Source organism: Theropithecus gelada, chromosome 19 (genome assembly GCF_003255815.1).
Source record: "Theropithecus gelada isolate Dixy chromosome 19, Tgel_1.0, whole genome shotgun sequence".
Taxonomy (NCBI): Eukaryota; Metazoa; Chordata; class Mammalia; order Primates; family Cercopithecidae; genus Theropithecus; species Theropithecus gelada.
The window spans coordinates 39,890,197-39,962,285 of NC_037687.1; the positions used below are offsets into that span (position 1 = coordinate 39,890,197).

General features: G+C 38.8%; 2 protein-coding genes across 2 annotated transcripts; both read left to right on the plus strand.

The window, feature by feature from the left end:
- The first annotated feature begins 9,260 nt into the window (after positions 1 to 9,260).
- ZNF780A (zinc finger protein 780A) lies at positions 9,261 to 27,407 on the plus strand. Its single transcript, XM_025368529.1, is given in 10 exon segments — positions 9,261 to 9,368; positions 9,939 to 10,009; positions 15,313 to 15,366; positions 16,883 to 17,009; positions 18,492 to 18,587; positions 24,199 to 25,814; positions 25,900 to 26,130; positions 26,133 to 26,316; positions 26,479 to 26,540; positions 26,542 to 27,407. Coding segments are annotated over 8 exon segments (2,601 nt in total). The 5' UTR covers positions 9,261 to 9,368; positions 9,939 to 10,009; positions 15,313 to 15,357; the 3' UTR covers positions 26,818 to 27,407.
- An 18,332-nt stretch (positions 27,408 to 45,739) lies between these two features.
- LOC112613214 (zinc finger protein 780B) lies at positions 45,740 to 65,591 on the plus strand. The gene is made up of 6 exons (XM_025368530.1): positions 45,740 to 45,830; positions 46,439 to 46,507; positions 52,133 to 52,186; positions 53,727 to 53,853; positions 55,348 to 55,443; positions 62,067 to 65,591. Exons 3-6 carry the CDS (start codon positions 52,178 to 52,180, stop codon positions 64,328 to 64,330), a joined length of 2,496 nt encoding a protein of 831 aa, XP_025224315.1. The 5' UTR covers positions 45,740 to 45,830; positions 46,439 to 46,507; positions 52,133 to 52,177; the 3' UTR covers positions 64,331 to 65,591.
- The last annotated feature ends 6,498 nt before the right edge of the window (positions 65,592 to 72,089 follow it).

Consider the following 72,089-nt stretch of genomic DNA (forward strand, 5'->3'; position numbering starts at 1 on the left):
CTCCCAAAGTGTTGGGATTACAGGCATCAGCCACCTTGCCATCATAAAGGGTTGTTTGAGAAAGCTTAGTATGGACAATGACTCACAAGTCTCTCACATGAGCGACTGGATTGGTCATGGTGGTGTTTATTGATATTGACAAACTGAAGAGGCTGTGGTTTGGGTGTAAAGGTAATACACAATCTATTTAGCACATGTAGTTTGCTCCGTCTTTAAGGCACCTGCATCATACATGTGACTAGTTATATATCACATACATGTATGTATGGGTAAAGCTCAGATGGAAGATTTGCTTTGAGAAGGCTGTCAACAACATATATTAGTAAGATAACTGTGAAAGTTGTCAGAATCAGAACGGAGTGACTAATGTTAAGAAAACTGACATATCGTGGGTCAGGAATAGTGGCTCACACTCGTAATTCCAGCACTTTGGGAGGCTGAGGTGGGAGGATTGCTTGAGACCAGGAGTTCAAGATCAGCCTGGGCAACATAGTGAGACCCCCATCTCTATAAAACATAAAAAAATTAGCTGGGTGTGGTGGCAGGTGCCTGTGGTTTCAGCTACTTGGGAGGCTGAGGTAGGGGGATTGCTTGAACCCAGGAGTTTGAGGCTGCAGTGAGCCATGATCACACTACTGTACTCCAACTTGGGTGGCAGAGTGAGATCCTATCCCAAAAGAAGAAAAACAAAAAAGAAAACTCTGACAAATCAAGCATGGGGAGAATATGAAGAGAAGGTTTTCATGCTAGTATGCCTGATCACAAAAACTGTCACAAAAGACTGCAAAAACCACAACCTTGCACAAAGTCCATCATAACCTTATACAAATAATACTTCTGCAAGGACATCTGCTCAGCAATTCCCTGTCCAGTCTCAGACTTGCTACTGATCTTTGTAGCCAAGAATAATTATTTCAAAGCAATTATGTAATCCTCCTCATTTTTTCATTTAAAAAACCTTGTTTTCCTTTATCTCCCTGAATTTGCACATATTTTACTATGGTATGCAGATTCCCATCGCAATGCTCTATTGCCAAACAAACATCTTTCTTTTAGACAGCCTCTTTCTGTTTGTTACCTAGGTTGACATACATGGTGTTTGAAACAGGACCTGAAAAAGTTCACTAGCAAAAGGAAATGGTGACCGAGCATGGTGTAATGCCTTGCACTCTGGGCGGATCACCTGAGATCGGGAGTTCCAGACCAGCCTGGCCAACATGGTGAAACCCTGTCCCTACTAAAAATACAAAAATTAGCCGGGTGTGGTGACTTGTGCCTGTGGTCCTAGCTACTCAAAAGGTCGAGGCAGGAGAATCACTTGAACCTGGGAGGCAGAGATTGCAGTGAGGCGAGATCAGGTCGCTGCACTCCAGCCTGCACCACGGAGCGAGACTCGGTCTCAATAAAAAGAAACAACAACAGCAACAAACAGCAAAAACAAGAAGAAGGAAATGGTGATACTTGGAACCAGTGGGCAGTACTTACTGAGTCACTTCCCTAGCTCACCATTTCTGCCCTGGTGATGGGCAAATTACAAGTGATCCTCCCTCCTTTTGTTAGAGGCGTTTTGACTTTATTTGGGATCTTGTTTGGATAAGGTCATTTTTGTAAAAGACCATACATTCCTTCTGAAATAAGACTTTTTGTCTTTTCTGGTAAGTCCTTCTGGGTATAGAGACAAGTAGCTTTCTGCATTGAGTACTATGGGTTTCTAAAGTATTTACATCCTGTCCGTGAGGCACATCTTCTCTGGTCTGTGCACCTTCTTTGGTTTAATATTTTGTTTGATCTGCACACCTGTGTTAAAATATTTGGAACATTCTTATCTTGGTTTCTTTTGATTTGGTTTGACTCTTTTTCCTTGCTTGTTTCTGAACATCTTACAGGAGCCAAAGTAAACATTCTAAATGATGGATGCATGAGGGCTACTTTACAGCTATCAGGGCAGACACCACCATCTAAAACACCAGTCTAAACTCCTGAATTCGTCTGGGCGCGGTGTCTCAGGCCTGTAATTCCAGCACTAGGAAGCCGAGGTGGGTGGATCACCTGAGGTCAGGAGTTCAGACTAGCCTGGGCAACATGGTGAAACCCTGTCTCTACTAAAAACACAAAAATTAGATGGTCATGGTGGCACAAGCCTGTAATCCCAACTACTTGGGAGGCTGAGGCTGGAGAATCAGTTGAACCCAGGAGGTGGAGATTGCAGTGAGCTGACATTGCGCCATTGCACTTCAGCCTGGGAAACAGAGCAAGACTACATCTCAAAAAACATAACAAAATAAAAAATAATAATAATTTTAAAAAACTTCTGAATTCCCTTACAGGACTTAGAAGATTTTCTTTGCTCCCAGGAGATGAATAAGAAACAAAATGGCATTCTCAAACATTAATAAGGCATGCCAGATTTTCTGGGACCCCAGTTGGCACATATTATGGCCTGCTCTTGTGCACATTTTTACACTGATAGGCAAATTACAACAAGGAAAATTCAGAGCTCAGAGGGTCATCATTCAAAAAACAAAACCTGCAACTATAGAGTTAACATGTAGAGTCTTCTAAGTCCTCTATCTCTCTAATTTTTTCTCTGCCTACTTGGAATCTGCTGACTTTTCTGCTGGTGTTGAGATAAAACTCACTGCTTATGGCATTCCAATCAAGATTTTAAAAAGAAGTTTTAAAGGGCTTTCGAATTAATAGCTTTAAAATTACAACTCCGTGGTAACCAACAACCTAGACACCTTTTAGAAATACAAATTTAGGCTGGGCGCAATGGCTCATGCCTGTAATCTTAGCACTTTGGGAGGCCTACGTGGGCAGATTGCTTGAGGCCAGGAGTTTGAGACCAGCCTGGCCAACATGACAAAACACTGTCTCTATCAAAAATGCAAAAATTAGCCAGTGTGGTGGCACATGACTGTAATCCCAGGTACTTGGGAAGCTGAGGCACAAGCTTCACTTGAATTCAGGAGGCAGAGTTTGCAGTGAGTGGAGATTGCATCACTGCACTCAAGCCTGAGTGACAGAGTGAGACTCTGTCTCAAAAATAAATAAATAAATAAATTAATTAATTAATTTAGAGTTGTCTAACAATTGTGTATGATGATAAAACACTTATTTGAAAAATTAATAATCTAAAAGAAAAAGGAATAGATAAATGTTTATAAAGCTTAGGCTTGGCCGGGCGCGGTGGCTCAAGCCTGTAATCCCAGCACTTTGGGAGGCCGAGGCGGGTGGATCACAAGGTCAGGAGATCGAGACTATCCTGGCTAACATGGTGAAACCCCGTCTCTACTAAAAATACAAAAAACTAGCCGGGCGCGGTAGCGGGCGCCTGTAGTCCCAGCTACTTGGGAGGCTGAGGCGGGAGAATGGCGTGAACCTGGGGGGCGGAGCTTGCAGTGAGCTGAGATCTGGCCACTGCACTCCAGCCTGGGAGACACAGTGAGACTCCGTCTCAAAAAAAAAAAAAAAAAAAAAAGCTTAGGCTCTCAGATCAAACAAGATAGAAAGGAACCAGTAAGTAGGAAAGAGAAATGTGAGAAAAGTTAGGAATACGAAGATGTATTTTTGGTAAGGGAGGTTAAAAAATAAAAGAATAATTTTGCGTAAGAAAGAATCTTTCGTGGTAAAGTTTTGTCCTAAAGTGAAATGACTGGTTATTTAAGAAAAAGGAAGTATAGGACAAAGTAGAAAGTCCAAGCATGTTGTCAATAGCTAAATAAATTGTGATAAAGTTCATGAAAAGAAAATGTATTTGGCTCGGCATGGTGGCTCACGCCTATAATCCCAGCACTTTGGGAGGCCAAGGTGAGCAGATCACCTGAGGTCAGGAGTTCGAGATCAGCCTGGCCAACATGACGAAACCCTGTCTCTACTAAAAAAATACAAAAATTAGCTGGTTGTGGTGGTGAATGTCCGTAATTCCAGCTACTCGGGGGCCTCATTCAGGAGAATCGCTGGAACCCAGGAGGCAGAGGTTTCAGTGAGCCAAGAGCATGCCACTGAACTCCAGCCTGGGCAACAGAGTGAGACTCTGTCTCAATAGGAAAAAAAAAAAGAATTTTGTGCGTGATCAAGTTGGCTGTAATTTAGTCTTTCTAAAGATTGAACTTTGGGCCGGGCGCGGTGGCTCAAGCCTGTAATCCTAGCACTTTGGGAGGCCGAGACGGGTGGATCACGAGGTCAGGAGATCGAGACCATCCTGGTGAACATGGTGAAACCCCGTCTCTACTAAAAAATACAAAAAACTAGCCGGGCAAGGTGGCGACGCCTGTAATCCCAGCTACTCGGGAGGCTGAGGCAGGAGAATGGCGTGAACCCGGGAGGCGGGGCTTGCAGTGAGCTGAGATCCGGCCACTGCACTCCAGCCTGGGCAACAGAGCCAGACTCTGTCTCAAAAAAAAAAAAAAAAAAAAAAAAAAAAAAAAAAAAGATTGAACTTTGATATTGACACAGTTTGGCTCTGTGTCCCCACCCAAATCTCATCTTGAACTGTTATCCCCACGTGTTGAAGGAGGGACCTGGTTCATGGGGGTGGGTTTCCCCCATGCTGTTCTCATGATAGTGAGTTCTCACATGATCTGATGGTTTAAAATTGTGGCACTTTCTCTCTCTCTGTCTCAATCTCTCTCTTTCTCTCTCTCTCTCTGTCTCTCTCCTGCAGCCATGTAAGATGTGCCTTGCTTCTGCTTCACCTTCTGCCATGATTGTAAGTTTCCTGACACCTCCCCGGCTATGCAGGACTGTAAGTCAATTGAACATTAAAAAATAAATAAATAAATTACCCAGTCTCAGGTAGTTCTTTATAGCAGTGTGGAAATGAACTAATACAGATATTAAAAATGCTGGCTGGGCATGGTGGCTCATGCCTATAATCCCAGCACTTTGGGAGGATCACTTGAGGTCAGGAGTTCAAGACCAGCCTGGCCAACATTGTGAAATCTGCCTCTAGTAAAACTACAAACATTAGCTGGGCATGGTAGTGGGTGCCTGTAGTCCCAGCTACTCAGGAGGCTGAGGCAGGAAAATTGCTTGAACCCATGGGGTGGAGATTGCAGTGAACTGAGATGGCACCACTGCAGTCCAGCTTGGATGACAGAGCAAGACTCTGTCAAAAAAAAAAAAAAAAGAAAAGAAAAAAGAAAAAAAAAGCACTAATGCAAAACTAAAAAACTTTAGTCGTCTATGTTAGAATAAGGTTTTCTTAAAGTATTGATTTGCTCTATATAGAATTACAAGAGGTTCTGGTTTTTAATTCTGAAATCTGTTTAACAACCATCTTTCTATATTATTTCTATTTCTTCCTGAGATATAATCAACCTCCCTAGTTTCAGGTTCGAAATGCTATCTTTTTCATTCAGAATGTGATTTTATTCTCAAGGTAAATTTTTTTCTCTTTGGAACTTCTCAGATTTATTTATCAGAAGATCATTCTTCACAGTACCTCATTGCTTGTGATGTGAGCCTTCTGTTCTTTCTCCTCTTGAAATGGTATATTATTTTTGCTTGGCTGAGGTGATAACTTTCTCGTTCCACCTTTTTTTTTCAATTCCTGTAAATTTCCCCCTCCCGGTTTTAATTCTACTATTATTGCCCATTGCTGAAATGTTTATCTTGCAGGTCAAGAAAAGCTATATTTTCTTCCAGTATAAATTGATTCTGTACTCTTGGCTTTTCTTGATGTGTCTGAATTGCTTTGTGTAGCTAGGAAACTTCCCATGCTGTTACTAAGAGCTATGTTTTCCCCCCTGCTCAAGGTACTAGTTTTCTTATTTTTTGTGTTCTAATTCCTAAAGTTGTACAGTTGGGTTATTGATTTGACATCTTTCTTCTTTCATATAGGCATGTAGAGCTATAAATTTTTCTCTTAGTAGTAAGCATATCATAAACTTTGGTAACATGTGTTTTTATTTGTATTTATCGAAAATATTTTCTAAATTTTTGTATTTGTTCTTTAATCCTTTGGCTGTTTAAGATTGCATTGATTTGGCACAAGACAAAGATGCCTTCTCTTACCACTCCTATTCAACATAGAAATTCAACTGAATTTGAGTTATCAGAACTTGCCAACATGAAGACAATGGGATTTAGTCCTACAAATTAAGCGAGAAACTGAATGAATTAAGTCATGAAATATCAGATGGCATACAGGATTTAATTTTGAAATTCTTCAATTTTACTTAGGAATTTCTTCAGCTATGGGAATAGTCTTTTGGTGATGCTCCAATTTTTAACTGCATCAATTTGCAATTTGTGTCAGAATGGAGTGCAGTTGAGAAGCCTTATGTTACTGCAGCATCTCAATTTGGCTTAACATTCAAAGGAATCATAAATAGAACCTTTATGTTTGCCTTGTAAAGATAATTCTCAAAGAAATGTACCCTTCTTAGACAAGGTGGCAAAAAAAGAGATGTACTCTGAAGGCAAGATACATTAACTGCTGGAATATTAACTGCAATCTAATTTTTCCATATTCAATATTCACAATACTTGTGAAGATATCTTCCATTTCACTGGATATATTCTGAGACTTCTGGTTACCTTAGTATATGCAGAGATATATCTCAACTTAAAAAGAATGGTGTTCAGAGAAGAGTCATTTGAAGGTAGCTATAATTTTGAGTTTACTAAACATAAAGTCCAACATTGAAGATTGCATAAAATTTTATCAAAATTTAAAAATAATAGACCACATTGAAAGAAAATACTTAAAAAGAATGGTGATATTGATTAGGAAATTGATTAAAGTATCAGAATATACTTTTTTTTTTTTTTTTTTTTTTGAGACGGAGTCTCGCTCTGTCGCCCAGGCTGGAGTGCAGTGGCCAGATCTCAGCTCACTGCAAGCTCCGCCTCCCGGGTTCCCGCTATTCTCCTGCCTCAGCCTCCCGAGTAGCTGGGACCACAGGCGCCGCCACCTCGCCCGGCTAATTTTTTGTGTTTTTAGTAGAGACGGGGTTTCGCCGTGTTAGCCAGGATGGTCTCGATCTCCTGACCTTGTGATCCGCCCGTCTCGGCCTCCCAAAGTGCTGGGATTACAGGCTTGAGCCACCGCGCCCGGCCAGTATCAGAATATACTTAAATATAATTATTCTCCTCTTTATTCTAATGTTTAGTCAACATAAATAGCTTAAAAATTTTTTTTGCTTACTACAAAATTGGTATTTTGCTTTAACATGTGTATGTTATTGTTTTACCCTTTAGGATATAACAGAATATTATAATTAATACAGGAATTTTTCAAACATTACATAGTTTCAATTACCTTAGTATTCATACCTTTTCAAATTTGTACTACTTTGGACAATATATACTCAGCTGTTATTGATTTCTAATTTAATTCAATTTTTGTCAACATGCTTTGTATGACTTGAATCCTCTTACATTTATTGAGACTTGTTTTATGGCCCATACTGGTTAAGTATCCCCTGTCCACATAAATGAATTTTACTGTCATTGAGGAGAGTGTTCCACAAATATAAATGAGATCAAGTAAGTTGATATGTAGCTCAAATGTGCTATACCCTGTTGCTTTTCCGTGTTTGTTCTATCAATTACCAAGATAGATATATTGAAATATCTGACTATAATTGTATATCTGTCTCCTTTTTAATCTAATGGATTTTTCTTCCCATACTTAGAAGCTTTGCTTTTAGGAGCAAAATTTATGTGTGTTTTTTCTACTCAATGAGCTGTCTGCTTTATCATTATTATGATGTACCCTTCTTTATCCCCGGTAATAGTCTTTGTCCTGGAGTCTACTTTGTTTTTAATAAAGCCACTCCAACTTTTTTGACTAGTGTTAGGATGGTGTATATTTTCCCATCCTTTTATGCTTAACCTTTTAGTGCTTTTCATTTAACATATTACCCGTAGGTAGCACACATTTGGGTCTGACTTTTTATTTATTTATTTTTTATTATTATCTTTTTTTTATTATACTTTAAGTTCTAGGGTACATGTGCACAACGTGCAGGTATGTTACATATGTATACAAATGCCATGCTGGTGTGCTGCACCCATTAACTCATCACTTACATTAGGTATATCTCCTAATGCTATCCCTCCCTGCTCCCCCCACCCCACGACAGGCCCCGGTGTCTTGTGTTCCCCACCCTGTGTCCAAGTACTCTCATTGTTCAATTCCCACCTATGAGTGAGAACATGTGGTGTTTGGCTTTTTGTCCTTGCAACAGTGTGCTCAGAATGATGGTTTCCAGCTTTATCCATGTCCCTACGAAGGACATGAACTCATCCTTTTTTATGGCTGCATAGTATTCCATGGTGTATATGTGCCACATTTTCTTAATCCAGTCTATCATTGATGGACATTTGGGTCTGACTTTTTAAAAATCCAATCTGACAATCTTTTTTAAATTAAGGTGTTTAGACCATTTACATTTAATGTGATTATTGATATGGTTGAGTTGATTATCTTGTTATTCGTTTTCTGTCACAATTCTGGAATGAAAAGACGTTTTGCTCTTTAGTATTCCATGTTTCCTCCTTATGTAGCATAGGAAACTAGAAAAATGATTTTGAAAGTTCAGTGTTGTTAGACTACAACAGTGAAATCAGGCTCTTCCTAGGAAAAGCAAGCCCTTTTTTGCATTTGTTTATACTATTTTAACAAATGTTAATTATTCATCCTTCAGGATAAAGCAAGTAATTCTCTGTGTATTTTTATCCGTTTCCATGTCGTCCTGAATCACGTTTTTCTCTCCAGGTAACAGGAACATTGTCTCGAGGAATCCAGGACATTTGATTCTGAAATCTCCAATGTGAACCATACTTCCTGTCCTAGTATATAACCAACCAATTCTTTAGTTCAAGCTTTTCAAATTTATCCTAAGTCCCCTTCAAACAGCACAGAGAAGTGGAAGTCTATTGCTGGGAGTTAAAGCACCCACATCTTGACATAATTTTACTTTAAATTCTTCTTTCTTCTTTAAAAGTTCTGCTCATTTGCATTCTCCATGGAGAGAAAAAGCAAGTTATACTGACGCTCCAGAGGGAAACGCTCCTCTCAGATGGGGATCCTCGCCCAAGGCAGAAACCTGTGCACCCCGCGGGCTGGAACTCCCACGAATCCACTAAGCTCGGCTCCCTTTGGGGTCAGCCCCATAGTATGGTGGGATCAACCTGAGAGGCTCAGAGCTCAAGGATTCTGAGGCTTTTTCTGTTCTGGACTGTATTTCCCAGCGGCCACCGCGCCAGTTCACTTCCGGTCTCCAGGGGTCGACGACATAGTGGGGTGAGGTCTTCACGACCGAGGACGAGATCCGTGGCTGCGGGAGGTCTCTGCTGACTGGGGCTGGAGCCTGACTGACCCGACAGTGCGGGTGGGCTAGAGGGAGGTACTCAGAGTAGGAACCCCGGGGCGCAGACGGGATCTGTCGGATCCCCAGGCGTGCGTGTGCGCGGGCATCAGAGGAGGGGGATTGTGAGATCATGAGTGACGGAGGGGACTGTGTGAGTGTGTGCGTGAGGCCCTATGCACAGGCCCGGGAAGGCGTGTGGACGCAGCGCACTTTGCTGGGGCTGTGTAAGCGTCAATATGCTGGTGCCCGCAAGCTCCTGCTGCTTCCTCCCTCTTTCCCCTTCACAGCTGCGGGGACTGCTGCAGAGCAATGGCCCCAGTAGGGAGGTCAGATATTGAGCCAAGAATGAAGCTTTACACAAGAAAGCGCAGAAGTGCCCCCCACTGTTCCCCAGGAGGGCGGCTAGCTGCATGTTGAGAACCACAGCGTCCTCAGAGCTCTGTCCCCAGAAAGCAGCTCCAAACTGGTTGTACTAGTTGAACCGATTCCGCCTCCTTTTACTTCCTTCCTATTTCGTGTGAAGTGAGGGAAATTGTGGCTTGGGAGGGTGCTTTCAAACTTAGTCTGCGCTCCAAGAAAAACCTGGAGTCTCACGCTTGCCGTACCCTTCCCCAGTCGTGTTATTATCCAAAAGAAGCACCTGGAGGAAGATGAGAGCATTATTTCTGCACATCTAAAAGTCAAGGGTGAGTTCGTGCTTTGTATTTGCTCAAGAAATGCGTTTTTGATTTTAGAATATTGAGACCCCGTAAATTTTCAGTGAATCTAGGGGGATATGCAAATTAATTCGTGCACCCTCCTTCACCTTTCCACTTAATATTCACAAAACCATTTGGCAAATCGTTCACACCTTCCTGTGCGCTCTCTTTTTCGAAGCTGGTATGGAAATACACCTCCAGTAGTTAATATTAAAACTCCATTTAGACCCATATTTGGGAAGGAGGAGATTAGTGTTTAGGTGGAATCCCACACCAGACGTCAGTTGGTCTTTACAGACCTCCTTTTCAAAACAGGGAAGAATGGAGATGGTTGGATGATTTCCATTAGTCTGTGAGGCATTCGGGAGTGGAAAACTGACCGCACAGAAATTGGTATCAACAAGAGCCAGGATTTTGCCAGGCAGTCCGTGAGATGATATTTGTTATACTTGCCAGATCTCTCTGAGGTTTGGCAGCTTCCGTTGTGTTTTGGGCGTGTGTGTGTGTGTGTGTGTGTGTGTGTGTGTGTGTGTGTGTACTGTGAGAGGCCATACACTGTTGTGGTTAAGAATAGGGGAGTGGATCCAGAGTATTTGGGTTGGAATGTTGGTTCTGTCATGAGAATGAATTAATATCGTAAAGCCCCTTAGAGCAGAGATAGGCATATAATAACGTTTACTATGTTTTAACTGTTGTTTTTGTGTAGTCATTTTAAGTCATTCCCTTGACCCTCTATAGAACAGGAACATTGGGAATATGTGATTCATTGCGATGGCTGCTTGTATATTAAGAAAATGAGTGAGGTGCTCAAATGATCTAGGACAGAAATTCTTTTTAAATCGACAGATATAATTGTATGTATTTATCATGTGCAACATGAAGTTTTATGGTATGTATACATTGTGGAATGACTAAATCTAGCTAATTAACAATGCATTACCTCACATAGTTATCATTTTTGTGGTAAGAACACTTAATATCCACTCTCCTAGCATTTTTCAAGGCTACAGAATATTGTTATTAATTGTAGATACCATTTTGTGTAATAGATCTCTTGAACTTATTTCTCTTCCTGAAATTTTGTATCCTTTGACCAACATTTCCCCAGTCAACACTGCCCTCCTTCCTCCCTCACCCACATTATCCCAGATCTGTAAATACCATTCTACTCTCCACTTCTGTGATATCAACTTTTTTAGATTTGGCTGATGAGTGAGATCATGTGTCTTTCTGTGCTTGGCTTACTTCACTTAATATGATGTTCTCCAGGCTCATCCACGTTTTTGCAAATGACAGAATTTCCTGCTTTTTATGGCTAAATAGTATTCCCTTGTGTATATATACCTGCATATATATTACATTTTCTTTATCCATTCATTCATTGTTAGACACGTAGGTTGATGCCATATCTTGGCTATTGTGAATAGTGCTGTAATAAACATGGCTGTGCTGATATCTCTTTGACCTACGGATTTCATTTCCTTTGGAGATATATTCCCAGTATTGGGATTACTGGATCATATGGTAGTTGTATTTTTAACTTTTTGAGTAACCTCCATACTGTTTTACATAATGGCTGTGCCCATTTACATTCTTGCCCACAGTGTGCAAGAGTTCCCTTTTCTCTACATTCTTGCCAATACTTGTTAACATTTGTCTTTCTAGTAGCCACCCTAACAGGTATGAGGTAATATCTTATTGCAGGTTTAATTTTCATTTCCCTTATGATTAGTGATGTTGAGTATTTTTTCATATACTGTTGGCCATTTTTTATGTCTTCTTTTGGGATGTGCCTATTCGGGTCCTTTGCCCATCTTTTAATCAGGTTTTTTTTTTTTTTTTGCTGTTGAGTTGTTTGACTTCCTCATATATTTTGGATCTTAATCTCTTATCATATATATGGTTACAAATATTTTCTCTCATTCTACAAGATGTCTCTTCACTTTGTTGATTGTTTCCTTTTCTGTGCAGAAGGTTTTTAGCTTGATATCATTTCATTTGTTCATTTTTGCTTTTGTTGCCTTTGCTTTTGAGGTCATATCCCAAAAAAAATCATTGCTCAGATCAGTTTCATAGAACTTTCCCCCTATGTTTTCTTCTATTTGTTTCATAGTTTAGGATCTTACATTTAGGTATTTTATCTGTTTAGAGTTGATTTTTGTATAATGGTTTGAGATAAGGGTCTAATTGCATTTTTCTGCATATGGATACCTATTTTTCACAGTAGTATTTTTTGAAGAGTCTTTTCCCCATTGTATGTTCTTGGCACCCTCCTCAAAACTCAGTTGGTTATAAATATATGGATTTATTCTGGGCCTCTCTATTCTGTTTCTTTGGTCTATGTGTCTTTTTTTATGTCAGTACCCTGCTGTTTTGGTTACTATAGCTTTGTAGTACATATTGAAGACAGATAGTTTGATACCTCCAACTTTGTTCCTTTTTGCTCAAGATTGCTTTAGCTATTTGGGTCTTTTGTGGTTCTATACAAATTTTTGCATTTTTTGTTTTTTCCTATTTCTGTAAGGAATATAGGACAGAAATTCTTAACCTGAGTTCTTGTGACTCCATTTATGGTCTCAGGGACCAAGAGCTCTTGAAATAAAATATTGAAGTATTATAGAAATTTATAAATGTGGGTTTTAGGGGGAGAAATAGTGTATCATTTCATAAGATTATAAAAAAATTTATGTGACCCATGAGGTTTGGATCCATTGATCTAGATAGAACATTGTTTCTCAGCTGGGGTGATGTTTAGAAACTTTTGATTGTCATGATGTCAGGGAGGGTGCTACTTAGATCTAATGGATGGAGGTCAGGAATGCTGCTGAACATTGTATTATGCACAGGATAGCTCTCCCCACTCCCCCAACTAAGAATTATCTAGCACAATATGTCATTAGTGCCTAGGGTGAGAAACCGTGGTCTAGAATCAAAAGATTGTGATATCTGGAATGACATTGTAAATGATCTTGTATAAACTAAGTGTTCTGTAATACAGAAATCATTAAGTTAATCATATTAGACTTAAGTGATAGAGTATTATGCAGGTAATAAAATGATGTCTATAAGGAATTATGAAAAGTATTTGATATATCATTAAGCAATATTGATGCTATGAGCAATAATACTCAAGAAAATGTTACATAAGATGGGGTACAGTGGCTCACACCTGTAATCCCAGCACTTTGGGAGACTGAGACAGGCAGATCATTTGAGTTCAGGAGTTTGAGACCAGCCTTGCCAACATGGTGAAACCTTGTCTCTACTAAAAATACAAAAACTAGCCAGGGGTGGTGGCAGGCGCCTGTAATCCCAGCTACTCAGGAGGCTGAGGCAGGAGAATTGCTTGAACCTGGGAGGCAGAGGTTGCAGTGAGCTGAGATCAGGCCACAGCACTCCAGCCTGGGTGACAGAGCAAGACTTCACCCCTGCCCCCCCAAAAGAAATTGTTATATTGTATATGAATCCCATATACTAAGATAGGGTTTTTGTATAAGAATTCTGTAAGAATCATATCTAAAGGCATTCTATAAGAATTATATCTAAAATAATATTTTAATTGGTTATTTGGTGAAGAAGGAAACCAAGCATGGTGGTGTATATTCCACAAATTTTCTCACATAGTTTGCAAATGCCACTTATCTGCATTGTGTTCATTCGAAGAAGAATCTTGATAATGAGAATATCTAATTATATTGGTGAGATACAGCTAAAGAATATTAGAACTACCTGATGTTATTTTTTATAGTCACATTAACCTCTTGTTGAACCTCATGACAGGCTCAGGTTTTTTTTCCTGATAACTCTGTTTTTATTTTTTACTTCGAAAGTAGAAATAGACTATCATTAATGCATACAAGACATTGGTTGGGGACTTGCAGAAAATTTTTTCTAGAAATTGTTCCAATATACATAGAAAAACATAGACATCTTAGTGATGGTCAAGAATTGGAAAATAAAGGAAACAAACTCGTTAAGTAAAAACAACAGCTCATTAGATTATCCTGATTTTTTCCCCCCAAGTTCAAAGGGAGATATCTAAATAAAAAGTGTCTTTCATCTAATTTGGAGAAGTTTCCTCATAGGAAAGAAATGTGTATATACATTTACATATGACCATATATAGAGATGCATAGACACACACGTGTGTGTGTATAGATATATATATATGTGAATATAATTATAAATATTCCAAGTTAATGCCTGGATGTAGTTACAATTTTTTTTTTTTTCTGACATGAAGTCTCGCTCTGTTGCTAGGCTGGAGTGCAATGGTGTGATCTCGGCTCACTGCAACCTCTGCCTCCTGGGTTCAAGCGATTCTCGTGCCTCAGCCTCCCGAGTAGGTGGGATTACAGGCATGTGCCACCACACCCAGCTAATTTTTGTATTTTTAGTAGAGACGGGGTATCACCATGTTGGCCAGGATGGTCTCGATCTCCTGACCTCATGATCTGCCTGCCTTGGCCTCCCAAAGTGCTGGGATTACAGGTGTAAGCCACCGTGCCCGGCCACACCTTTTTGCTTCTTAAGCAAAAAGAAGAAAATTGGAGCTACACAGAGGAGAACTCTTAACATGCATATAATTTTCTAAATTTTTTTCTATTGATGTCTGTTAGTCTTTTTATTAATATTTCTATATACATATATTTTACAAATGTAATCATATTATCCTGTTTTGTAATCTAATTTTTCTGTTAATCATAGAGTACCAAGTATTCTATTACGCGGATGTTCTAAACTGTGTTAACCAACTGGCTTTTGCTGAGCTCAGAATGCTGAACACTGCCCTTGCAATTCTGTCTATTCCTTTCCAGTTCTCATGCCTTGCCCCACTGCACCCAATCCTGATTTCACAAAGAGGTTCTGGATTGGATGATGCGATCCCTTCTCAGCTCTGAAAGGTGGGACTAGGGGAGGGGGATCTGCTTAGGGCAGGATCAGAGGTCCAGTCCGAGGCCAAGATAGGTATCCCAAGAATGGAGGACTGGCTGGAAGCCACAACTTCAAGGCAGAAATGCCTGTGCTCAGCATTCATGCTTCTGCCGCAGGTTACCTTGGATGTAGGCGAGAGCTTGGTTTCATCCCGACTCTACGTGTTCACTGCCAGTTTATTTGTGAGAAAGTGTGTGTGGGGGGACAAGGGGAGTGATGGGAGGTGGTAGAAGTGTGCATGTTAGCAGGAGTAGTTGAGAAATAGGAATGGAGAATAAAATAGTTATTTGCTTCAATGCTTTGAGAGCATTGAGACACAGCTTTAATTATGGCCTTTTTTTGTTGTTGTTTTCCAGGGGAGAAGCACGAGGAAGATTGACCAATTTTGTAATTCTAGAAACATGGTCCATGTAAGTTGGTATTTCTCTCTTTTCCTTCAAATATGGTGACTTTCGGGTTAGGTGACTGTTATTATTTAACCTGAAGCTTCTTACCTAGGATCTATGATATTACACCCCAGTTTGTCCCATTATAGTGAAGGTTGGTGACAAAAAAAAAAAAAAAAGTCAGTGCTCTTCCTATTTGTACCTCTGTTTCCTGCTGGCTTTGATGTTTTCTTTGAACAGGTTATTCAGTCTGTGCTCTGTGCTCAGACCTTGGTCAGGAAGAATATTGGAACGGTGGAGGAATCAGTCCCCACAGGGAAACAGGGTCTTATGGGTTTGATAAGTTACAGATGATTGACCACACTTGGGAACACTTTGAAACTTCACAGACTGGAGCCTTCCAGGTAGCTAAGGTCGAATTCCGTAGTGAGTGGCCTCAGTCTGCAAGTGTGACAAGGTGTTCTGCTTTATGAGGCTTTTAGGGAAATGATCAGTGAGGACAGTGGGCAGTAACAGGGAGAAGATAATTCAGGGCATGAATGATAGGTGATTACAGATTCTCTGGCTGGAAGTGGTGGCTCACGCGTGCAGTCCCAGCACTTTGGGAGGCTGAGGCGGGTGGTGGATCACTTGAGGTCAGGAGTTTGAGACCAGCCTGGCCAACTTGGTAAAACCCCATCTCTTCTAACAACAACAACAACAACAACAAAATTAGCCTATTGTGGTGGTATGCACCTGTAATCCCAGCTGCACAGGAGGCTGAGGCAGGAGAATTGCTTGAACCTGGAAGGTGGAGGTTGCAGTGAGCTGCGATCGTGCCACTGCACTCTAGCCTGGGTAACAGAGTGAGACTCTGTCTCAGGAAAAAAAAAAAAAAATTATCAGAATTGGGAAAATCCTTAGAGGCCCTGGCCATCCTCAATGTATAAATAGAAAAAAATGAATAAATCTAATATGTCAGTTATATTGACTTTCATGCAGCTTATAAAAATCATTTGTCATGACAAGAAAAAATACTTTTGCTATCATTTCATACCATAATGAGCTTGAGGATTAAGAACATTCTTCAATTGTATGCAACCCCCACCTTTTTTTGTTTGTTTGTTTTTCTGAGATAGGGTCTTGCTCTGTGGCCCAGGCTGGAGTGCAGTGGCGTGATCACAGTTCACTGTAGCCTTGAACTCCTGGGCTCAAGCGATACTCCTACCTCAGTCTCCCAAGTAGCTGGGACTACAGGTACGTGATACCACACACAGTTACTTAAAGTTTACTTTTTGCAGAGACAGGATATCATTATGTTGCCCAGGCTAGTCTCAAACTCCTGGGCTCAAGCAATCCTCCCACCTCGACCTCCTGAGTAGCTGGGACTATAGGGATGAGCCACCATGCTCAGCCAGCAGCAGGATTCTTGAAGAATGTGCAGGCACTCTGTGAATTTCCATATTGCTTTTTTCTTATAGTACACTCCTTCACTTCCTCTCCTTTCATCTTGAAACAATTTTCTTCAATTTCACCATAATACATGTGTTTGTGGTTTCAGGGATCAGTGACATTCAGGGATGTGGCCATTGACTTCTCTCAGGAGGAGTGGGAGTGCCTGCAGCCTGATCAGAGGACCTTGTACAGGGACGTGATGTTGGAGAACTACAGCCACCTGATCTCACTGGGTAAGGTCATTGGTCCCAGTTATTTTTGTGTCTGTTCTCTGGAATATCAGCTTTCTTCACCGTGAATTTCAGGGCTATCTTTTAAGAGGTGGCTGAATTCCTTCTTCTTGTTCCCAAAGGAATGGATTGAGATTTGCTGGGTTGAAAACAGGCACCTCCCTGAGCCCCTGTATCTTGCCTACTCCACAGGGGCCTCCATTACACCGGTCCTTTCTGTAATTGCCTCTCTCTCTCCATGACCATGGGGCTGAATTTGAAATCTTGTACGTTCATTGAAAGATACTGTCTAAGAACCAGGTTTCATGTTATGTTTGATGTCAGAATTACTGTGGATTTTCTTTTTTTTTTTTTTTTTTTTTTGAGACGGAGTCTTGCTCTGTTGCCCAGGCTGGAGTGCAGTGGCCGGATCTCAGCTCACTGCAAGCTCCGCCTCCCGGGTTCACGCCATTCTCCTGCCTCGGCCTCCCGAGTAGCTGGGACTACAGGCGCCCGCCACCTCGCCCGGCTAGTTTTTTTGTTTTTTTTTTTAGTAGAGACGGGGTTTCACCGTGTTCGCCAGGATGGTCTCGATCTCCTGACCTCGTGATCCGCCCGTCTCGGCCTCCCAAAGTGCTGGGATTACAGGCTTGAGCCACCGCGCCCGGCCTACTGTGGATTTTCTGTTTGTTGGTTTGTTTTTGTTTTTTTGGCCCACCTGTAAGGAGAAGAGTGTCTTGAATTTTTCTATCAAAGAAACCTCTATGATCACTGGGAGGTTGAGGCTGCAGTGAACTGTACCCATCACTGCACTCCAGCCTGGGCAATAGACTGAGACCTTGTCTGAAAAACAAAAACAGACAAACAAAAATGTCTGTTATTTACATACACTGATTGGGTTGACAGAAATTCATTTAACACTAAAGTGAATGCATTTCATTTCCTTCGATAAACATTGCATTACTTGTTTTGTAGCTGAAAGTTTCAGGCTATGGAGTGTATGTATTTTCATTGAGTGAATATACTGAGTGAGCTGTATATGTCTAAGGATGCAAAATAAATGACAATAATAAACATAATCTTGACTTTGTGCTACTGTATATCACGCAATGTTAGAAGTATTTTACTTATATTAACTTATTTAGTCTTAGTATCAATCCTATAAAATAGGTGTTACATCATCCCCATTTTAGAGCTGGGAAAACTGAAGGACAGAGTTTAAATGACTTACCTGAGGTCATACTGCTAGTGAGTAGCAGAGACAGGATTTGAACACGGCAGTCTGGCTTGAAGTTTCCTGCTCTCAACCATTCAGTTATCCCTCTTTTTGAGGGATAAGATTCTGAGTTAGAAAAGAGTTCTCTTACTCAACCTCTCACTCTTATCTGAAGGCTCTTCTCAATATTGTTTTGACTTGTAATTTATTATAAGTTTAAGCAGGTCACAAAGATTTGAAAAAAAAATTTTTGTATTAAAAAAATTCTACGTGTCATTTCTTTTACGCAGGAAGTTCCATTTCTAAACCAGATGTGATTACGTTACTTGAGCAAGAGAAAGAGCCCTGGATGGTTGTAAGGAAAGAAACAAGCAGATGGTATCCAGGTAAGTGAGGGTAAAGCAGGCAGGGGGAAGCCATCATTGTCCCGGACAGCCATGTGCTCAGAAAGGAGTCACACCCCTGAGATGTGGTTTGAAAAACTTTCTTCGATGACCTAAGTTGTGTTGGATAAAAATGCCCAAGACCTGGGAAGGAAGTAAAGATTATAGCAGAAGCCGTCACCAAGGAACTTCATCATTTACTAACCACCTAATTTCTGTTCTCTTATTTCCTTCCCCTTTTAGTGGAGTAAGTTCCCTCTGTTTTTCCCAGTGTAAACTTTTTTTTTTTTTTTTTAAATGGAATCTTACTCTGTCCTGCAGTGTGGAGTGCGGTGATGTGATCTTGACTCACTGCAACCTCTGCCTCTTGGGTTCAAGCAATTCTCATGCCTCAGCTTCCCAAGTAGCTGGGATAACAGGTGCCCACCACTGCACCTGGCTAATTTTTGTATTTTTAGTAGAGATGAGGTTTCACTGTGTTGGCCAGGTTGTTCCTGAACTCCTGACCTCAGGTGATCTGCCCACCTCAGCCTCCCAAATTCCTGGGATTACAGGTATGAGCCATTGTGCCCAGCCCATTTGCCAACTTTTTAATAGGATTTTTTTTTTTGGCTGTTATTTGAGTCTTGTCAGAGAAATAGTTTGCAAATAACTTCTCTCATTTAATTTTGTCTATTCCCTCTGTTGATACTTTCGTTTGCTCTGCAGAAGCGTTTTAGTTTAATACGGTTCCATTGATCTGTTTTTGTTTTTGCTGCCTGTGCCTTTGCAGTGTTAACCAGAAAATTTTTGCCTAGGTCAATGTCCTGAAGCACTTCCTTTATGTTTTCTTTTAGTTGTTTTGTAGTTTTGAGTCTTATATTTAAGTCTTTAATCCATTTCCAGTTGATTTTTGTATATGGTGAGAAATAGGGGTCTGGTTTCATTCTATCGCATATGGATATCCAGTTGCTCCAGCACCATTTCTTTATTTATTTTTAATTATTATTTTCCAACTTTTATTTTAGGTCCAAGGGGTACATGTGTGGGTTTGTTATATGGGTAAATTGCACGTTGTGGTGGGTTTGGTGTACAGATTATTTCATCACCCAGATAATAAGCATAGTACCCAATAGGTAGTTTTTGGATCTTCATCCTCCCACCCTCTACTCTCAAGTAGGCCCTGATGTCTGTTGTTCTGTTTTTTTGTGTCCATGTGTACTTGGTGTTTAGCTCCCACTTGTAAGTGAGAATATGTAGTCTTTGGTTTTCTGTTCCTTCATTAATTTGCTTAGGATAATGGCATCCAGTGCCATCCACATTGCTGCACATAATCTTGTTCTTTTTTATGGTTACGTAGTATTCCTTGTACCACATTTTCTTTAGCCAGGTAACCATTCATGGACATTTAAGTTAATTCCATGTCTTTGCTATTATGAATGGTGCTACAATAAACATAGGCATTCATGTGCCATTAGGTTAGAACTATTTTCTTTTTTTGTTTCTTCCTTGTCTGGTTTTTGTTTCATGGTATGCCAGCTTCATAGAATGAGTTAAAGAGAATTTCCTTCTCTGAAATTTTTTGGAATAGTTTGAGGAGAATTGGTATTAGTTCTTTGAGAGTTTGGTAGATAGAATTCAGCAGGGAAGTCATCAGTCCTGGAGTTTTCTTTTTTGGGCGACATTTTATTACTGATTCAATCTCATTACTCATTATTGGCCTGTTCAGCTTTTCTGTTTTGATGATCTTTTCTGTTTCTGTGGTGTCAGTGGTAATATCTCCTTTTTTATTTCTGATTTTGCTTATTCTCTTTTCTTCTTGGTTAGTCAAGCTAGTGGTTTATTAATTATATTTATGTTTTTTAAAAAACAACTTTTCATTTCATTGATCTTTTGTATTATTTAGTCTGTATTTTATTTAGTTCTGCCCTGATTTCATTGGATTGTTTATTTGAAATCTTTCTACTTTTTCAATGTTGGTGTTTATTGCCATCAACTTCACTCTTAGCAGTGCTTTTGCTGTATCCCATAGGTTTTGCTATGTTGAATTCTGATTTTCATTTGTTTCAAGAAATTTTTTGATTTCCTCCTTAATTTCTTTCTTGACCCAGTGGTTATGTATGAGCAGGTTGTTTAATTTCCATGTGTTGTATAGTTTCCAAAGTTTGTCTTGTTACTGATTTCTTGTTCTATTCCATGTCTGAGAAAAGACTTGGTATAATTTTGGTTTTGAAGAATTTGTTAAGAATTGCATCCTAACATATGGTCTATCCTAGAGAATGTTCTGTGTGCTAATGAGAGTATGTGTATTCTGTAGCTATTTGATGAAATGTTCAGTAAATGTCTGGTAGGCCTGTTTTGTCTAATGTGAAGTTTAAATCCAGTGTTTCTTTGTTAATTTTCTATCTAGATGGTCTGTCTAATTCAGAGTGGGGTGTTGAAGTCCCCAGTGATTATTGCCCTGGAGTATATCTCTCTCCCTTTTGATCTAATAATATTCACCTTATATATCTGGGTGTTCTGGTGTTGGGATTATAGTATGTTTAGAATTATTATATCCTCTTGCTGAATTGATCCCTTAATCATTATACCATGACCTTCTTTGTCTCTTTTTGCTGCTTTTGACTTAAAATCTTTTTTGTCTGATATAAATATAGCTATTCCTGCTCACTTTGGTTTCCATTTGCATAGAATATCTTTTACTATTCCTTTACTTTCAATCCATATGTTTCTTTACCAGTGAGATGAGTCTCTTGTTGGCAGCATATAACTGGGTCACTTTTTTTTTTAATCCATTCAGCCAGTCTATATCTTTTAGATGAAAAGTTTAATCAATTTACATTCAATGTGATTACTGATATGTGAGGGCTTATTCTTGTCATTTTATTAATTGATTTCTAGTTGATTTGTATATCCTTTGCTCCTTTCTTTCTCTTTTATTTTTTATCATTGTGGTTTGGTTGTTTTCTATAGGGATAACATTTGAGTTCTTTCTCCTTATTTGTGTATTTGCTGTGTCAGTGGGTTTTATAATTTTGTATGTTTTCACAATGGTAGATACTCTTTCACTTCTAAGTGTAGGACTCTTAAGCATATCTTGTAGAGCTGGTCTACCCTCAGCTTTTGTCTGGGAAAGATTATTTCTTCTTCATTTATGTTGGATAATTTGCTGAGGATAGTATCCTTGATTGGCAATTTTTTTCTTTCAACACTTTGAATATATCATTTCATTCTCTCTCATTTCTTTCTGTTGAGAAATCTGCTATTTGGCTGATGAGAGTTCCCTTGTAAGTAACTAGATGCTTTTCTCTTGCTGTTTTTAGTATTCTCTCTTTGTCTTTGACTTTTGTATTTTGACCATAATGTGCCATGGAGAAGCCTTTTTTGTGTTATCTATTTGGGTATCTCTGAGCTTCCTATATCTGGATGTCTACATCTCTTGCTAGAGTTGGAAAGTTTCCAGCTATTATTTCATTAAATAGATTTTCTTTCCTTTATTTTTTCTCTTCATCTCTGGGACCTCAAAATTTCAAATATTTGGTTGTTTTATGATGTCCCATATAGGGTCTTTGTTTATTCTTCTTTTTTTCTTTTTCTGTTTTTGTCTGACTGGGTTATTTCAAAAGAATTGGCTTTATGTTCTGAGATTCTTCTACCTGATCTAGTCTGTTGTTGAAGATTTTGAATGTATTTTATATTTTATTCAATGAATTATTCAGTTTCAGAATTTCTGTTTGGTTCTTTTTTATAATGAAATGGTAAATTTCTTCTTCTTATCCTGAGGTTTTTTTTTTTTTTTTTTAATTCTGATTTCTTTGTATTGTTCTTCCAAATTCTCTTGTATCTCACTTAGCTTCTTTAATATAATTATTTTTGAATTATTTTGCTAGGATATAACATTTTTCCCCCATTGGAATGTTTCTGGAGAATTATTATGTTCCTGTGGAGATGTCATGTTTCCTTCTTTTTTTTTTGTTACTTCCTGTGTTTATTCTCATTTTTTTGAATTTGCTTTTGTAGGGGAGGCTTTTTTCCTAAAGATGTATCTATGGTTAATAGGGTTGGATAGGGCATTTTCGCTTTGATTCTGGGTGTGTGCAGTAGTGTTGTTATGTAGTGTTATGATTTTTTTTTTTTACTGTAAACAGTGTCATTGGTGTGTGTGATTTCTTCATTGGTTTTGGTTGTGATGGTTAGTGGAGGGTATGGTGAAGTTTTATTGGGGATGAGAAGTGATACAGTTTAGGTATTTTCCCCTCTAAATCTCAAGTTGAAATGTAATCCCCAGTGTTGGAGATGGGACCTGGTGGGAGGTAATTGGATCATGGGAGTTGATTTCTCATGAATGGCTTAGCACCACCCCCTTGGTGCTGTCCTCACAATAGTAAGTGAGTTCTTGCAGGACCTGGTTGTTAAAAGTATATGGCACTTCTCCTTGTTCTCTCTCTTGCTCCTTCTCTTGCTGTGCGACATTCTTTGTCCTGTGTTGCCTTCTTTGATGAGTAAAAGCCCACTAAGGCCTCCCCAGAAGCTGAGCAGATGCCAGCGCCATGCTTATACAACCTGCAGAACCATGAGCCAGTTAATACTCATTTTTTCGTAAATTACCCAGTCTCAGGTATTCCTTTAATGCAAGAATGGCCTAGCACTAGGACACTAGGTAGGCAAGTCCTTGGACTCTGGTGGTGGCAGTAGCAGTCCAGACATGCCTGTTTTGGGGCCCCAGGGTAGTCTGTGCTGGTACTAGTATTGGTGTGTCTAGGCACATTGATTCTTTGGCCTCCTTGTGGTTTGGATGATAATGGTATGCTGGGTGGGTGGATGGGTTCTTGGACTCTTGGGCAGCAAGTGTGGCATGGATGGTGGCAGTAGTAGTGAACAGGACAAACTTCTGGCTCCCAAGCAGTAAGTGCTTGGTGTTGGAGGTGACTGTGATGGGCTGGGTGAGCCAGTCCACAGAACATCCAGTTGTGAGTACAGGTGGGTGCCAGTTGTGGAGGTAGCAGCAGGTTATATGGGTCTGACCTCAGGCCTCTGTGACGAGTGCTTAGGTAGCAAAGGTGGTAGATGGATCAGGGTAATCCCCAGGTTCCCAGATGGTATGCTTGGGGACTTGGGCACAGAGCTGGGTCTGGTGGACCTGACCTTAGGCCCCCCAGTTTTACGTGCTGGTTCTTATGGTAAATAGGGGTGGAGTGATCCCCAGGCACCTGGCAGAATGCTGCTGTTGATTTTCTTTTCTAATGTGAGTTGAAATTTTCTTGTATATGCCAGTATATTTGGATTGTATCCTGGACATTCTAATTACTGACTATGAAGCTATGGGTCTCATGGTCTTAAGTCCTATAGAACATATCAATATGTTTCAACAGATAGTCGACCTAGTTAGGATCAACATTCGGTGGTTCATTTTCCTATTTTTACATGTACATAACCAGGCTGGCTCAGATGTGCATTTGCTTCCACTGGAAACGGAAGTGATACGAGAAAGGTTCTATCTACCAACTTTGTTGGTTTTAGCTAATAAAACCAATAAAGGTTTTATTGGTTTGAATTGATGGTTTCAGTTGATGAAAGGACTTTGCATGTATGTTATAGGAAAATAAAATAGGTTTGCTTTCTTCATTTCTTTCAGATTTGGAGTCAAAATATGGACCTGAGAAAGTATCTCCAGAAAATGACATCTCTGAAGTAAATTTACCCGAACAGGTTATAAAGCACATAAGTACAACTCTTGGCCTTGAGGCCTTTTATTTTAGAAACTACTCAGAATATGGAAGATTTGAGGGACTACAGGGGTATCAAGAAGGACATATCAATCAAAAGATGATCAGCTGTGAAAAACTGCCTACTTATACTTCTCATGCTTCTCTTATTTGCAATACACATAAACCGTATGAATGTAAGGTATGTGGGAAATACTTTAGTCGTAGTGCAAATCTTCTTCAGCATCAGAGTATTCATACTGGAGAGAAACCCTTTGAATGTAAGGAGTGTGGGAAAGCCTTTCGACTTCACATACAATTTACTCGACATCAGAAATTTCATACTGGTGAGAAACCTTTTGAATGTAACGAATGTGGAAAGGCCTTTAGTCTTCTTACCCTGCTTAATCGCCATAAGAACATTCACACAGGTGAGAAACTGTTTGAATGTAAGGAATGTGGGAAGTCCTTTAATCGTAGTTCAAACCTTGTTCAACATCAGAGTATTCATGCTGGTGTAAAACCATATGAATGTAAGGAGTGTGGGAAAGGCTTCAATCGTGGTGCACACCTTATTCAGCATCAGAAAATTCATTCCAATGAGAAACCCTTTGTATGTAAGGAATGTGGGATGGCTTTTCGATATCATTACCAACTTATTGAACATTGCCAAATTCATACTGGTGAGAAACCCTTTGAATGTAAAGAATGTGGAAAGGCGTTTACTCTTCTGACAAAGCTTGTTCGACATCAGAAGATTCATACTGGTGAGAAACCCTTTGAATGCAGAGAATGTGGGAAGGCCTTTAGTCTTCTCAACCAGCTTAATCGCCATAAGAACATTCACACAGGTGAAAAACCATTTGAATGTAAGGAATGTGGGAAGTCCTTTAATCGTAGCTCAAACCTTGCTCAACATCAGAGTATTCATGCTGGTGTAAAACCATATGAATGTAAGGAGTGTGGGAAAGGCTTTAATCGTGGTGCACACCTTATTCAGCATCAGAAAATTCATTCCAATGAGAAACCTTTTGTATGTAGGGAATGTGAGATGGCCTTTAGATATCATTGCCAACTTATTGAACATTCTCGAATTCATACTGGTGACAAGCCATTTGAATGTAAAGACTGTGGGAAGGCCTTCAATCGTGGCTCGAGCCTTGTTCAACATCAGAGTATTCACACTGGTGAGAAGCCCTATGAATGTAAGGAATGTGGGAAGGCTTTTAGACTTTACCTACAACTTTCTCAACATCAGAAAACTCATACAGGTGAGAAACCCTTTGAATGTAAGGAATGTGGGAAATTCTTCCGTCGTGGTTCAAATCTTAATCAACATCGAAGTATTCATACTGGAAAGAAACCCTTTGAATGTAAGGAATGTGGGAAAGCCTTTCGACTTCATATGCACCTTATTCGACATCAGAAATTGCATACTAGTGAGAAACCCTTTGAATGTAAGGAGTGTGGGAAAGCCTTTCGACTTCATATGCAACTTATTCGACACCAGAAATTGCATACTGGTGAGAAACCCTTTGAATGTAAGGCGTGTGGAAAGGTTTTTAGTCTTCCCACCCAGCTTAATCGCCATAAGAATGTTCACACAGGTGAGAAGCCATCTTGAATGTAAGGAATGTGGAAAATCCTTTAATCGTGTCTCAAACCATGTTCAACATCAGAGTATTCATGCTGGTGTAAAACCATGTGAATGTAAGGAGTGTGGGAAAGGCTTCAATCGTGGTTCAAACCTTACTCAGCATCAGAAAATTCATTCCAGTGAGGAACTCTTTGTATGTAAGGAGTGGAGGAAGACCTTTAGATATCATTACCAACTTACTGAACATTACCAAATTCACACTGGTAAAAAAAACCCTTTGAATGTAAAGAATGTGGAAAGGCCTTTAGTTTTCTGACACAGCTTGCTGGACTTCAGATCATTTATACTGGCGAGAAGCCATTTGAATTTGAGGAATGTGGGAAGGCCTTCAATAGTGGCTCAAACCTTATTCAACATCAGAGTATTCATACGGGTGAGAAACTCTATGAATGTAAGGAGTGTGGGAAAACTTAGATGTAGTTTGGTCCTGACTGCACATCAAAGAATTCATGCTGGTATGAAGCCCTGTGAATGTACAGAATGTGGGAAGACCTTTAGTTGTAGCTCAAACATTGTTCAACATGTTAAAATTCATACTGGTGAGAAACCCTAGAATGTAAGGAATGTGGGAAAGCATTTACTGTGGATTATCAGCTTTCTTAACATCAGAAAATTCATAATAGTTAGAAATTTTATGACTATAAGGAGTGTGGACAAGCCTTCACTGTGTATGAAAAATTTACTCAACACCGGAGAGCTCATATTGATGAGAAATCTTGTGAACATAAAAGAATGTGTGAAGAACTTTCATCATGGCCTGGGATTTGCTCAACATCAGAGTATTCATACTTCCGAGAAATCTTTGGGTGTAAGGAATGTGGGGCGTTTTATAGCCACACTAAATACCTTAGTGTTTGGAGAAGATAATTCTTGTGAGAAAGTCTTTGAATGAGGAATATAGGGTAGTTGTTATGTTCACAATATACTCCCTATGAAATACTTTACCAGATACAGGCATACCTCACTGAATTGTGCATTGCAGTTATTGTGTTTTATACAAATTGAAGGTTCGTGGCAACCCTGTGGTGAGCAAGATGATCAGGTTCATTTTCCAAACATCATGTGTGCATTTCATGTCTTTATGTCACATTTTGATAATTCTCAGCATATTTCAAACTTTTTCATTGTTATGTATCTATCATGGTGATCAATAACCAGTGATTTTTGATGTTACTATTGTAATTGCTTTGGGATACCACAAATCCTGCCCATAAAAGATGGTAAACCTAGTTGATACTTGTTGTGGGTTTGGAAGGAATTGTCAAATATACAACCATATACCCCCACCTAGATTCAAAATTATTAACAAATTTGCACGTTTATTTTTTGTATATTTGTTGTGCCATTGAGAATAAGTTTTAGACATCATGACACTTTACCCTTTATTTAATCAACATGTGTATCACCCAAACATAAAGACAAAATCATAGAACCATTGTACCATAATTACCCTTAAGGAAACTATTCATAATTCTGTAATATTCCATTTTCAGATTTCTTCATTGGCTTCCAAACCATCTTTTACAGCTATTCATATTCAAAGGAGAATCCATCGCAGAACCTGCATTGCATTTGGTTCTCTCTCTTTAGTATATTGTAGCCTGGAAATCGTATGAATGTAGGCTCTCAAAAGCTACAGAGGCTTAAGCCTTAGCTTATAAGTCTGGGCCTTTATGTTTTTTATTTCTCCAGGTGATTGTGATACTAACCAGAGTTAGAGAGCCACTGACCTAGAACATTTCTCCTCATTCTTTTTTTTTTTTTTTTTTCTTGCAGTTGCAAGATTTACTAGAGTGGAAACAGAGCTCCCATACAAAGGCGGCAGGGGGAGGACCCAAAGAGGGTAGCCATTGCTGGCTCGAATGCCTGGGTTTATATCCCAATCATTGTCCCTCCCGCTGTGCTCTCAGGCAATAGATGATTGGCTATTTCTTTACCTCCTGTTTTTGCCTAATTAGCATTTTAGTGAACTCTCTTTCCTACCTGATTGGTCAGGTGTGAGCTAAGTTGCAAGCCCCATGTTTAAAGGTGAATGCGGTCACCTTCCCAGCTAGGCTTAGGGATTCTTAGTTGGCCTAGGAAATCCAGCTAGTCCTGTCTCTCAGTCCCCTCCTCAACAGGAAAACCCAAGTGCTATTGGGGAGGTTGACTGACGACTGCTCCAACTGCTTCCTGCTGAATTGGGGCATAATAGAGGTTGTGCAGTTGAGATTTCCTCGGGAGGGGTGCCTTCGATGTCACTGACATCGGAGCATGGGCTAGCAGGCCAGTCCAGGGGTCCGCGGTAGATTTTAGTCACGGACTGCATCTGGGGCTCCATTTGAAGAACAATTTGTAGCTTTACAGCTTCGATTCTGGAGGAGACAAACTTAACAAGTAGGTTAAAGATATAGGGATTGAAATGTATGGCCTGTGGTGCAGGGAATTATTTCTTTGGCACACTTCACAGACCTTGACTATCTGCTTGATAGTTTTGAAAAGGCCTGATCCATCTCCTCTTTCTTAAAAAATGAGATTGAATTTTGACTAGCCCAGGAAAGTTGTCTATGTGTTTAGATTTCTTTCTTTATAATGTCATTTAGCCATGTTCTCTTTGTTGCGTATTCTGTACAAGGGAATTTGAGTCCAGAGGCACTGTTAGGTCAGATTAAACATTTTGGGGAAGAATACTTTGCAGGCTATTTGTATGTCATGTTTTACTGTCAGAAAACATTTAAGTACAGGTCCTTGCATTAGTGAAACTAAGTTTGATCATTTGGGTAAGCTGGTAACTGCCATAAGTCCATTGTAAATCTCTAGTTAAGTAATCTACGGAGAGACTTTGTGACCCCTGAAAATTTATAGTTATGTGTATTTTAGCTCTGGATTGAATACAAAATGAAAATTGAAATAGACTATTTAAAAATGAATGTCATTAAGGTGTCAACATAAGTCAACTTGTGTCATAAGGCTGACGGTATACTCAGTACAAAATTAGCACCCTCTAGTTTATTTAGGGAGCTAAGATTGTTTTGTCTGGAACCTTGTTTTTGTTTAGCATTTATCACCAGCACCTATACCATGGCTGGTACATGAGCTGTTGATAAACTTTGAAAAAAAAGCCTTTAAATCAAGCTATAAAACATGATACCATTGTGGCATCATGAATTAGAGAGATTAACTTTTTTAAAGATCAGTAATAATCCTTTGTGATTTTATTCTAGTGCATTTAAAAATCTATATGATAATTTATATTGATAGCTTTCTTTTTGTGAATATACCCTTATCAGATTATTATCTTTTGATAGACTACTTAATTCTATTTCTTAACATTTAATTGCATCTATAATCATAAGTAAAATTATAATTTTCTAAACATTTTTCAGGTTTTGTTAATGCAATGATCTTATAAATCTTATAAAACAAGGCTGTATAAAACTTGGCTTTCTAGTCTTATGTTCCTATTTTTTATTTCCAGTTTCATCTTTTTCATATTGATTCTCTTTGACTTTCTTTTTTGAACTCAACAGATTCCCTGAGTAGTAACCCAGCACAACTCCTTTATGGGTCATTGCACATTCTGGTAGTCTCATTAAGAATTGTCATAAAGGCTGGGCGCAGTGGCTCACGCCTGTAATCCCAGCACTTTGGGAGGCCGAGGCAAGCAGATTATGAGGTCAGGAGATCGAGACCATCCCAACTAACATGGTGAAACCCCGTCTCTACTAAAAATACAAAAACATTAGCTGGGTGTGGTGGTGGGCACCTGTGGTCCCAGCTACTCGGGAGGCTGAGGCAGGAGAATGCCGTGAACATGGGAGGTGGAGCTTGCAGTGAGCAGAGATTGCACCACTGCACTCCAGCCTGGGTGACAGAGCAAGACTCCGTCTAAAAAAAAAAAAAAGAATTGTCATAAAAGAAAGATCCCGGGAGGCCTTCCAGTGAAACTCTGTCATCATGGAATCTTTGGATTTCTAAGTTGGAAGTCAGAGTCCCTTTGCAAACATAATAAAACACTTTAAAATATTTGCTAAAGTTACAAACCAAGTATGTAAAAATTTAAAAATCACCTACTACTTTTAAAAGCAGAGAAGGCATCCATAGAATATTTCCTTGCTTACAAGCCCAGTGAACATACTGAATTCACTTACAAAAAGAATTTTCTCAATTTTAGCTGCTTTTCAAAAAAAATTCTTATTCCTTTTATTTGTAATTCTTTGACATTGTTGCTGCTTCAGGGTTTTGGTAGTTGGACAGTTTGGTCTTTATTATGCTATTAACATTTTTACCTGTTCTGAAACAAGGAAATGCAATCAAAGAAACAGAAGATTGCTGGACCTTGAACCACATTATGATATCAGATGACCCAGAGTCATGGTTACTAAGTTGTTTAAATTTTTAGTAACAAAGATGTATTAGAAAGTGATAGGTCAATTAAATAATGGGTTTTTTTTGGATACATTTAATTATATAATCTCCTTAAGTTGTGCTTAGTCAGTGGTATTTAATCTGTTGTCTATTATATATCTAACTGGTCAGTTATGTTTATTATATATGTATTGCTTATTAATATCTTATTGGAGTAACTCATTTTTAAAACAATATATTTCATCTCCTAGGAGAAAATGATCGAGTATATGTTTTTATTCTTTTTCATTAGGACATTGGGGTATTTTATTATTGTGAAAGGTATTGAATATTTCATTTCTTTGGTTTGTGAGTCTGACCTTCACTCCATAGCACTGATTTTTATTTGGACCTCCTTTTACCTGATACATAGGAGTTATGAGTAGCCGTTAGTATGGATACATTTTTCCCATTTCTAGTATACTGTCTTTTCCGAAAGTGTCTGGCTTACTAAAACTTCTCTGTATTTGTTCCATCCTGCGTTTACAGCTGAATACAAATAGGTAACTATATCTTCTAAACAAGCATCAAGCTGGTGGAAAAAAGGCATATAAATAGCTCTTTCTCACCTACTATCAACAGTAAATTAAACATTCTTAACTGCAGCTTCCTTTTGTAAAATTTATAACCATTTATCTTTGGAGTGTGACATGATACTAGATATATGATAATTATATATTTTGTGTATTAGTATGAACATGATTTTTAACAGACTTCTTCCAATGAACTATTATACAGATGGTCCCCAACTTAATTGTCAGCTAACAATTTCTCAGCTTTATGATGGTGCAAAAGTGGTATGTTGCTATAGTTTGGATATTTGTCCCGTCCAAATCTTATGTTGAAGTTTGATCTCAGAGTTGGAGATGGGGCCCTAATGGGAGGTGTTTGGGTCATGGGGGAAGATCCCTCATGAATAAATTAATGTCCTCTCTGGATTGAGGGGTGAATGAGTTATCACTCTGTTAGTTCTTGTGGGAGCTGGTTGTTCAAAAGAGCCTGGCACCTCCTCCCTCACCCTCTTGCTTTCTCTTTTGCCATGTGATGTCTGCATACACTGGTCCCCGTTGATCTTCTGCCATTAGTGGAAGCAGCCTGAGACCCTTACCAGAAGCAGATGCTGCACCATGATTCTTGTACATTCTGCAGAGCAGTGAGCCACATAAACCTCTTTATTAATCAGCCAGCCTCAGATATTCTTTTATAGCAACATAAAATGAACTAAGACATACTCAGTCAGAATATGCTCCTCAGATTAAGATGGGGCTATGTCTAGATAAACCCATTGTTAAATTGAAAATATTGTAGGTCATAAATACACATTTGGCATATGATGTTTTCAATTTATGATGGGTTTATTTGGATATAACCCCATCATAAGTTGAGAAGCATCTGTAGTAATTATGATAATTTGATGCTCAAATTGACAAAATGTAGCCAGTAGGAGTCCAGTTACATTTGTTTCTTTGACTTCTTTTTCTCTTTTCACTTTTTAAACGAGTGTTGTTTTCAGGTCCTAAGAAGATGTTTTAGACTGATCCTTCTTTGTTGGTCCACGTCCCCCATGCCTCTTGTCCTGAGTCATGGAATCAACTCATGATTCAGTACCCTCGTAGGGCATCCTGGTTCTGTTTAGAGGAAAAGAGCCTTAGAGACCCAACAATCTGGCTGCTGTGGGTGCACATGGCAGTTACAGGTATGGAAAAAAGATGTTGCTTTCCTTAGAATTCTTTTGATGATTTCAGAGTAGAAAATGTCATCATAAGTTCAGAAGTTCACTCTGATTTTTCTCAGCTTACATTTCTATGATCTGCTCTTGTTTTCATTTGGTATTTTATTGAATTATAAGGTTTTATGTATGGTGATAGCTGAGAAGTTTATCTCCTGCTAGGGCCTGCCTGAAATGCTTGCCCATTTTTAGAGATATTGGTTTGATTCAGATTTGTCATGGTGTTTCTGAGCAGTGTTAGGAAGAACATTCAACAATGGATGATAGATAGATAGATAGATAGATAGATAGATAGATAGATAGATAGATAGATTTATATTTGAGATGGAGTTCCACTCTTCTTGCCCAGGCTGGAGTGCAATGGTGCGGTCGTGGCTCACTGCAACCTCTGCCTCGTGGGTTCAAGTGATTCTCCTGCCTTTGCCTCCCAAGTAGCTGGGATTACAGGTGCCTGTCACCACGCCCAGCTAATTTTTGTATTTTTAGTAGAGATGGCTTTCACCATGTTGACCAGGCAGGTCACGAAGTCCTAACCTCAGGTGATCTGCCCCCCTCAGCCCCCAAAGTGCTGGGATTACAGGTGTGAGCCACCTTGCCCAGCTGACAACAGATAATATTTTGGATGTTTGTAGAATCCCCAGAAAAAAAAAACTGGACAGATTTCTGTCATCCTTCTACAGGGTATTATGATAATCCAGTTTGCAGTATGGGTGATGAGAGACATGTGTGTTCTAATTTCTAGGATACCATTCCATTTCTATGAGTCTTCTGCACAAGTGTGGTCTGTAGGGTTTCAATGTGGTTATTTGTAATTGTTGAAAGTGAAACTTTCCCCATGGATTCCCCAGTGGGTCAGAGTCTGTTGTTATAGATTAGAGTCCAGGATTATAGAACCAGTAATTTTTATTAACAGTTGGCTATGACTATTTAGAATAAGGACTGCATTTATTTTTCCAAGGTGTTTCATGTGACATAACTTATGGCAAGTAGGATGTAAGTGAATATTTTGGCAGTTCTGGAAACCTCTCTTAAAACACAGCTGGCTTAATATATTAATATTTGAGAAATCTGGGTGAAGGATACCCAGAAATTCTTTATGATTTTTCCCAGTCGTGTGTAAGTCTGAGAGCTCATACTATTCTGATGCCAGCACTGGAAAAATTGATGATCAGTTTGGAGCAAAGCCACAATATCAGGCTTACACCCATATTATATGACAGAGAAATTAACCTTATCTTGTTTTATCCGCTTTAATTTGGGGCAGTTTTACTATTTACCAGCAAATTAAATCTTAAATGATATACCTAGATTGTCATATATTAAGACTAAGAACAGTCAATGTATTCTATGTTCTGTAGCTCAAAAACACAGATCTGCAGACAGCAGAGTATCCCACGCACGTTGTCATGTACTTATCCCACACCCTATTAAAACCACAGTACCTGCAATGGACACTTTTTGTTTTCTTTAAAGAATATGTATCTCTGCAACATCTGTGATTCTCCAAAATGAGATGACAGAAAATGCTAAAAGATAGATGACTGTATGAAGTTCCACTTCTGGATGATAGGATAGGGAGACTCTGCAGACTCATTTACCAGCAAGACAAGTAAAAGCAGAAAAAAAAAAAAAAAGAAAAAAGAAAAAAAGCATTTAAAACACATTACTATTTGAGGTCTGAAAAAGTGCAAAGAGTATACAGCAAATGAAATACCTAACAACAAAGTCTACTAAAACTTGGTAAGAGCAGTGAGAATTTGTGGTATTTAAGACACAGCCCACTCTCTTCTTATCTTCACAGCTCCGTTTGATGGAAGCTTCACACTGAGTGGATGCTGCCAGGGTGATGCTGCTCCAGCTCTTGATCAAGGTTTATCATATACCAGCAGGAAAGGCAGGCTTCCAGGGTTTCTCAACCCTACCAACTCTTAGTTGGAGAGGCTAAATTCCTAGTGAATGCAACTAAGTAGTTTGGGGCTCTTTTGCTTCCCCCAGTCCCACCCGTAGGTTGAAAGCTTTACCCAGGCACAGTGAACTCCGATTTGTGTCCTGATTGCCCTTGCCTCAACTTGCTTGGAAGGCAGAGGTTTCACAACAAGAAAAACAAAATGGCTACCACCCAGGCCATTGCCCAGAATGGTGGTTCAGAGATTTTGTCCAGGGGGAGAGACAGCCCATAAGAATAGAGCTCTGAAGCTCTCTCCAAAGAAATGAAATTTATTTGAAACTGTGTCCAACAAATAGCTCCCCTTAATTAAAAACAAATACGCCAGCTAATTAATCAGATAATTCCATGGGAAGGACAGCTAAGGAGTCCTCCTAAGGTCAAAAGAAACCTCAAAGTCTGGCCTCAAAATCTAGTGCTGCCTAACTTAAATCATATCAGACTGCTTAATAATTAATGCTCCAAGGACTTGTTGAGAACAGTCAAGTGATCATACAGAAGCTAGTGGAGCCTACTAGGCTAGAAATAATACCAAAGGAGGCAGACTTCTTAACAGAGACATCAGGGAAAGATAGTCAAAGAGTCTCCTGTTTAAAACCATTGTCATACCAGGGTAACTGTGCATATGTACAAGGCCGCATCCTCTGAGAAACAACAAAAAGCTTCCCACTGCAAGCTATTTCACTAAAATAGCTTAGTCAAAACAAAAAACAAATAACCACGGCCAGGCACGGTGGCTCACACCTGTAATCCCAACACTTTGGGAGGCCGAGGTGGGTGTATCACTGGAGTTCAGGAGTTCAAGACTAGCCTGACCAATATAGTGAAACCCGGTCTCTATTAAAAATACAAAAATTAGCTGGGTGTGTTTGTGTGCTCCTGTAGTTTCAGCTACTCGAGAGGCTAAGACAGGAGAATTGCTTGAAGCCAGGAGGTGGAGGTTGCAGTAAGCCAAGATTGTGCCACTGCACTCCAGCCTGGGTGCCAGAGTGAGACTCCGTCTCAAAACAAAAACAAAACAAGACAAAACCCCACAAAACAAATAACCAAGCAAACAACCACAAAAAAACAAGCTCTGAAAAAGAGAATAGGGAATCAGTATCCAGAATTGCTATAGTATGGTGTTATTACCTAACATGTCCACTTATCAACAAGAAATAAGACATGCAAAGAAACTGGAAAGTTGGACCTATAAACAGGAAAAAACAGGCAACAGAAATGGCCTTTGACAGGGAACAGATATCAGATTTAAAAGAGAAAAACTTCAAGGTAGCCATTATATATACATATATGTTCACAGTAGTAAAGGAAAATATAATGTCTCATCAAATAAAGAATACCAATAAAGAAAATCATAAAAGGAACCAAATGTAAATTCTGGAGTTGAAGAATATAATAACCAAAATAAAAAATCATTAGAAGGGCTAAATAAGTTTGAGCTGGCAGAAGAATGAGAAAACTTTCAAATAGATCAATATAAACTATGCAACCACAATTCCATCTTCCCACTAGAATATAGAATAAGAAAATAAAATGAAGAAATAGAATGAGAAAATAGAACAAAACTGAAGAGAGCCTCAGAGAAATTTAGGACACCTTTAAGTGCACCAACATACATGTAATGAGAATACCAGAAGGTGAGGAGAAAGAGAAAGAAGCATAATAATATTCAAAGAAATAATGGCTAAAAACATCCACAATTTGTTGAATAAACATTATACACAGCTGGGCACGGTGGCTCACGCCTGTAACCCCAGCACTTTGGGAAGCCCAGGCAGGCAGATCACTGTTTTGTTTAATTTAATTTAATTTAGGAGAGCTAAATAATAAAACATGAGGCCAAAGTACATAAGAAAGTGGCAGTCTTTTATTGCAAATATGCACACACTCTCGGGCGAGGTTCTCTGGTCCTCAGGTGTGGGGGGCCAGGGAAGTCGCGCCCGTGCTCTCGGGTGAGGTTCCCCGGTCCACGAATGCGGGGGCGAAGAAGTCACGTGGGCTTCTGCCGGCAGCGGACTTTTATGCATTGGTACTGCAAGGGGGAGGGCAGTGGGTGGGATAAGGGCATGATAGGGGCATCTCCATAGGCGTGGCCGGGTAAGTTTCGATCTCTTCGGATTGAGGTCACCTGGCGCATGCTCGGTTGATCTACATCTTCCTGGGTGCAGGCTGCATTTTCCCGCACACGGGAAAGTTGGTGAGGAAGAACCCGGAAGCAACATGGATTGTGCCTTCTTGTTCACCTTCCTCCATCTTGTCCTTTCTCCCTCACCCAAACAATCACGAGGTCAGGAGTTCGAGACCAGTCTGACCAACATAGTGAAACCCCGTCTCTACTAAAAATACAAAAATTAGCGGGGCATCGTGGTGTGCACCTGTCCCAGCTACTCGGTGAAGGGGTGGCCTACCCCTCCACACCTGTAGGTGTTTCTCGTTAGGTGGAACGAGAGACTTGAGAAAAGAAATGAGACACAGAGACAAAGTATAGAGAAAGAAAAAGTGGGCCCAGGGGACCGGTGCTCAGCATACAGAGGACCCACGCTGGCACCGGTCTCTGAGTTCCCTTAGTATTTATTGATAATTATCTTTACCATCTTAAACAAAAGGAAGTGGCAGGATAATAGGATCATTATAGGGAGAAAGTCAGCAGTAAGACATATGAATAAAGTTCTCTGTGACATGAATAAGTTTAAGGAAAAGTGCTGTGCCTCGATATGCATATGTAAACATCTCCACAAACCTTTTTAGTGCATAAAGAGCAGCATTGCTAGCAAGTCCTGCCTTTTGCCCTAAGGCGGTTTTCTCCTTTCTCAGTAAACAGAACATACAATCGAGTTTTATACCGAGATGTTCCACTGCCCAGGGACTGGCAGGAGACAGATGTTTTTCTCTATCTCAACTGCCAACAACTGCCAAGAGGCCTTCTTTCCTCTTGTACTAATCCTCCTCAGCACAGACCCTTCACAGGTGTCAGGCTGGGGGACGATCAGGTCTTTCCCTTCCCACGAGGCCATATTTCAGACTATCACATGGGGAGAAACCTTGGACAATACCTAGCTTTCCTAGGCAGAGGTCCCTGCGACCTTTGGCAGTGTGCGTGTCCCTGGGTACTTGAGATTAAGAGAATGGTGATGAATTTTAACCAGCAAGCTGCCTTCAGGCACTTGTTTAACAAAGCACACCCTGCACAGCCCAAAATCCTTTAAACCTTGAGTCACCATAGCACATGTCTCTTGCAAGGACAAGGTTGGGGGTAGGGTCACAGATTAACAGCATCTCAAATACAGAACAAATGGAGTCTCTTATGTCTACTTCTTTCTATATAGACACAGTAACAGTCTAATCTTTCTTTCTTTTCCCCACACTCCGCAGGCTGAGGCAGGAGAATCACTTGAATCTGGGAGGCAAAGGTTACAGTTAGCTGAGATTGTGCCACTTCACTCTAGCCAGGGTGATAAAGTGAGACTCCATCCCAAAAACAAACAAACAAACAAACAAAAGGTAATTATAAAAGGCAGCATAAATGCACATTTCTTTTACTTTCTTAATAGATTTAAAAAGCAATTGTATAATACAATATGTACATATTGTGTTGTTGGCCATATAACACGGAAATATAATATTTTTGACAATAGCAGCATAAAGGAAGTAAATGACAGCAAAGTTGTATTGGAGTAAAGAAGCGATACATGATAGTAACTAGAATTCACAGGAACCAATAAACAGAAGTAGAAAAATAGTCAATAAAAACACATATTAAAAAACCTATATAAATATATATATACTCTATTCAGTTTCCTTAATAGACATAAACCTATATAAGTGTAACAATGTATTATTGAGTTTGTAGCATATATAGATGTAATAATGTAGAACAATAATAGAATTAAAGTACAATAGATTAGAGCTATATAGCAGTAACATTTATATATCTCACTGGGATCAAGTTAGTATAGCTCTGAAGCTGACTCCAAGATACATATATGGTAAATCTTATAGGAGCCATTAAAAACTAACAAAAATACCATGAATAAAAAAGAAATTAAAATGTGTTATTACAGAAAATTAACACAGAGGAAGGCAGTAAGGGAGGAAATGTGGGAGTGGGTGAACTATAATACAGAGAACTATAATACAATACAACATGGCAAATGTAAGTCATTCCTTATTAATAGTTACTTTAAATGTAAATGGATCAAAGTCGGCAATCGAAAGACATAGATTGGCAGACTGGATAAGAGAATGAGATCCAACTAAATGCTATCTATAAGAAATTCACTTTAGATCTAAGGACACACATAGTTTGAAAGTGAAAAGATGAAAAAAGATATTTCATGCAAATAGCAATTAAAAAGATGGGCATGGCTATATTAACATCAGACAAAATAGATTGTAAGTTAAAAAGTGTTAGAAGAGACAAATAATATGCAACAAAAGGGTCAACTTACCAAGAAGATATATCAATTACAAATACATACACACTAAACATCTGAGCTCCAAAATATATGAAGCAAACATTGACAGAATTAAAGTAAGAAATAGTCATCTATATAATAATAGTAGGAGACTTCAATACACTGCTTTTAATAATGTATAGAATAACAGGACAGAAGTTCAATAAGGAGATAGGGGACTTGAACCAATTGGACCTAACACACACACATATGTATATATATAACATTTCCTCCCAACAATAGCAGAATACACATTTTCCTCAAGTACATGTGTATTATTATCCAGGATAAACTACGTCTTAGGCTGCAGAAGAAGTTGTAATTTTAAAAGATTGAAACTAGAATTCAATAGCATAAATAAAACTGTAAAATCCACAAGTATGTGAAAATTAAACATACTCTTAACTAGTGGATCAAAGAAGAAATGCAAATGAAGTAAATGAAAATACAACATACCAATTTTATGGAATGCAGCAAAAGTAGTGTTAAGATAATTTTGTAGATATTGGTGTTTACATTAAAAAAGAAGATTTCAAGTCAACAACCTAACTATGCCCTTAGAAACTAGAAAAGAAGAAGAAACTAAATCTGAAGCTAGTAGAAGGAAATAAAAAGATTAAAGAATAACATATTAGATAATAAAAATAATAAAGAAAATTAGTAAAACTAAGGGTTGATTCTTTGAAAAGCTCAACAAAATTGTCAAACCATTAGCTAGATTGATTAAGAAAGACCGAAATAACTAGGATCAGGAATAAAACAAAGAACATTATTACCAATTATATAGTAATAAAAAGCATTATGCAAGAGTACTTTTAACAATTGTATGCCAATAAATTGGATAACCTAGACAAAATGGAAAAATTTCTAGAAACACACACGTGACTAGGACAATCATGAAGAAACAGAAAATCTGAATATACCTATGGCCTGTAAGGAGACTGAATAGTAATTCAATACCTCCTAATGAAGAAAAGCCAAGGACTAGATGGCTTCACTGGTGAAGTCTACCAAATGATTTTAGATCTGTATTCTTTTCTAGCAATATAGGCATGTAAAGCTAGAAATTTCTCACTAAAAACATGTTTAGCTGCTCCAAAAATTTTGGTTGTTTTTGTTTTTATTAAAAATACATTCTAGGCCAGGTGCGGTGGCTTGTGCCTGTATTCCCAGCATTTTGGGAGGCTGAGATAAGAAGTTTGAGACCAGCCTGGTCAACATAGCGAGATTCCATATCTATTTTTAAGAAGTAAAATAAAAAAATTCTAATTTCTCTTATAATTTTTTCTTTGATCCATGGGATATTTAGCAATGTGTTGAATAATTTTAAAATATTTTTGAATTTTCCAAATTTCCTCAATTTTTTATTTCTAACTTAATTTCTTTGTGGTCAGAGGATACACTTAGTATGACTTTTTACAACTATTATGATTTGCCATATGGTCTAGTATATTATTTACTTTAGAAAATGTTGCATGTTGAGTATGTATTTTATTACCAGTTGAGGGTTCAATAAATATCAGTTAAGTCAAACTAGTTGGTAGTGTTGTTTAAGCCCTCTACGTCCTTGCAGATTTTCTGTCTAGTTGTTATATTTATTGAGAATGGAGTGTTGAAATATCCAACTTGTATTGTTGAAATGTCATTTTCTCCCTTCAGTACTGTCAGTTTTTGTTTCATGTATGCAGTCTCCTGTTTTTAGGAGCGTATATGTTCATTGTAGTTATATTTTTCTGATTAACTCACCCTTTTTTTTTTTGAGACAGAGTTTCGCTCTTTTGCCCAGCTGGAATGCCATGGTGCAATCTTGGCTAACTGCAACCTCCACCTTCCAGGTTCAAGTGATTCTCCTACCTCAGCCTCCCGAGTACCTGGGATTACAGGCATGCGCCACTACGCCTGGCTAATTTTGTATTTGTAGTAGAGATAAGATTTCTCCGTGTTGATCAGGCTGGTCTCGAACTCCCGATCTCAGGTGATCCGCCCACCTTGGCCTCCCAAAGTGCTAGGATTACAGGTGTGAGTCAGCGCACCTGGCCTAACTCACTCTTTTAACATTAAATAAATGTCTCTCTCTTTCCCTAATAACATTTTAAAAGTCTATTTTGTCTGATGGTGGTATTAACCATTCCTGTTCTCTTCTGATCACCATTGGTATGGTATCTATTTGTATCTTTTTCCATCCTTTTGTTTTCCATCTGTTTGTTTTCAGCTTAAAAAAAAAAAAAACCCTAATATACATCTTAGCTTTAAAAAATCGAATTGATATTGTTACTAATATAGTATTAACAGTGGCCAGGCATGGTGGCTCACACTTGTAATCCCAGCACTCTGGGAGGCCGAGGTGGGAGGATTGCCTGAGGCTAGGAGTTCAAGACCAGCCTGGGCAATATAGTGAGGCCCTGTCTCCACAAAAAATTAGAAATAAAATTTTAATCAAAATAGATTAAATAATACTAATAGTATATAGAAAGTTTGCTGCAATATAGATCCCTTCCTCCCCTTCCTTTGTGCTATTATAGTAATACAAATGTGACACAAATGACAACTTTATACATTATGAACAAAACAATTGTAAAATTATGGTTTTATGCAGTTATCTTTAATCAGTTAAAGTAAAAGGGTAAAAGTGTATATTATCTTTTATTTACCTATGTAATGACTTTAATCACTGCTCATTATTTCTTTGTGTGGATTCAAGTTACCATCTGGTGTCACCTTTCATCCCAAAGAACTTTAATATTTCTTATTATGAAAGTCTACTGTCTACCGGCAACAAATACTTTTTAAGTTTTTATCTGCAATTCTCTTGGAGTGTGTTCACATTTTGTATTCTAAGTATATGAGGGTGTGTGTGTGTGAGTGATCAACTTTGCAAAGAGTTTGGTCATTATTTTTCAAGCATTCCTTTTTCTTTCCTTCTGTCCCTCCTGCCATGTGTATGATGGTGTTTTTCTTGGTATACTACATATCTCTGAGGCGTTCTTCTTTTTTTTTTTTTTTTTTTGTGAGACGGAGTCTTTCTCTGTCACCCAGGCTGGAGTGCAGTGGTGGAATCTCAGCTCATTGCAACCTCCGCCTCCCAGGTTCAAGCAATTCTCCTGCCTCAGCCTCCTGAGTAGCTGGGACTACAGGTACCCACCACCACACCCAGCTAATTTTTGTATTTTTAGTAGAGACAGAGTTTCACCATATTGGCCAGGCTGGTCTCGAACTCCTGACTTAGTAATCTGCCCGCCTCTGCCTCCCAAAGTGCTGGGATTACAGGTGTGAGCCACCATGCCTGGCCTTCTTCATTTTTATTTCTTCTTTTTTTCTTTCTGTTCTTCAGACTGCATAATTTTATTGGCCTATTTCCAAGTTTATGAATTCTTTTATCGGGCTAAATCTGCTATTGAGTTCTAGTGAATTTTTAATTTTAGTTATTGTACTTTTCAACTCTAGAATTTCTACTTAGTGCTTTCATTGCAGTAATAATTTCCATCTCTCTATTGATAGTCTCTGATTGGCAGGACATTATTGTCATACTCTTCTTTAAATTCTTTACATATGGCTTGTTTTAGTTCTTTGAACATAATTAAAATAGTTGCTTTCAGATCTTTGCTAAATCCAACATTTGTGCTATCTCAGAGACAGTTGCCTACTAGCTGCTTCATTCCCATCCCCTCTGAGTGAGCAACTTGGATTCTTTAGCTCCTGTGAAAGTTTGTTCATGCATAGATAGATGTTTAAATTGATGTTTCTGTGAGAGCTAAGTGCTGGAAAGTTCCATTCTGCTATCTTGCTGACATCACTCCCTGTTAAGACTTTCTATTTTTTCTTCAGTCAGTGATAGTTTGTGTGTTTCTAGGAATTTTTCCTTTCCATTTAGGTTATTTTGTTGACATACAATTGTTTATCATTTTTTTCTATGATCATTTTCATTTTTGTAAGGTTAGTAATGTCTCCACTTTCAGCTCTGACTTTAGTAATTTTGGTGTTTTCTCTTTTTTCTTGTGCCATCCTGCTATAGTTTTGCCACTTTTTTGATCTTTTCAAAGAACCAACTTTTAATTTTGTAAATTTTCTCTATTATTTTTCTATTATATTTAATCTAACCCCCCTGTTATCTTTATTATTTCCTTTCGTCTCCTGACTTTGTTTTTTTTTTTTCTATTTTTCATATTCTAATTCCTAAATGTACAGAGTTAGGTCATTGATTTGACATCTTTCCTCTTTTATATAGGCATGTAGAGCTATAATTTTTTCCCTGAGTAGTAAGCATCTCATAAACTTTAGTAACATGTGTTTTTATTTGTATTTATCTAAAATGTTTTCTAAATTCTCTTTTTATTTGTTCTTTGACCTTTTGGTTGTTTAAGATTCTGGTGATTTGGCACAAAACAGTGATATCATCTATCCTCACTACTATTCAGTATAGAAATTCAACAGAGTTTCAGTTGTCAGAACTTGCCAACATGAAGACAATGGGATTTAGTTCTACAAATTAAGGAAGAAGCTGAATGAAGTAATGAAATAACATATTATATACAGGATTTAATTTTGAAATTCTTCAATTTTGCATAGGAATTTCTTCAGCTATGGCAGTAGTCTTTTGATGGTGCTCCCATTTTTAACTGGATACATTTACAATTTGTGCTAGAATGGAATTCTATTGAGAAGGTTTATATTTCTGTAACACCTAAATTTGGCTTAACATTCAAAGGTATCATAAATTGAGCCAATTTGTTTGGCTTTAGGAATAATTTTTAAATAAATGTACCCTTCCTAGACTAAGTGGCCAAAAAAAAAAAAAAAAAAAAATAGAGATGTACTGTGAAGGCAAAATACAACAACTGCTAAAATATTTGCAATCTAGTATTCCATATTCACAATACTCATGAGGATATCTTCCATTTCATTGGATATATTCTAAGACTTCTGATTACCTTAGTATATGCAGAGTATATATCTCAATTTAAAAGATATGGTGTTCAGAGAAGTGCCTTTTGAAGGTAGTTATAATTTCAAGTTTATTAACCATAAAGTCCAACGTTGAAGAGTGCATACAATTTTATCAAAGTTTAAAAATAATAGACTGCATTGAAAAAATGTCCTTAAAAATACGGTGATACTGGCTAAGAAACTGATTAAAGCATTGGAATATATACCAAAAATAATTATTCTGCTCTTTAATGTATAGTCAGTATAGATAGCTTAAAATTTTTTCCTTACTACAAAACATTATTTTGTTTTAATGCAAATATGTTATTGTTTACCCTTTAGGATATAACAGAAAATTATGATTCATAAAGGAAACTTTCAAACATTATATAATTTCAATTATCATAGTATTCATACATTTTCAAATTTTTACTACTTTGAACAATATATAGTGAGCTGTTATTGATTTCTAATTTAATTCCATTTTTGTCAAAAACATGCTTTGTATGACTTGAGTCCATTTACCCATTTATCGAGACTTGTTTTATGGCCCAGAATATGGTATATGCTGGTAAGTGTCCCCTGTCCACCTAAGATGAATTTTACTGTCTTTGAGAAGAGTGTTCCAGAAGTGTAAATGAGATCAAGCAGGTTGATATGTTGTTTAGATAATCTATACCCTGTTGCTTTCCTGTGTTAGTTCTATCAATTACCAAGAGAGATATGTTGAAATATCTGATTGTAATTGTGGACTTGTCTGTCACTTTATTAATTTAACAGGTTTTTACTCACATACTTAGAAGCTGTATTATTAAGGGCATAATTTAGGTTTGTTCTTTCCACTGGAGAACTGTATCCTTCATCATTATTATGACGTAACTTTCTTTATCCCTGATACAGTCTTTTTGTTGAAGTCACTTTGTTTTTAATATAGCCACTCCAGCTTTCTTTTGACTAGTGTTAGGATGGTATATATTTTTCCATCGTTTTATTCTTAACCTATTAGTGCTTTTATATTTAAAGTATTACCTGTAGGTAGCACATATTTGGGTCTGACTTTAAAAAAAAAAATCCAACCCGACAACCTTCTTAAGGTGTTAAACCAGTTACATTTAATGTGATTATTGATAGAGTTAAGTTTGTTATCTTGCTATTTGTTTTCTGTCACAGTCGGGAATGAAAAGACATTTTGCTCTTTATTATTCCATGTTTCCTCCTTATGTAGCATAGGAAACTACAAAAATCATTTTGAAAGTTAAATTTTGCTAGATTACAACAGTGAAATTGAGCTCTTCCTACAAAAAACAAGCCCCCTTTCGCATTTGTTCAGACTATTTTAAGAAAATGTGTTAATTATTCATCCTTCAAGATAAGGCAAGTAATTCTCTGTGTACCTTTTTNAATGTGTTAATTATTCATCCTTCAAGATAAGGCAAGTAATTCTCTGTGTACCTTTTTTTCCATTTCCATGCCGTCCTGAATCACGTTTTTCTCTCCAGATAACAGGAAGATTGTCTTTAAGAATCATGTATATTTGATTCTTAAATCTCTCATGTAAACCACACTTCCTCTTCTAGTAAAACCAACCATTTCTTTTCTTTCTTTTTTTTTTTTGAGACGGAGTCTCACTATGTCGCCAGGCTGGAGTGCAGTGGAGTGATCTCAGCTCACTGCAACCTCCGCCTCCCGGGTTCAAGCAATTCTCCTGCCTCAGCCCCCGGAGTAGCTGGGATTACAGGCACACGCCACCACGCCCAGCTAATTTTTGTATTTTTAGTAGAGACGAGGTTTCATCATGTTGGCCAGGATGGTCTCGAACTCCTGACCTCGTGATCTGCCCGCCTCGGCCTCCCAAAGTGCTGGGGATTATAGGCGTGAGCCACCGCGCCCAGCCTCTCCAACCTCTAAGAATTTAGAACTAAAGAACTAAATTCTTTAGTTCAAATTTTTCAAATTTATCCTAAGTCCCTTCAAACAGCACAAAGTGGAAGCTATGCTGGGATCTGAGACGAAAGAGGTCAAAGCAGCTACATCTTGACGTAATTTTACTTTAAATTCTTCTTTAAAAGTTCTGCTTATTTGCATTCTTCTGCATGGAGAGAAAAGGTAATTTACACTGACTCACCGAGAAGAGCAACGCTTCTCTCAGATGGGGATCCTCGCCCGGGGCCGCAACCTCTGCACCCCACGGTCTGGAACTCCCACAAATCCATTAGGCTCGGCTCTCTTAGGAGCCTCCAGTGTATGCTGGGATCAACCTGAACTGACTAGAGCCCAAGGCTTCGGAGGCGCTTTCTGCTCAGGACTGCATTTCCCAGAGGCCACCGCACCGGAATTAACGGTTCCACTTCCGGTCTCCAGGGGTTGACGACGTAGCTGGGTAAGGTCTTCACGTCCTAAGAAGAAATCGGTGGCTGCGGGAGGTCTTCGTGGACTGCGACTCGAACCTGACCGACCCGGCAGTGCGGGTGGGCGAGAGCGAGGCGCTCAGAGGAACTCGGGGCGCAGACGGAATCTGCCAGATCCCTAGGCGTGCGTGTGCGCGGGCATCAGACGAGGGGTATTGTGTGATCTTGAGTGACGGAAGGGACTGTGTGAGTGTGTGCGTGAGGCCCTGTGCACAGGACCGGGAGGGCTTGTGGACGCAGTGCGTTTTGCTGGGGCTGTGTGAGTGTCACTCTGCCAGTGGTACTAGGCTCCTGCTGCTTCCTCCGTCTTTCACCTTCAAAGCTGCGGAGGCTGCAGCAGAGGAATTGCCCCAGTAGGGAGGTCAGATATTGAGTCGAGAATGAAGCTTTGCAAAAGAAGGCGCAGATCTGGACTCGGGGTGGGAATTTGAGAGCTGGAAGTGTCTCTTGAGAGTCCCCCAGGAGGGCAGCTACATGTTGAGAACCCAGCATCCCTTCAGAGATCTGTCCCCAGGAACCAGCTTCGAATTCGGACCAATTCCTCCTCCTTTTATTTCCTTCTCATTTTGTACGAAGTGAGGGCAGTTGTGGCCATGGAGGGTGCTTTCAAACTTGGTCTGCGCTCCAAGAAAAGCCTAGAGTCTCACGCTTGCCGTATCCTTTCCCAGTCGTACCATTATCCAAAAGAAGGACCGGGAGGAGGATGAGAGCGTTATTGCTGCACACTTAAGTCAAGGGTGAGTTTGTGCTTTGTATTTGTTTAAGACATGCGTTTTTGATTTCAGAATGTAGAAGTTCCTGCCGGGCGCCGTGTCTCACGCCTGTAATCCCAGCACTTTGAGAGGCCAAGGCGGGCAGATCACGAGGTCAGGAGATCGAGACCATCCTGGCTAACACAGTGAAACCCCGTCTCTACTAAAAAGACAACAACAAAAAAAATTAGCCTGGCGTGGTGGTGGGCGCCTGTAGTCTCAGCTGCTCGGGAGGTTGAGGCAGAAGAATGGCGTGAACCCGGCAGGCAGAGCTTGCAGTAAGCCGAGATCGCGCCACTGCACTCCAACCTGGGCGACGACAGAGCAAGACTCCGTCAAAAAAAAAAAAAAAAAGAAGTTCCTGTAAATTTTTAGTGAATTTCAGGAGAATATGCAAATTGATTCTTGCCCCCTCCCATCGTGTCGCCCCCGTCCTGCCCTCTCCCCACTTTTACACTTAATATTCACAGAACCATTTGGCAAATCATTCACACCTTCTTGTGCGCTCTCTTCTAAGCTGGTATAAAAATAGTCCTCCAGAGGTTTATATTAAAGCTTTATTTTAGACTCTGCTTTGGTAAGAAGATTAGTTTGTGGAATCGCACACCGGGTATCTGATTGTCTTTACAGGCCTCCTTTTCAAAGCAGGGAAGAATGGAGATGGTTGGGTGATTTCCTCTGTGAGGCTTTCAGGAGTCGGAAAGTGATTGCACAGAAATTGGTATCAAGAGTCAGGATTTGTTTGGGAGGGTCCATGAGATTATCATTGTAATTATTGCCAGATCTCTCTGAGGTTTGGCAGTTCCACTTGCGTTTTGGGCTATTTGCGTGTGTGGACTATCAGAGGCAGTACACTATTGTGGTTAAGAATAGGGGAGTGGTGACCGGGCGCGGTGGCTCAAGCCTGTAATGCCAGCACTTTGGGAGGCCGAGACGGGCGGATCACGAGGTCAGGAGATCGAGACCATCCTGGCTAACACGGTGAAACCCCGTCTCTACTAAAAAATACAAAAAACTAGCCGGGCGAGGTGGCGGGCGCCTGTAGCCCCAGCTACTCAGGAGGCTGAGGCAGGAGAATGGCGTAAACCCGGGAGGCGGAGCTTGTAGTGAGCTGAGATCCGGCCACTGCACTCCAGCCTGGGCGACAGAGCGAGACTCCGTCTCAAAAAAAAAAAAAAAAAAGAATAGGGGAGTGGATCCAGAGTATCTGGGTTGGAATGTTTGCTCTGTCCGTTTCTGGTCTTCTCAGACTAGTAATGAACATTAGAATGAATGAATACTGTAAAGCCTCTTAGAGCAGTGCTAGGCATATAATAATAAATGTTTAATGTTTTAACTTTTGTTTTCGTGTGGCCATTTTAGGTCATTTCCCTTGATTTTCTATAGGACAGGAGCATTGGGAATGTGTGATTCATTGTGATTGCTGCTAGTAAGAAAATGAGTTGCTCAAATGATCTAGGACAGAAATTCTTTTTAAATTGACAGATAAAAATCGTGTGCAACATGATGTTTTATAGTATATGTACATTGTGGAATGATTAAATCTAGCTAATTAGCAATGCATTAGCTCACATAGTTATCATTTTTGTGGTGAGAATACTTAATAGCCATTCTCTTAGAATTTTTCAAGACTACAGAATAGTTATTAATTGTAGATATGCTGTTGTGTAATAGATTTCTTGAACTTATTTCTCTTATCTTCCTGAAATTTTATATCCTTTGACCAACATTTCCCCAACCAACACCTCCTTCCCTCCCTCACCCACATTACCTCCAACCTGTAAACAGCATTCTCTTCTCTAATTCTATGATAGCAACTTTTTTCTTTTTTTTTTTGAGAGAGTGTTTCACTCTGTTGCCCAGGCTGGAGTGCAGTGGGGCAATCTCAGTTCACTGCAACCTCTGCCTCCTGGGTTCAGGTGATTCTCCTGCCCCAGACTTCCAAGTAGTTGGGACTACAGGTGTGCGCCACCACACTCAGCTTATTTTTGTATTTTTAGTAGAGACAGGGTTTCGCCACGTTGGCCAGGGTGGTCTCGAACTCCGGACCTTAGTGATCCGCCTGTCTCGGCCTTCGCCTCTGCTTTTGAAAGTGCTGGATTACAGGTGTTAGCCACCGCACCTGGCCTATATAAACATTTTTTTAGATTCCACTGATGAGTGAGATCATGTGTCTTTCTGTGCCTGGCTTACTTCACTTAATATGATGTTCGCCAGGTTCATCCATGTTGTTGGGAATGACAGCATTTCCCTTTTTTTATAGCTAGTTTTCCATTGTATATATATGCCACATTTTCTTTATCCATTCATTGATAGACACTTAGATTGATTCCATATCTTGGCTATTGTGAATAGTTCTGCAATAAAAATGGGTGTGCAGATGTCTCTTTGACATACAGATTTCATTTCCTTTGGATGTATACCCAGTAGTGGATTGCTGGATCATATGGTAGTTCTAGTTCTAATTTTTTTGAAGAACTTCCATACTGTTTTCCATAATGTCTGTGTCACTTTACATTCTCACCAACAGTGTGCAATGGTTCACATTTCTCTACATTCTCACCAACATTTGTTAACTTAGGTCTTTTCAATAGCCACCCCAATACATATGAAGTGATATCTTATTGTAGGTTTAAATTTCATTTCCCTGATGATTAGTGATGTTGAGTATTTTTTCATACACTGTGGCCATTTATATGTCATCTTTTGAGATGTGTTTATCAGGTCCTTTGCCCATTTTTTAATTGGGTTGTTTTCTTGCTGTTGAGTTCCTCACACATTTTGGATATTAACCCCTTATCAGATACATTATTGCAAATATTTTCTCTCATTCTGTAGGTAGTCTCTTCACTTTGCTGTGCAGAAGCTTTTTTAGCTTGATGTAATTTCATTTGTCTATGTTTGCTTTTGTTGCCTGTGCTTCTGACCTCATTTCCAAAAAAAAAATTATTGCTCAGGTCAATGTCATGGAGCTTTCCCCATATGTTTTTTTCTATTTGTTTCATAGTTTGGGATCTTACATTTAAATCTTTAATCCATTTAGAGTTGATTTTTGTATAATGGTTTGAGAAAAGGGTCTAATTTCATTCTTCTGTGTATGACTACCTAGTTTTTACAACAGTATATATTGAAGAGACTGTCTTTTCCTTATTGTATGTTCTCGGTACCTGTCTCAAAAATCAGTTGGTTGTAAACACATGAATTTATTCTGGGGCGTTCTATTCTGTTCCGTTTGCCTAGGTGTCTGTTTTTATGTCAGTACCAGGGTGTTTTGGTTACTGTAGCTTTGTAGTATATATTGAAGTCAGGTAGTTTGATGCCTCCACTTTGTTCTTTTTGCTCCAGACTGCTTTGACTATTTGGAGTCTTTTGTGATCCTATACAAATTTTAGGATTTTTTTTTTTCTATTTCTGTAAAGAATGTAGGACTGAAATTCTTAACCTGAGTTCCTGTAACTCCACTTACGCTCTTGGGGACCACAAAGCTCTTGAAATAATATATTGAAGTACTATGGAAATGTATCTATGTAGAGGGAGAAATAGTATATCATATCAAGACTATCAAAACTGTGTGTGACCCATGAGGCTTGGATCCATTGATCTAGATGGAACATTGATTCTCAGCAGGGATGATGTTTAAGAACTTTTGGTTGTCACACTGTGGGGGAGATGCTACTTAGATGTAGTGGACAGAGGTCAGGGATGCTGCTGAACATTGTACCGTGCACAGGATAACCTTCCCCACAGCCCCAACAAAGGATTATACACCACAATATGTCAGTAGTGCCTAGGGTGAAAAACCTTAGTCTAGAATCAAAAGACTGTGATACCTGGAATGACACTGTAAATGATCTCATATAAACTAAGTGTCCTGTAATATGGAAATCACTAAGCAAATTATACTAGACTCAAGTGATAGAGTATTATGCAGCTAATAAAATGATGTCTATAAAGAATTATGGAAAGAAATATTTGATATACCATTAAGCAGTATTCATGCTATGAACAATAATGCTCACGAAAATGTTACATGTATATGAATCCCATATACTAAGATAGGGTTTTTGTAAGGCATCCTGTAGGAATTATATCCAAAGTGGTATTTTAATGAGTTATTTGGTGAAGAAGGGAACCCAAGCATGATGATATCTATTCCACAGATTTTCTCATGTAGTTTCCAGATGCCACGTATCTGCATTGTGTTCATTCAGAGAAGAGTCTTGATAATGAAATGTCTAATTATATTGGTGAGATACAGCTAAAGGATGTCAGAACTAGCTGATGTTATTTGTTATAGTCACATTAATATTTTCTGTTGATCCTCATGACAGGCTCAGTTTTTTGTTTTTTATGATTAAAAGTACTCACTCTCTGATACCTCCGTTTTATTTTTATTTTTGAATTCGGATGTAGAAATATGACCATCATTAATGCATACAAGACATTGCTTGGGGACTTGTAGACAATTTTTTGTTTTAGAAATTGTGCTAACATACATAGAAAAACATAGACATCTTAGTGTTGGTCAAGAATTGGGAAATAATGGATGCAAACTTATTACATAAAAACAAGAGCTTCCTTTTTTTGTCCCCAAGTTGAAAGGAAGATGTCTAAATAAAAGGTATCTTTCATCTAATTTGGAGAACAATTTCCTCACAGGAAAAAAAAATGTGTAGGTACATTTAAATATGTACATATACAGATACATACACATGTGTATGTGTGTGTATATATATATGTGTGTGTGTGAGAGAATATAATTATATATTCCAACTTAATGCCTGGGCATAGTCACAATTATGAAGTACTCTTAAGCAAAAAGAAAAAAATTGGGGCTACAACACAGAGATAAGTACTGTTAGCATACATACGCCTGTCTAAATTTTTTTCTATTGATGTCTATTAGTCTCTTGCTTAATATTTATACATATATTTTACAATTGTAATCATTTTGTCTATCCTGCTTTGTAACCTGATTTTTCTGTTAATTGTATGTCTGGAACATTTAATGATTACTTCGTATTCTATTACATGGCTATTCTGAACTGTACTTAACCAGCTGGCTTTTGGTGAGCTCAGAATGCTGAACACTGCCCATGCAATTCTGTCTATATCCTTTCCAGTTCTCATGCCTTGCCCCACTGCACCCAATCCTGAGTTCACAGAGAGGTTCTGGATTGGAGACGCACAATCCCTTCTCAGCTCTGAAAGGTGGGGCTAGGGGAGGAGGATTGCTTACAGCAGGATCAGAGGCCCAGTCCTAAGCCAAGATAGGTATCCCCAGACTGGAGGACTGGCTGGAAGCCCTCCTGCTAGAGTGTCTTTTGAGCAACTTCAAGGCTGAAATGCCTGTGCTGGGCAATCATGCTTCTGCCGCAGGTTCCCTGGGATGTAGGCGAGAGCTTGGTTTCATCTACACTCCACCTGTTCACTGCCAGTTTATTTGTGAGAGAGTGTGTGTAGGGGAAAAGGGAGTGATGGGGGAGGCGGGGAAGTGTGCGTGTTAACAGGAGTAGTTGAGAAATAGGAATGGAGAATAAAATAGTTATTTGCTCTAGTGCTTTGGGACACAGCTTGACTTATGGCCTTTTGTTTCTTGTTGTTTTCCAGGGAAGAAGCCCGAGGAAGATTGACCAATTTTGTAATTCTAGAAACATGGTCCATGTAAGTTGGTAGTTCTCTCTTCTTCTTGAAATACGGTGACTTTCAGGTTAGGTGACTTATTTTTTCACCTGAAGCTTCTTACCTAAGGATCAACACCTTTTTTTTTTTTTTTTTTTTTTTTTTTGAGACGGAGTCTCGCTCTTTCACCCAGGCTGGAGTGCAGTGGCGTGATCTCGGCTCACTGCAACATCCGCCTCCTGGGTTCAAGCGATTCTCCTGCCTCAGCCTCCTGAGTAGCTGGGACTACAGGCGCCTGCCACCACTCCCGGCTAATTTTTTGTCATTTTAGTGGAGATGGGGTTTCACCATGTTGGCCAGGATGGTCTCGATCTCCTGACCTCGTGATCCCCCTGCCTCGGCCTCCCAAAGTGCTGGGATTACTGGTGTGAGCCACTGCGCCCGGCCAGCATCCATGATCTTACACCCCAGTTTGTCCCATTACAGTGAAGGTTGGTGACCAAAAAATAAAGGTCAGCGCTCTTCCTATTGATACCTCTGTTTTCCCACTGGCTTTGATGTTTTCTTTGAGCTGGTTATTCAGTCTGTGCTCTGAGCTCAGTCCTTGGTCAGAAAGAATGTTGGAACAGTGGAGGAGTCGGTCCTCACAGGGACACACGGTCTTGTGCGTTTGATAAGTTACAGATGATTGTTGCATTTGACCACACTTGGGAACACCTTGAAACTTCTCCACAGACTGGAGCTTTCCAGGTAGCTAAGGTCGAATTCCGTAGTGAGTGGCCTCAGTCTGCAAGTGTGACAAGGTGTTCTGCTTTATGAGGCTTTTAAGAAAGTGATCAGTGAGGACAGTGGACAGTAACGGAGATTATTCAGAGCATGAGTGGTAGGTGATTACAGATTCTCTGAATTGGGGAAAAGCTTAGAGACTATGACCATCTTAAATGTATAAATAGAAAAAAATGACTAAATCTAATATGTTGGTTATTTTGAATTTTATGCAGCTTATAAAAATCAGTTGTCATTGACAAGAAAAAATCCTTTTGCTATCATCGGATACCACAATGAGCTTGAGGATTAAGGGCATTCCTCAGTTGTATGCAACTACCTTTTTTTTTTTTTTTTTTTTTTTTTTTTTTTTTGAGACAGGGTCTCACTCAGTAGCTCAGGCTGGAGTGCAGTAATGCCATCACACTTCACTGCAGCATTGAACTCCCAGGCTCAAGCGATACTTCCACTTCAGCCTCCCAAGTAGCTGGGACTACACGCACATGCCACCACGACAGTTCTTTCTTTCTTTCTTTTTTTTTTTTTTTTTTTTGCGGGGTGTGCATCTTGTTATGTTGCCCAGGCTGTTTGCAAACTCCTGGGCTCAAGCGGTCCTTCCATCTTGGTCTCCCAAAGTGCTGGTATAGCAGGCCTGAGCCACCATGCCAGGCCAGCAGCAGGATTCTTGAAGAATGTGTAGGCACTCCACAATTTTCCATATTGTTCCTTTATTGCAGTTTAATCCTTCACTTCCTCTCCTTTCGTCTTGAAACAATTTTCTTCAATTTCACCATAATACATGTGTTTGTGGTTTCAGGGATCAGTGACATTCAGGGATGTGGCCATTGACTTCTCTCAGGAGGAGTGGGAGTGCCTGCAGCCTGATCAGAGGACCTTGTACAGGGATGTGATGTTGGAGAACTACAGCCACCTGATCTCACTGGGTAAGGTCATCTGCCCCAGTTAATTTAGCATCTGTTCTCTGGAATATCAGCTTTCTTCACCATGAATTTTAGGGCTGTGTTTTAAGAGGTAGTTGGATTCCTTCTTCTTATTCCCAAAGGAATGGATTGAGATTTGTCGGGTTGAAAATAGGCACCTCCCTGGAGCCCCTGCATCTTGCCTACTCCACAGTGGCCTCCTCCATGATGCTGGTCGTCTCTGTAATCCCCTCTCTCGCTTCATGACCATGGGACTGAATTTGAAATCTTGTATATTCGTTGAATGATATTGTTCAAGAACCGAGGTTTCATATTATGTTTGACCTCAGAATTACTGTAGATTTTCTTGTTTGTTTTTGTTTTTCTGGCCCACCTATAAGGAGAAGAGTGTGTTGAGTTTTTCTATCAAAAGAGCCTCTATGATTGCTTGAGCCTGGGAGGTCAAGGCTGCAGAGAGCCGTGGTCATGCCACTGTACTTTAGCCTGGGCAACAGAGAAAGACACTGTCTCAAAAAACAAAACAAAACAAAAGCCTCAACGATTTACATATTGGGTTGAAAGAATTCATTTAGCACTAAAGTCAATGTATTCCATTTCCGTCAACAAACATTCTGTTACTTGTTTTGTAGTTGAAAGTTTCAGGCCATGAAATGTATGCTTTTCTGTGGGGTGAAAATTCTTAAAATGAGCTGTAAGTGTCTAAGGATGCAAAATAAATAATGACAATAAACATAATAATTGTTAACTTTGTGCTACTACATATCAGTGAATGTTAGAAGTATGTTACATGTATTATCTTATTTAATATTAGTATCAATCCTATAAAACAGGTATTGTTATCATTCCTGTTTTAGAGTTGGGAAAACTGAAGGACAGAGAGTTCAAGTGACTTGCTTAATGTCACAGTACTAGTGGATGGCAGAGACAGGATTTCAACCAGGTAATCTGGCTTGAAGTTTCCTGCTGTCAACCACTAAATTATACCTCCTCTTGAAGGATAAGTTTCTATTAGTTTAAATGAAAGTCCTTTTTTTTTTTTTTTTTTGAGATGGAGTCTTGCTCTGTTGCCCAGGCTGGAGTGCAGTGGCACGATCTTGGCTCCCTGCAAGCTCTGCCTCCCGGGTTCACGCCATTCTTCTGCCTCAGCCTCCCAAGTAGCTGGGACCACAGGCGCCCGCCACCACACCCAGCTAATTTTTTGTATTTTTAGTAGAGACAGGGTTTCATTTGGTGTTAGCCAGGATGGTCTCGATCTCCTGACCTTGTGATCCACCCGCCCCGGCCTCCCAAAGTGCTGGGATTACAGGTGTGAGCCACCACGCCCGGCCCTTTTTTTTTTTTAAACATAGTCGATCCCTTACTCAATCCTCTCTTATCTGGAGTCTCTTCTCAATATTGTGTAGGCTTGTAATTTATTATAAGTTTAACTAGGTCTCAGAGTTTTAAAAAAATTTTTATATTAAAAAAAATTCTACACGTGTCATTTCTTTTAAGCAGGAAGTTCCATTTCTAAGCCAGATGTGATTACGTTACTAGAGCAAGAGAAAGAGCCCTGGATTGTTGTAAGGAAAGAAACAAGCAGATGGTATCCAGGTAAGTGAGAGCGAAGCAGGCAGGGGGAAGCCATCATTGTCCTGGACAGCCCATGTGCTCAGAGAGGAGTCACATCCCTGAGATGTGGTTTGGAAAACTTTCTTCAATGACCCAAGGTCCCCCCGTTGGATAAAAATGCCCAAGACCTGGTAAGGAAATAAGATCACTATAGGAGCTATCCCCAAGGAACTTCATCATTTACTAATCACCTAATTTCTGGTGTTTTCTTCCTCTTTTAATGGAGTGAGTTTCCTCTTTCTTTCCCAGCGTAAACTTTAAACAGTTTTTAAAATTATTTTTTAAGAGACAGCATCTTGCTATGTTGCCCCGGCTGATCTTGAACTCTAGGCCTCAAGTAGTCTTCCTGCCTCAACCTCCCAAGTAGCTGATATTACAGGCATGAGCCAATGCTTCTGGCCCCCAGTGTACACTCTCCTGTTCCCCAGTGTAAACTTTTAACACGTATTTTGGATCCAGCTACTTTCCAACTCTGCTATTGCATTTAGATTTCTATATGTGTTTTCACTAAGAAATGTGTTCATATTCAGTAATTATGTATTGAGTGTACATTCCTAGAAGGCATGTGCTTAGCTCTGTCAGTACTGTAATGTACAGGTAATGAACAAGACAGAAAGTCACTGCTGTCATGGACTTTACCAGCAGTTTGTGAGACATGCCTCAAACAAGTAAGCAAATGAATATATAAGGAATGCCAGAGAATTGTACTATTAGGACAAGGAAATAGGAGTGATGGAGTGAAATGGCAGAACTTGGGTGCTCAGGGTGCCTGTGTTGAAGTGGGCATGCTTGCATAGAGATGGGAAGTAAGGGTTCAAGTTGTGTGTCCAGGTGAGAGTATTCTAGTCAGACTGAGCAGGTAACACGAAGGTGGAGTACATGATGAAACAGCAGGAAGAGAGGTCTGAGAGTTAGGCCGGAGTCGTATCATACAGGGTTTTTGACTAGCATTGTGAGGATTGTGGGAAGTTCTTCAAGAGTTATTTATTCATTTTTAATTGATACCCAATATTTGTACATATTTATGGGATACACATTATATTTTGTTATATGTATAGAATGTGTCATGAGCAAGTGTCAGGGTATTTGAGGTATCCATCAAATCCACCAGAGGAGTGTTTATCATTTTTTTGTGATAGGAACATTTCAAGTCTTCTTCTAGCTATTTTGAAATATACAATACATTATTGTTAATTAGAGTCACTCTACTCTGCTAATGAACATTAGAAGTCATTCCTTCTATTTACCTATATGTTTGTAACATTAACCAACTCCTCTTCATCCCCTACCCCTCACCACACACCCTTCCCAACCTCTGGTTTCTATCATTCTGTTCTCTACCTCTGTGAGATCTTTTTTCAGCCTCCAGATATGAATGAGAACATATGATATTTGTCTGTCTTTCTTTTTTTTTTTTTTGAGACAGAGCCTCGCTCTTGTCGCCCAGGCTGGAATGCAGTGGTGCAATCTTGGCCCACTGCAACCTCTGCCTCCCGGGTTCAAGCAATTCTCCTTCCTCAGCCTCCTGAGTAACTGGGATTACACGCACCTGCCACCATGCCTGGCTGATTTTTGTATTTTTAATAGAGACAGGGTTTCACCACGTTGGCCAGGCTGGTCTCAAACTCCTGACCTCAGGTGATCCACCCATCTCGGCCTCCCAAATTGCTGGGATTACAGGCGTGAGCCACTGCACCCGGTCTGATACTGTCTTTCTGACCTCCGATTCCCTCCATGTTGCTGCAAATGACATGATTCCATTTTTTAAAAGTCTGAATAGTATTCCATTGTGTATATATCACATTTTCTTTATCTGTTTGTCTGTTGGGCAACACTTAGGTTGATTCCATACCTTTGGTATTGTGAATAATGCTACAATCATACAAGTGCAGGTATCATTTTGATATACTGATTTCTCTTCCTATGGATCAATACCCAGTAGTGGGATTGTTGGATCATATGGTAGTTCTATTTTTAGTTTTTTGAGAGATCTGCATGCTGTTTTCCATAGTGATTGTACTAATTTATATCCCACCAACAGTATATAAGAGTTCCCTTTTTCCCTCATGCTCTCAGGTATGTTATTTTTTGTCTTTTAAATTGTAGCCATTCTGACTGGGGTAAGATGATATTTCATTGTGGTTTTGATTTGCATTTCTCCCTGATGAATAGTGGTGTTAAGCATTTTATCATATTCTCTTGGCTGTTTGTATGTCTTCTTTTGAGTAATGTCTATTCATATAATTTGCCCACTTTTTTAATTGGAGGTTTTTTTTTTTTTTCTGTTATTTCATTTTCTTGTATATTCTAGATATTAGTCCTTTGTCAGAGAAATAGCTTGGAGATGATTTCTCTCATTTGTCTATTCACTCTGTATATAGTTTCCTTTGCTGTGCAGAAGCTTTTTAGTTTAGCATAGTCCCATTTGTCTATTTTTTGTTTTGTTGCCTATGCTTTTGCAGGCTTAACCATAAAATGTTTGCCTAGACCAATGTCCTGAAGCATTTCCTTTATGTTTTCTTTTAGTCGTTTTATAGTTGAGTCTTATACTTAAGTAGAGTTTAAGTTTATAGTTGAGTTTTATAGTTGAGTGTTACATGTAAGTCTTTAATCCATTTTCAACTGGTTTTTGTATGTGGTGAGAGATTGGGTCTATTTCATTCTTTTGCATATAGATATCCAGTTTTCCCAGTACCATTTATTTATTATTATTTTCTAACTTTATTTTAGGTTCAGGGGCTACATATATGGATTTATTACATAGATAAATTGTATGTTGTGGGTGTTTGGTGTACATATTATTTCATCACCCAGGTAATAAGGTAAGCATGGTAGTTTTGAGATCTTCGTCCTCCTCCCAGCCTCCACCCTCAAGTAGGCCCTGGTGTCCATTGTTACATTCTTTGTGTTCATGTGTACTCACTCAGTGTTTAGCTCTCACTTGGAAGTAAGAGCATGCATTATTTGGTTTTCTGTTTCTTCATTAATTTGCTTAAGATAATGGCCTCTACTAAACTCCATCCATGTTGCTACAGAGGATATGATCTTGTTCTTTTTTATGGCTGCGTAGTATTTCCTGGTGTATGTGTATCACATTTTCTTTATCCAGTTAACCATTGATGGACATTTGATTCCGTGTCTTTGCTATTGTGATTAGTGCTGTGATGAATATATGCCCCCATGTGTCTTTTTTTTTTTTCTTGTTACTTCACTAGCAGGAACCATGTATCTTTATATTAGAGTGATTTTCCTTTTTTGTTTCTTCCTTGTGTGGTTTCGCTTTCATGGTAATGCTGGCCTCAGAGAATGAGTTAAGAATTCCCTCCTCTTCAATTTTTTTGGAATAGTTTGAGGAGAATTGGTGTTAGTTCTTTGAGAGTTCAGTAGATGGAGTTCAGCATGAAGTCACTGGTCCTGGACTTCTCTTTGTTGGAGGACATTTTATTACTGATTCAATCTCATTACTCATTATTGGTCTTTTCAGGTTTTCCGTTTCTTCCTGATTTAATCTTGGTAGGTCCTGTGTGTCCAGGACTTATGCACTTCCTCTGGATTTTCAAGTTTGTTAGTGTGTAGTTGTTCCTAGTAGTCCCTGGTGATCTCTTTTATTTCTCTGGTGTGTAGTATCTCCTTTTTTCCTTCTGATTTTATTTTGTCTGTCTTTTCTTCTTGGTTAGTCTAGCTAGCAGTTTATTAATTTTATTTATGTTTTTAAAAAACTACTTTTCATTTAATTTCTTTTTTCCATTATTTAGCCTGTATTTTATTTAGTTCTGCTCTGATACTTCTACCAATTTTAGGTTTGGTTTGTTCTTGCTCTTATAGTTCCTTGAAGTGCATCTTTAGGTTGTTTATTTGAAATCTTTATACTTTTTGATGTAGGCATTTATTGCCATAAACTTTCCTCTTAGCAGTGCTTTTACTGTATCCCATAGATATAAGTTTTGGTACGTTGTATTTTGATTTTCATTTGTTTTAAGAATTTTTTTATTTTCTCCTTAATTTCTCCTTTGACTCAGTGGTTATATAGGAGCATGTTGTTTAATTAATTTCTGCATAATGTACAGTTTCCAAAATTCCTTTTGTAACTGATTTCTAGTTTTATTCCACATCTGAGAAAAGACTTGATATAATTTTGGTTTTTAAAAATTTGTTAAGACTTGTTTTGTATTCTAACATATGGTCTCACTAGAGTATGTTTTCTGTGCTCATGAGAAGAATGTGTATTCTGTAGCTGTTTGACGAAATGTTCAATAAATGTCTGTTAGGCCCATTTGGCCTAATGTACAGTTTAAACCCAGTGTTTCTTTGTTAATTTTCTGTCTAGATGATCTAATTCTGAGAGTGGGGTGTTGACATCCCCAATGATTATTGTACTGGAGTATCTCTCTCCCTTTTGATCTAATAGTATTTGCCTTATATATCTGGGTATTCTGGTGTTGGGATTATATGTTTAGAATTGTTATATCCTCTTTTCCTGTTCTTTTACTTTCAATCCATATGTGTCTTTACCAGTGAGATGAGTTTCTTGTAGGCAGCTTATAGTTGGATCATGTTTTTTTATCCATTCAGCCAGTCTGTATCTTTTAAATGAAGTTTAATACATTGACATTCAATGTGATTACTGATATGTGAGGGCTGATTCTTATAATTTTATTAATTGATTTCTAGTTGTTTTGTATATCCTTTGTTCCTTTCTCTTTTTTTTTTTAATCATTGTGGTTTGGTTTTCTATAGGGGTAACATTGTGTGTTTTCACAATGGTAGATATTGTCCTTTCACTTCTAGGTGTAGGACTCTTGAGCATATCTTGTAGGGCTGGTCCAGTGGTGATGAATTCCATCACCTTTTGTTGTCTGGGAAAGACTATTTCTTTTTCATTTTTGTAGAATACTTTGCTGAGGATAGTGTCATTGACTGGCAATTTTTTTCTTTCAACGCTGAATATATAATCTCATTCTCTCTCATTTCTCTCTGTTGAGAAATTTGCTGTTAGGCCAATGAGTTTCCTTGTAAGTGACTAGATGCTTTTCTCTTACTGTTTTTAGTATTCTCCTTTGTCTTTGACTTTTATATTTTGGCCATAATGGGCCATGGAGAAGATCTTTTTGTATTGTATCTATTTGGGTATCTCTGAGCTTCCTGTATCAGGATGTCTGCATCTCTTACTAGAGTTGGAAAGTTTCCTGCTATTATTTCATTAAATAGATTTTCTATCCTTTATGTTTTCTCTTTGTCTCTAGGACCTCAAAAATTCAAATATTTTGTTGTTTTTTGATGTTCCATATGTCACGGAGGCTTTATTCATTCATTCAGATGTTCTGAGGAAAACATTTATCCTAAGGCTTAAAAGATGAGTTGGATGTTTGTTACAAAGAGCCAGGCCAGAGGATTCTTGGAAGATGAAGCAGTCTAAGCAAGCAAGAAGATAAGATAAAGGTTATATCATGTTCTGGTTGCTAAAAGGAGGGAGTGGTTAGAGATCAGCCATAAAGGAGGACAGTGCCCTGATAGGAAGTTTTGTTCTCTGTGTTAAGGTTTTTGGATTTTGCATTAAGACTAAAGATAAACCATTCAAAACCAGTTTTAAGTATGATCGGTAAACTTTGATCTGAATCAATCATCTGGTAGAGATACTAAAAATGCAGCTTTGGCTGGGTGTGATGGCTCTCACTGGTGGTCCCAGCATGTTGGGAGATCAAGGCAGGAGGATTGCTTGATGCCAGGAGTTCAAGACCAGCTTGGGTAACATGGGACACCATCTCTACAAAGTAAAAATAAAAAATAAAAAAATAAAAATTCGCCAGACTTTGGACTGCAGGAAGACTAAAGAAAGAAAAAAAATTGTGCAGACGTGGTGGCATGTGCCTGTAGCTGTAGCCACTTGGGAGGCTTAGGCAGGAGGATTGCTTGAGCCTGGGAGTTTGAGGCTGCAGTGAGCTATGATCATGCCATTGCACTATAGCCTGTGCAACAGACAGAGACCCTGTCTCTTAAAAATAATAATAATAATAATACAGGCCGGGCTCAATGGCTTACACCTATAATCCCAGCACTTTGGGAGGCCACCCACCTGATGTTAGGCGTTCCAGACCAGCCTGGCCAACATTGCGAAACCCCATCTCTACTAAAAATACAAAAATTAGCCACGCGTGGTGGCACACTTATAATCCCAGCTACTCTGGAGGCTGACGCAAGAGAATCACTTGAACCCAGGAGGTGGAGGTTGCAGTGAGCCAGGATTGTGCCATTGCACTGCAGCCTGGGAGATAAGAGTGAAACTCCATCCCAAAAAACAAACAAACAAAAAACAGCTGTTTTCACTAAAAATTCTGATTCTGTACATCTGAGTTGCTTGAATATCAATATCTTTATTAAGTTCACCAAATGGTTTTGATTCACACTTAAATTTGACAAAGTTAACCTGTTCCCTTATGTATACCACCATCTTACATGAACTTTCTTCATTATTGGCACCCTTTTTCTTTTTCAGATCCCTTCCCTGAAAGTATTATATTTTATACTTTGGCCATTTGTTTAATGGATTTTGTATGCATGTGTGTTATAGGAAAATAAAATATGTTTGCCTTCTTCATTTCTTTCAGATTTGGAGTCAAAACATGGACCTGAAAAAATATCTCCAGAAAATGATATTTTTGAAATAAATTTACCCAAACATGTTATAAAGCAAATAAGTAAAACACTTGGCCTTGAGGCCTTTTATTTTAGAAATGACTCAGAATATAGAAGTAGATTTGAGGGACTACAGGGACATCAAGAAGGATATATCAATCAGAAGATCATCAGCTATGAAGAAATGCCTACTTATGCTTCTCTTATTTATAATACACATAAACCATATGAATGTAAGGAATGTGGGAAACACTTTAGTCGTGGTTCAAATCTTATTCAGCATCAGAGTATTCATACTGGAGAGAAAACCTATAAATGCAAAGAATGTGGGAAAGCCTTTCAACTTCACATACAACTTACTCGACATCAGAAATTTCATACTGGTGAGAAACCTTTTGAATGTAAGGAATGTGGAAAAGCCTTTAGCCTTTCCACCCAGCTTAATTGCCATAAGAACATTCACACAGGTGAGAAACTGTTTGAATGTAAGGAATGTGGGAAGTCCTTTAATCGTAGCTCAAACCTTACTCAGCATCAAAGTATTCATGCTGGTGTAAAACCACATCAATGTAAGGAGTGTGGGAAAGCCTTTAATCGTGGTTCAAATCTTATTCAGCATCAAAAAATTCATTCCAATGAGAAACCCTTTGTATGTAGGGAATGTGGGATGACCTTTCGATATCATTACCAACTTATTGAACATTGCCGAATTCATACTGGCGAGAAACCCTTTGAATGTAAAGAATGCAGAAAGGCCTTTACTCTTCTGACAAAGCTTGTTCGACATCAGAAGATTCATATTGGTGAGAAGCCCTTTGAATGTAGGGAATGCGGGAAGGCTTTTAGTCTTCTTAATCAGCTTAATCGCCATAAGAACATTCACACAGGTGAAAAACCATTTGAATGTAAAGAATGTGGGAAGTCCTTTAATCGTAGTTCAAACCTTATTCAACATCAGAGTATTCATGCTGGTGTAAAGCCATATCAATGTAAGGAGTGTGGGAAAGGCTTTAATCGTGGTGCAAATCTTATTCAGCATCAAAAAATTCATTCCAATGAGAAAGCCTTTGTATGTAGAGAATGTGAGATGGCCTTTAGATATCATTACCAACTTATTCAACATTGCCAAATTCATACTGGTGGGAAGCCCTTTGAATGTAAAGAATGTGGGAAGGCCTTTAGTCTTCTGACACAGCTTGCTCGACATAAGAACATTCATAGTGGTGAGAAACCATTTGAATGTAAAGACTGTGGGAAGGCCTTCAATCGTGGCTCGAATCTTGTTCAACATCAGAGTATTCATACTGGTGAGAAGCCCTATGAATGTAAGGAGTGTGGGAAGACTTTTAGGCTTCACCTACAACTTTCTCAGCATGAGAAAACTCATACAGGTGAGAAACCCTTTGAATGTAAGGAATGTGGGAAATTCTTCCGTCGTGGTTCAAATCTTAATCAACATCGAAGTATTCATACTGGAAAGAAACCCTTTGAATGTAAGGAATGTGGGAAAGCCTTTCGACTTCATATGCACCTTATTCGACATCAGAAATTTCATACTGGTGAGAAGCCCTTTGAATGTAAGGAATGTGGCAAGGCCTTCAGTCTTCACACCCAGCTTAATCGCCATAAGAACATTCACACAGGTGAGAAGCCATTTGAATGTAAAGAATGTGGGAAGTCCTTTAATCGTGTCTCGAACCTTGTTCAACATCAGAGTATTCATGCTGGTGTAAAACCATATGAATGTAAGGAGTGTGGGAAAGTCTTTAATCGTGGTTCAAACCTTATTCAGCATCAGAAAATTCATTCCAGTGAGAAACCCTTTGTATGTAAGGAGTGTAGGAAGACCTTTAGATATCATTACCAGCTTATTGAACATTACCAAATTCATACTGGTGAGAAACCCTTTGAATGTAAAGAATGTGGAAAGGCCTTTAGTCTTCTGACACAGCTTGCTGGACATCAGATCATTCATAATGGTGAGAAGCCATTTAAATGTAAGGAGTGTGGGAAGGCCTTTAATCATGGCTCAAACCTTGTTCAACCTCGGAGTGTTTATAATGGTGAGAAACCCTATGAATGTAAGGAGTGTGGGAAGGCTTTTAGACTTCACCTACAACTTTCTCTGCACCAAAAACTTGTACAGGTGAGAAACCCTTTGAATGTAAGAAATGTGGGGCAGCCTTCAGACATCAGTAGCAACTTATTGAACATCAGAAAATTCATACTTGGGTGAAAACCTTTGAATGTAAGGAATGTGGGAAGGCCTTTCAATATAATTACCAATTTCGTGGACATCATAGATTTCATATTCGTGAGAACCCTTATGAATGTCAAGGATGTGGAAAATGCATTACCAGTGGTAGAAAGCTTAGAGTACATCAGAGAATTCATACTGGTAAGAAACCATATCAATGTGAAGAATGTGGGAAAGCCTTTAGTCATAGTTCAAACCTATGAAACATATTAAAATTCATACTGATGAGAAACTCTATGAATGTAATGAATGTGAAAAGGCCTTTAGCAGTAATTATGAACTTACTGTACATCTGAGAATCCATACTGCTGAGAAACCCTGTGAGTGTAAAGAATGTGGAAAACTTTTGGATTTAGCTTAGTCTTTACTGCACATCAAAGAATTCATACTAGTGTGAACCATATGAATGTAAAGAATGTGGAAAGACCTTTACTTGTAGCTCAAGCCTTGTTCAACATGTTAAAATTCATACTGGTGAGCGACCCTGTGAATGTAAAGGATGTGGGAAGACCTTTAGACTTAGTTCAGTCCTTTCTGCGCATCACAGAATTCATACTGGCATGAAACCCTATGAATGTAAAGAATGTGAGCAAACCCTTACTGTGAATGATCTGCTTACTCAACATCAAAAAATTCATAATAGAAGTTTTATGAATATAAGGAGTGTAGATAAGCCTTCACTGTGTATGAAAAATTTGCCCAACACCAGAGAATTCATATTGATGAGAAATCCTGTGAACATAAAAGAATGTGTGATGAACTTTCACTGTGGCCTGGGATTTGCTCAACATCAGAGTATTCATACTGCTGAGAACTCCTTTGAGTGTAAGGAATGTGGGATGTTTTATAGCCACACTAAATGACTTAAGAGTTCAAAGAAGGTAATTTTGGTGAGAAAGTTATTGATGTGGGGAAGGTAGAGTAGCTGCCATGTTCACAGTTTACTGCCCATGAAATATTTTACTGGATACAGGCATACTTGCTTAATTGTGCATTGCAGTTACTGGATTTTATGTACATTGAAGGTCTGCAGCAACCTTGCAGTGAATAAGTCTATCAGCACCATTTTCCAAACAGCATGTGCACATTTCATGTCTTTGTGTCACACTTTGGTAGTTTTCATAATATTTCAAACTTTTTTATTGTTATATGTGTTATGGTGATCTGTGACCAGTGTTTTTTGATGTTACTAGTGTAATTGGGGATACCACAAATCCTGCCCATAAAATATGGTGAACCTAGTTGATAATTGTTGCGGGTTTGGAAAGAATAATAAAATATACACCCATATCCCCCCACCTAGATTCAAAATTGTTAACAATTTGCCACATTTATTTTTTGTATATTTGTTGTACCATTGAGAATAAGTTTTAGACCACTGAGAATAAGTTTTAGACATCATGACACTTTACCACTTGTTACATCAGCATGTGTGTTACCCAAACATAAAGACAATATCATATAACCATAGTACCATAATTACCCTTAAGGAAAATATTCATAATTCTATAATATCATTCCATCTTCAGATTTCTTCATTGACTGGCAAACCATCTTTTACAGCTATTCATTTTCTAAGGAGAATCCATTGCAGATTCTGCATTGCATTTGGTTATCTCTCTTTAGTGTATTGTAGCGTAGAAACCCCATGAAGGTATGCTCTCAAATTATGGTGGGTATCAGAATCACCTGTGGAACTTAGTAAACCTAGAAAAGTGTAGCCCTAGCTTATAAGCCTGGGCCTTTGTTTTTTATTATTTCTCCAGGTTTTGTGACTGTGATACCAACCAGAGTTAGAGAGCCACTGGTCTAGAACATTTCTCCTCATTTAAAACAAAATACATTGATTTGAGTAGGTCAGAATGTTGTCGGCTACGTGTTTTGATTTCTTTCTTTATAGTGTCATTTAACCTTGTTCTTGGTTGTATTTTCTGTACTAGGGAATGTAAGTCCAGAGGCTTTCTTAGGTCTAGATTAAACATTTTGGGGAAGAATACTTTGTAGGTTATTTGTATGTCATATTGTACTGTCAGAAAACATTTACGTACAGGTCCTTGCGTTAGTGAAACTAGGGATGATCATTTGGGTAAGCTGGTAACTGCCATAAGTCCATTGTAAAGATTTGGTTTGTAGTGGGTAAGTAATCTATGGAGAGATATTGTCATCTCTGAAAATTTATAGTCATGTGTATTTAAGCCCTGGATTGAATACAAAATGAAATTTGAAATAGACTATTGAGAAATGAATGCCATTAAAGTGTCAACATAATTCAACTTGTGTGATATGGCTGACACTGTACTCAGTACAAAACTGGCACCCTTCGGATTATGCAGGGAGCCAAGATTGTCTGGAACCTTTTTTTTTGTTCAGCATTTATCACCAGCACCTATCCCATGGCTGGTACATGAGCTATTGATAAACTTTGAAAAATAAAAAACCCTTTAAATCAAGCTGTAAAACATGATACCATTGGGCTGGGAGCAGTGGCTCACACCTGTAATCCCAGCACTTTGGGAGGCCAAGGTGGGCAGATCACCTGAGGTCAGGAGTTCGAGACTAACCTGGCCAATATGGCAAAACTCCTTCTCTCCTAAAAATAAAAAAATTACCTGGACGTAGTGGCACATGCATGTAATCCCAGCTACTTGGGAGGCTGAGGCAGGAGAATCACCCAAACTCAGAAGGTGAAGGTTGCAGTGAGCTGAGATTGCGCCACTGCACTCTAGCCTGGGCGACAGAGTGAGACTTCGTCTCAGAAAACACCCAAAACAAAACATGATACCATTGTGGCATCATGAATTACATTAATTTTTTTTAAGATTAAGAATAATCCTTTGTGATTTTATTCCATTGTGTTAAAAAATCTATAAAGTGATAATTTATATTGATAGCTTTCTTCTTTCTATGAGTATACCCTGGTCAGATGATTATTCTTTTGATAGACTACTTAATTCTATCTTTAACCACTTAATTGCATCTATAATCATAAGTTGTAATTTTCCAAGTGTTTTTCAGGTATTGATATTGCAATGATATACAACTTATAAAACAAGATTATATAAAACTTGGCTTTCAAATCTTATGTTCCTATTTTTTATTTCCAGTTTCTTTTTTCTATTCATTCTCTTGAACTTTTTTCTTTGAAATCAAAAGATTCCCTAGGTATTAACCCAGCACAACTCCTTTATGGGTCATTGCACATCCCGGCAGTATCATTAAGAATTGTCATAAAAGAAATCCCTGGCAGCCTTTCAATGAAACTCTATCATCATGCCATCTTGGCAGTACTATGTTGGAAGTCAGAGTCCCTTTGCAAACATAATAAAACACTTTAATATATTTGTTAAAGTTACAAGCCAAGTATGTACAAATTTAAAAATCATGGCCGGGCACGGTGGCTCACACCTGTAATCCCCAACTTAAAATGGTTTGACTTCTAATTTTCAGCTTTATAATAGTACAAAAGTGATATGCTGCTATAGTTTAGATATTTGTCCCCTCCAAATCTCATATTGAAGTTTGATCCCAATGTTGGAGGTGGGGCCTAATGGGAGATGTTTGGGTCATGGGAGAAGATCCCTCATGAATAAATTAATATCCTCTCTGGATTGGGGGTGAGTTATCACTCTGTTAGTTCCTGTGAGAGCTGGTTGTTCAAAAGAGCCTGGCACCTCCTTCCTCACCCTCTTGCTTCCTCTCTTGCCATGTGATGTCTGCATACACTGCCCCTTTTCATCTGCCACGAGTAGAAGCAGCCTGAGGCCCTTACCAGAAGCAGATGTTGCACCATGATTCCTGTAAATCCTACAGAACAGTGAGCCAAATAAACCTCTTTCTTTATTAATTACCCAACCTCAGATATTCCTTTATAGCAACACAAAATGGACTAAGACATAGAGTATGCTCCTTGACTTAAAATGGGGCTATATCTAGATAAACCCATTGTTAAATTGAAAATATTGTAGGTCATAAATACACATATGGTGTATGATGTTTTCTATTTATGATGGGTTTATTTGGATATAACCCCACCATAGGTTGAGGAGCACCTGTAGTAATTATGATTATTTATGCTCAAATTGACATAATGTGGCCAGTAGGAATCCATTTACATTTTTTTTTTTACTTCTTATTTTTTTCTTTTGATGTTTTAAAGGAATATTGTTTTCAGGCTGTAAGAAGATGTTTTAGACTGATCCTGTTTGTTGGTTCATGTCCCCCATGCCTCTTGTCCTGAGTCATGGAATCAACTCATGATTTAATACCCTCTTAGGGAGTCCTGGTTCCTTTTAGAGGAAAAAAGCATTAAAGACCAAAAAATCTGGCTGCTGTGCGTACACATGGCAGTTACAGGTATGGAAAAAAAGATGCTGCTTTTGTTAGAATTATTTTAATAGTTTCAGAGTTGAAAATGTCATCATAAGGTCAGAAGTTCACTCTGATTTTTCTCAACTTAAATTTCTATGATCTGCTCTTTTTGCATTTGGCATTTTATTGAATTATAATGTTTTATGTATGGTGATAGCTGAGAAGTTTATCTCCTATTAAGGCCTGGCTGAAATGATACATTAATCTGTGTCCCATTTTTGGAGATATTGCTCCAATTCAAATTTGTCATGGTGTTTCTGAGCAGCATTGTGAAGAAACTTGTTTTAGAATAGTCAATGATGGATGTTATCTTGAATGTTCATAGACTCCCCAGAAAAGAAGAAAAAGTAGACACAAGATTTCTGTCATCCTTTTATAAGGTATTGTGATCATCCAGCTTGGGGTATGAAGGATAATAGACCTATGTGTCTTAATTTCCAGAATCCCGTTCCATTTCCATGTGTCTTCTGCACAAGTTGTGGTCTCTAGGGATTCACTGTCTTCATTTGTAATTGATCAAAGTGAAACCATCTCCATGGATTCCTCAGTGGGTCAGGATCTGTTGTTTATTAGGCCCCCATATCCACTCTACCCTGCTTTCATGATTATAGAACCAGTAATTTTTATTAACAGTTGGCTATGACTATCTAGAATAAGGACTGCAGTTATTTCTCCAAGGTGTTGTCATGTGACACAACTTATGGCAAGTAGGATATAAGTGAATATTTTGGCAATTCTGGAAACCTCTTAAAACACACTGGCTTAATATATTAATATTTGAGAAATCTGGGTGAAGGGTATCCAGAATTATTTACTATTCTTCCAAGTTCTATATAAGTCTGAGTGTTCATTCCATTCTGATGCCAGAATGGTAAAATTCATGATTGGTTTGGAGCAAGGCCACAATATCAGGCTTACATCCATAATATATGACAGAGAAATGAACTTTTATTATCTTTTATTCACTTTAATTTGGGGCAATTTTACTGTTTTACTCACAACCAAATTTAATCTTAAATGCTACAACTAGATTGTGACATGTTAAAAGTAATAACCATCAATATATCTTTTATGTTCTCTAACTCAAAAGCACAGAGCTATAGAGAACAGAGTATCTATCTCATGCATGTTGTCATGTACTTATCCCACACCCTATTGAAATCACAGTACCTGTGAGGGAGATATATTTTTTTCTTCAGGAATATGTATTTCTGCCACATCTATGATTCTCCAGAATGAGATGACAGAAAATGCTAAACCATTGTTAAATGACTATATGTAGTTCCACTTCTGGATGGTAGATGTGGGGCTCTGCAAACTCATTTTCTAGTAAAACTGGGAAAAAAATGTATAAAAACCTTGCCATTTGAGATCTGAAAGTGTCCAAAGAGTATATAGGAAATGAAATATCAAGAAATTCTACTAACATTTGGTAAGAACCAAGAACTTGGTAAGAGAATTTGTGGTGTTTAAGACACAACCGACTCCCTTTTACTCTTTACAGCTCAATTTGATAGAAGCTTCACTTCTGGGTGGATGCTGCCAAGAGGATGGGGCTGCAGCTGTCAATTGAGGTTTGTCATATATCAACAGGAGGGGCACGCCTCCCGGGTTTCTTATCACCCCCTCTTGGTTAAAGTGGCTAAATTCCTGGTGAACGCAACTAAGAGGTTTGGGGCTCCTTGGCTTCCCTCAGCCCCACCCACAGTTTGGAAAGTCTACCCAGGCACAGTGAGCTCAGATTTGGACCCAGATTGCCCTTGCCTCCACTTGCTTGTAAGGCAGTGGTTTCATAACACAAAAAACAAGATGGCTACCATCCAGCCCATTACCCTGAACGGTGGTTCAGAGATTTTGTCCAGAGGGAGTGGTGGTCCATAAGAATAGAGCTCTGAAGCTCTCTCCAAAGGAATGGAATTTATCTGAAACAGTGTCAAACAAATAGCTCCCCTAAAAAGTAAACACAACAACATAAACCATAGGCCAGGGATTTAATCAGATAATTCCATGGGCAGAGACAGCTAAGGAGCCCTCCAAAAGGTCAAAAGAAACCTCAAAAACTGGCCTCAAAAACTAGCCCTGCCTTAAATTATATTAAACTGCTTAATAATTTATGCTGCAAGGAAATGTTGAAAACAATAGAGTGACCAGATAGAAGGCAGTGGAGCCTAGTGGGCTGGAAATAATACCAAAGAGGCAGTCATCTTAACAGAGAGATAGGGAAAGATAGTCAAAGAGACTCCTTTTTAAAACCATTGTCACACCAGGGTAACTGTGCATATGTTTAAGGCTGAGGAACAACACAAAATAGTTCACACTGCAAGGGGAAAGGGAAACAGATTTTACTAAAATAGCCAAAACACAAAATACATAACCAAGCAAACAACAAGAAGAACAAGCTCTGGAGAGGGGACAGGCAAATCACTACAGTATGTTTCCTAATATGTCTACTTATTAGGAAAACAATCAAAAATGAAGGCATGCAAACAAATGGGAAACTTGGGCTTATACACAGGAGAACAGCAAGCAGGCCAGGTGCAGTGGCTTACACCTGTAATCACAGCACTTTTGGAGGCCAAGGTTGGCAGATCACTTGAGCTCAGGAGTTTTGAGACCAGCCTGGACTACATGATGAAACCCCATTTCTACTAAAAATACAAAAATACTAAAAATAAAAATACAGGTGTGGTAGAACATGCCTATAACTAGGCTAAGACACAAGAATTGCTTGAATTCAGGAGGGAGAGGTTGCAGTGAGCCAAGATCATGCCACTACACTCCAGCCTGGGCAACAGAGCAAGACTCTGTCTAAAACAAAACAAAACAAAACAAAACAAAAAAATAGGCAACAGGTTGGCCTATGACAGGGAACAGGTGTCATATTTAATAGACAAAAACTTCAATTTAGCCATTATATATTCACAGAAGTAAGGAAAATGTAAAGATAACGTCTCATCAAATAAAGAAAATCAATAAGGATAAATGACAAAATGAACCAAATGTAAGTTCTGGAGTTGAAGACCACAGTAACCAAAATAAAAAATTCATTAGAAGGGCTAAATAAATTTGATCTGGCAGAGTAATTAGAAAACTTTCAAATAGATCAATGGAAATTATGCAACCTCAATTCCATCTTCCCACTAGAAAAAAGAATAAGAAAATAAAATAGAATGAGAAAATAGAACAAAGAAAATATGAACAGAGCCTTTAAGAAATATAAGACACTTTTAAGTGCACCAACATACTGTAATGAGAATACCAGAAGGAAAGGAGAAAGAGAAATGAGTACAAAAATATTCCAAGAAATAATGGCTAAATTGCTGGGCGCCGTGGCTCAAGTCTGTAATCCCAGAACTTTGGGAGGCCGAGA

Coding starts and splice junctions, on each gene's coding strand:
- LOC112613214 (XM_025368530.1), top strand. Junction 53,854..55,347: donor CAGCCACCTGATCTCACTGG/GTAAGGTCATCT, acceptor TCTTTTAAGCAG/GAAGTTCCATTTCTAAGCCA. Junction 55,444..62,066: donor AACAAGCAGATGGTATCCAG/GTAAGTGAGAGC, acceptor CATTTCTTTCAG/ATTTGGAGTCAAAACATGGA.